Source organism: Bidens hawaiensis, unplaced genomic scaffold (assembly GCF_021521415.1).
Source record: "Bidens hawaiensis isolate Kalapana, Puna unplaced genomic scaffold, B.hawaiensis_p1.1 tig00041163_1, whole genome shotgun sequence".
NCBI lineage: Eukaryota > Viridiplantae > Streptophyta > Magnoliopsida > Asterales > Asteraceae > Bidens > Bidens hawaiensis.
This window is the reverse complement of record NW_027497280.1, coordinates 77,950-150,038: the sequence shown is the minus strand read 5'-3', so window position 1 is coordinate 150,038 and position 72,089 is coordinate 77,950. Positions and strand designations below refer to the sequence as shown.

Genomic DNA, 72,089 nt, shown 5'->3' with positions numbered 1-72,089 from the left:
CGTTTTAAAAAACAAAAAATGTAAGGTGATCAAGAAAACGACACACACCATGTCAACTCGGCCTTTTGACCTGGTTTCTGACGACCCAAACATGACAAAAAGACATTTTATAATGACCACGACTTCATGAGGCATAAAAATTAGTAAATTGTCCTATTTAAGACAAATGAGAAAGTAAATTGGTACTATATGTAAAAGAATAGTAACTATAAGCAGTTTGCCCCTTTCGAAACACTCAAGAAGTGCTTATCTGCTGTGTCAAAACACAATGGGCAGATAAGCAGTTTCCCCCCTAAAAATTGTAACGGAATAAGCTAAAGGTATAAAATTGAGCACATGTAGCCCTTTGATGAAGTCCATTGATGGGTTATTATAGATATAAACTTTGTTTGCTCTTTGACACACACTGCATCCTTCTCTTATAAGTTAGGGTAACAAGGTAAAGCCTTGGATCATTCAACTCTCCTATTGTAAGAAATTGATGTCTTTTCTTCATATGTCAAAGCATCAGCTCTCTTTGATGCCTTAGTAATTCCGTTTATCATGTGAGGGAAATACATCAATTATTCAACTTCATAAAAAAAAGTTGAACGATCCAAGGCCCTACCTTGTTACCCTAACTTATAAGAGAATGCAGCGTGTTTCAAATAACAAGCAATGAAAATGCTGCCCACTCCCATCTTTATGTCCATAACACATCAATGGACTTTTTTCCCAGAGGGCTACATGCACTCAGGTGTTTTTGGATTATCTATCTATCAATAAGAAATCAGCTACAAAAACTAAATGAAAAACAACATGTAAAAAAGTGAGTATCTAGCATATCATATAACATCAACATACCATCGGTCCTGGCACGTTTGACCGCGGACGAGTTCCTGTTATCAACCTACAACCACAACACAAACAAAAAACAATAAAATTGACCATCAAATTAAAAAATTAATAATTAAGCCCTAATAATTGATATTCCATCAATTCATATTGATTAACCTATTACACATCAATCAAACAAAGATTCGAGTAGTGAATTAAACACTAATTATTTTAACGATTGGTACAAACCCTAACGGATCATATCTATCATATTCGATCAAACAAATCAACGATTAAAAGCAGATCAACTTGTAATAGGATTAGAATCGGATTAATTGGAGTTTGATTTCACCTGAGACATGACGACGACGAGATGGAGGTGAAATACGTCGTGACGGAGCAGACGATCCGATGAGAATGAGAATGAATGAATGAATGAATGAGAGGCTCTGTCTGTGTATTGAGCTACAATGAATTATTATTATATTATTGGGTCACGTCAAGTGTTGCAATGGCCCATAATAATATTCTAAACAAGCCCAATTGCCTTCTAGACTCCTCAAAAGAGGTAGAGGTGGTTTTTTTTACCCGAAACCGGTTCCGGGTATTGAAAAAAAAGTTCAAAATCGGGTAAGGTAGGAACCGTTTTCGGGTATAGTCGGGTATTTGACCAGGTTTTCCGGGATTTTTTCAGATTTCGAGTAGAGACGGGTCGGGATTTGACCGAGTATTTCTGGTTTCGGGTATGGCTCCGGAGAGAAATCTAATACCAGGTCGTACCCGCGGTCGGGTACGAGTAGGAACTGGTTCCCTGAATCCCATTCAATTTTTCATTTACTCGACGTGGTCATCATTTGCTCGTTAGGGCATTCATTTGTTCATTTGAAAAGTGTCGCTTCTATTTTCACTGAACGAGGCTCACAACGACTCGTGGGCCTTTTTTTTCACTGAACGGGGATATTATGATCTCGTGGGATGATTAAGGGGTTTCCCATTCAAGTCTTCATTTACTCGTCGTGGTCATCATTTGTTCGTTAGGACATTCATTTGTTCGTTAGAAATGTGTCGCTTCTGTTTTCACTGAACGGTGCTCGCAACGACTCGTGGGCCTTTGTTTTCACAGAATGGAGATATTATGGTGTCGTGGGATGATTAAGGGGTTGAGTTCCCCATTCAATTCTTCCTTTACTTGATATGTTCATCATTTGTTCGTTAGGGTATTCATTTGTTCGTTTGAAAAGTGTCGCTTCTATTTTCACTGAATGGGGCTCGCAACGACTCGTGGGCCTTTGTTTTAACTGAATGGGGGGTATTACGGTGTCATAGGATGATTAAGGGGTTGAGTTCCCCATTCAAGTCTTCATTTACTCGACGTGATCATCATTTGCTCGTTTGGACATTCATTAATCCGTTCGAAAAGTGTCGCTTCTGTTTTCACTGAACGGGGCTCGCAACGACTCATGGGCCTTTTTTTTCACTGAAGGGTGATATTATGGTGTCGTGGGACGATTAAGGGGTTGAGTTCCTCATTCAATTCTTCATTTACTCGACGTGGTCATCATTTGTTCGTTAGGGCATTCATTTGTTAGTTTGAAAAGCGCCGCTTCTGTTTTCACTGAACGGGGCTCAAACGACTCGCAGGCCTTTATTTTTACTGAAAGGGGATATTATGGTGTCGCGGGATGATTAAGTGGTTGAGTTACCCATTCAAGTCTTCATTTACTCGACGTGATCATCATTTGCTCGTTAGGACATTCATTTGTTCGTTTGAAAAGTGTCGCTTCTATTGTCACTGAACAGGGCATTTTTTGGAAATAATCAAAATGTTCGGGATTTGAAAAATTAACTATTTTTCCCTCTACTATTAAAATTTAAGAAAATATAGCGAACACTTCCGACATGCCACCCTCAGGCCTATCAATGATTCAAAGTTCTATCAAATTTGAAACATCCGTGTCAGCGTTAACGTTTGCTTCAATGGTGATCATAACGTTCTATGGAAAGCATATCATGAAAAACTATACTCAAGTGAAGCAAAATATTCACAAAATTGAAAGGGTTAACATGTTATTTTTTATTTTATCATTATGCCAAAGTCTAAAAGCCCCTTGAAACTTATTAAAATATTTTTCATGATGTAGCTTATAAAAACATAGTTCTTGAAAACATCTGTCATTATAATTTAATGTTCTCCTTTCCTTTTATGGGTGATACATTGATAAATATATCAATAAAGGTAACTAACTACTATTGTATGAGAGGTTTTTTTCCCGAAATTGGTTCTTACCAAAATTCTTTCAATTATACATATATGATATTGAGAATGAAATTGTCAATAGAAGGAACGTTCTCATGTACGTTTTTGCACGTGCATTTTTTTTATTAAGTTCATTTAAAAAAATCATTTTGTGATATAAATAAGTCAATTATGTATACATAATATAGACGCAAATATAGATGTAATACATTTTTCCATATACGTTATGTAATTTTATAATTTGGATCATTCTGTGTGTTACACGGACTCTAAAACTAGTTCAATTTATATATCAACTAGAAAGTGATTTACTATCAAGACTAGAGTTTTCGTTATGTTTGGTTAGGTGTTTATGATCATGATCAAATTGTTTAACTATAAGTTAGATTGACTTAAGACTAACTACTATGTTTATTTGTCAGTTAAATTAGAACGTTTTTTCAATGTTTTAGCCTCGTCTCTTGCTTACACTTGCTAAGGATCTTCCTAGACAATATAGGGTGCTATGAGATATTCAACTTTCAACTAATCAAGGGCGGTCAACCTACTGCCAAAGGATATGGTGTATGTCCATAACAAAAAAGTTTGTGTTATTTATACTTGAAAATCTCGATCGACCCATGTAAGATGTTGGTTAAGCTCCTCGATTGTCTCTTGTGAAAAAAATCCTAGGTCCACCACTGCAACTAATAGCTCACCGTCTCAATTTTTTTGAGTTCTTTTAAGTGTATCAAATAAAGATAAACCAATCTAGCTAACTAAATCGTATAAGCCTTTTAACCACTAATATTTGGATTAACTCTATTATTTAGTTAAACAAAATAAAGATTCAATATCACTCATAATGATGACACAATTGTGAGACACATTTTAACATCTTCTTAAAAGATCCAAGAAAAAAACGAATGTGATTTGATCAATGATCAACTATTCTAACACTAGACCAGTAGACTCAAGTTGCACCACAATAATGACTCGAAGTCAATTGATGAATGCTAACGAGGGACCAGGCCGGGTGGGTACCGTAGGGCTGTTTTTAGTTTTTACCATATTTTCGTTAGTTTTTATAAATATTTTAAATATTACTGTGTTGTTGTTAGGGATGACAATGTTAATGTAATAATATGGTTTTTGTTATAATATTAGCCCTAACTATAACAATATTATTAGTGTAATATGAGAACTTGAAGATAACAAAACAAGAGAATAAGAAAATGTATGATTCAGTAAATTTTGATGGTGTCTACTTAGATTACAAAGGTAGATATATATATACAAAAAGGTAATACTATTTAGGGGACATGTTCATATAGTTGGGATTGAAAATTTGGCATCCATCACATGGATGTGTCTTACCGACACTTTCATAACACTTATGTGGAGTGTTCATGTGGCCAAGACTTTTGACAAATGTGAAAAGGTGTTATACAACTTGTAAAATCGTCGGTGGTTTCACAACACTCCCCCTTGGATGACACCTTTTCAAAACTTCGGGGTCTTGAAGTACTGCCTCATTAAAAACCTTGCTAAAGAAAAACCCAATGGGAAAAAGCTTTAGCTAAGGGAAAAAGAGTGCAGTAGATAGCTCCCCCTCAAGTTGCAGGTCGTTACATTGTTCGTACATGGCGCATGCCAATATCATGGACATGTTTTCTGAATGTTGCTGTGGGAAGTGCTTTTGTGAAAAGATCAGCTAAGTTGTTGCTGGATTGGACATATCTCATCTCAACCTGATTTTCTTTAATAAGGTCCTGAGTATACTCAAAGTATCTTGGTGGTATATGCTTTATTCTGTCACTTTTGATATACCATTCCTTCATTTGCGAGACACAAGCTGCATTATCTTCATAGATAGGAGTTGGAATTCGATCTTTCTCTAGTCCATAAGAAATCAATATGTGTCGTGACATAGATCTTAACCATACACATTCTCTTGAAGCTTCATGCAATGCAATGACTTCAGCATGATTTGAAGATGTTGCAATGAGTGTTTGTTTCTGAGAACGCCATGAAATCGCAGTTCCTCCATTCTTAAATACGTATCCAGTTTGAGATTTTGCTTTATGGGGATCAGATAAATAACCTGCATCTGCATAACCAACTAACCCTTCTTTTGAATCGTTAGGATAAAATAAACCTAAATCAGCAGTTCCTTTTAGATACCGAAAAATATGTTTAATGCCATTCCAATGTCTTTTAGTAGGGGATGAACTGAATCTGCTGGATGCGTATTAAGACCATGAAGTATCTAAATGGTCCACATGGTGGATGAATTGGTCCACATATGTCACCTTGAATTCTTTCAAGAAACATTGGTGTTTCTTTATCGACTTTTAATGGCGAAGGCCTTGTAATTAATTTTCCAAGAGAACAAGATGTACATTGAGGCATTTTATCTATTTTGTGGATCTTTTGACCTTTCAGTGGATGCCCATGTGTATTTTCAATGATCCTTTTCATCATTGTGGATCCTGGATGGCCTAATCTGTCATGCTATAAGTTTATGATACCAGAATCGCAACAAATTTCTTTGACTGCCATATGTGCTTGAAGCACATTTATATATGTATAATGCAAACCAGAATGGAGCATTGGCAATTTTTCCAATATTTGATATTTGCTTATGATATGCAAATATTTTTCATTACTAACAGTCATTGACTGAGTATCATATCCATTATGATATATGTTTTTGAAACTCAACAAATTTCTTGTTGATTTTGGGGAAAATAAAGCATTTTCTATTTTGAGCTTTGTACCATTTGGTAATGCTAAATTAGCTTTTCCCACTCCTTCTATCAAGTTTGTAGGACCTGATATTGTATTGATGATCCCTTTTGTTGGTTTCAGTTTATAAAAATATTTTTTAGATCTAAGTATAGTATGCGTGGCTCCACTATCCGCTATACATATATCTTCTTCATTTGCTTGATCTTGTGCTCCGATGATTTTCATTTTAAATCTTGAAAAATATTAAGAAAAAAAATAAGTGTATAACGAAGACATATGATATTTTAATATGAACTTTATTTAATTGAAACACAAGTAGTACATGAAAGAGGAACTACATAATTAAAGATAATGAGAACACACTTAATAATTGCATCTAATTATAGTAGTCAAGCAACTTTGTTTCAAAGTTCTACCCCAAAGTCTTCAACGCTCAGCTCAGCATTGATATTATTAAAGTTATCAACATGGTTCACTTCTTTCTCTTTTCCTTTTAGAGAGGCTTGGTACAATTCACACAGATGTGGAGCTGTGCGACAAGCCTTTGCCCAGTGGTTTGTACTTCCACATCTAAAACATGAAGTGCCATTGTTTTCTGACCTACCAGCTTTATTCCATTTATTTTGGTGGTTGGAATTGGTATTGTGTGGGACATGATAATTATTGGCTCTCTGGTTACGACCACGACCACGGCCACGACCACGACCGTAAGAATTATTGTTCCATTTGAATGAAAGCTTACGATCATTAAAATGTCTTTTGTCAAAATGACCACGGCCACGTCCACGGCCTCGTCCTCGACTTTGTTCCCATTTATGACCAGAATTTTTATGAGAACTTTTGTGAGCAACATGTGCTTCTGGTATTGCTAATGAACCCGTGGGACGAGATTGATGATTTTTCATCAATAATTCATTATTTTTCTCTGCTACAAGGAGCAATGCATTTAGATCAGAGTATCTCCTAAAATTCTGCAAACGATAATGTGTTTGCAAGTTTATGTTTGATGCATGAAACGTGGAGAAAGTTTTCTCTAACTTTTCTTCCTCTGTTACGGGATACCCACAAATTCTAGCTTTGAGCAAATTCGGTATAAAGCAGAGGTGTAATCATTTACCCTCTTAAAATCTTGGAACCTAAGACTGTTCCATTCATCTCAAGAAGTAGGAAGTAAAACTTCCCTTAGATGACCGAATATGCTTTTCAAATCTTCCCATATCATATATGGGTTATCATAATTAAAATACTCATGCTGTAGTAATTCATCAATATGTTTATGGATGAAAACATCAGCTCTTGCTTTATCCTGGTCAGAGCAATCATTGTATTCTTGGATTGTTTCTAACACATCCATAGATTTTAAATGTATTTTGACATTTGCTGTCCAAGACATATAATTTTCTCCAGAAATGTTGAGTGCAGGGAATTCGAGTTTTGCTATATTTGACATTTTGTTGCTAAACATAATAGAGCAAATAATAAGATAAATATTAGAATCCATATATATCAATCAACAATGAGATACAATACATTGGTAGAGCTATAAACATATAAAAGAAAAATAAAATGCCGAAATCTTCAGATGGGAGATTAAAAATTAGAATGAGAAGTAGTATAAGCATTATAGTGACCAACAGCAAAACCGGGTGAATCATTTTGAGAACTTTATCTTGGATAAATTTAATAAGAAGAATGTTTGTTGTAAATGAAATGGGGTTAATGATTGGTTATTTATAGTGAAAATTTATAACCTTTTTACAACGGTTACATTACCGTTTATAACGGTAACATTACCGTTTGTATGTGTGTGTGTGTATATATATAATATATAATATTAATTATTTTAAAGTAAGATAATAAATAAGATATTAAATACAGTTTATTTTATAAAATATATAATTAGTATGCACAATAATAAGAATAGAATTGTTAGTGTAAATAAATCTAACTTCTAAATGAGATATTAGTGTGCATATATAAATAAAAGTTAGAATAGTTATCAAATTTTAATAACAATGTTTATACACATTATTGCTATTACTTAGTATATTAGTTAGTATATGTATATGCATAGATATATATCTAATGTACATAATTAAAGAAGTGTTTATGATGCTTATGTAGATACCTTTGTGTCTATTACCTTTCATGGTTAGGATATAAGCGGCTCGTGCTGATAACGTGTTATAATATTAGCTCTAACTATAACAATATTATTAGTGTAATATGAGAACGTGAAGATAACAAAACAAGAGAATAAGAAAATGTATGATTCAGTAAATTTTGATGGTGTCTACTTAGATTACAAAGGTAGATATATATATACAAAAAGGTAATACTATTTAGGGGACATGTTCATATAGTTGGGATTGAAAATTTGGCATCCATCACATGGATGTGTCTTACCGACACTTTCATAACACTTATGTGGAGTGTTCATGTGGCCAAGACTTTTGACAAATGTGAAAAGTTGTTATACAACTTGTAAAATCGTCGGTGGTTTCACAACAGTTTTATATAATAAATATCTTTACATTTTCTCAGTTTGAATCTGTGTTCTTGAATTTATTAATACAATCCCAATCCTTGGAAGTTAGGATTTTAACAACATTGATGGTTTGTACTTTGTAACATAACAAGAATATACACATGTAAGAGAAATAATTTGATTTTTGAATAATAATCTCACAAGCATACAATATCACATTATTTCAAATATCGATATATAAATAATTCTATTAATATTTGTGTTGCTAAAAAAAATAAGTGATCAAGGATGATTCGGTGGGTCTTGATAGCTTGAATGACTCATGCTACGATGAAACAACCATTAGCTACTGCAGGAGAGAGTTTCCTGCGATCAACAACCAGTATAAGAATAAGTTAATATGTTATTTGAAGGTGATAATCAAGAGGGTGTAAGTGTAAATATACATGCGAGGGTGGAAGTGTGAATGAAATACCCGAGGACCCGAGGTGCTAAGTCCTCCTTTTATAGTGGGGTGTTCGTTCCTATTCAAGTTGAAATGTGAAACCAACTCAATCGCTTGCAGTCGATCCTTACATCTTTTAATAAAAAGGGGGTATCATTCCTTTTCAAGACACTTGTTACAACTTTCCATGCAAGCTAATAAACTTTCCATGCAAGCTAATAAAGAGATTCGACATTTTTGATAAGAATGATAAGTGTTGTTCATGTCATATCAAAAAGCTTTTAAGCATTCAACCATTTAACCTTCGAACCTCCTAAGGCAGTGTGCTTACTTGCTTCGGGTTCGATGATCAGACTACCTCCGTCATCAATTTGAAACTTGAATTATAGAATCACCATTCACCAATGTGTCCTAAATTAAATTGATAATCATGTTCAATGTCCTAAAGCTTGGGATGGTACGGTAGCGACCGATACTGATCCCCAAAATCCAAATCCTGAAATTTTGAAATATTTAATATCGGTACCAAACCGGTATTTCGTGCAAAATTCAGAAAATACCGATACCGATACCGAAACTCAAAACTTAATACCGATTCAGTATCAAATTCGATACCAGTATCGAAAACGCTCATCCCATTCCATTGCGTGTGAACCAAAATGGCGAAAATAAAAACAAGAGGACAAGAAAGAAGTAGCAATCAAACCAACCATTTGCATCCATAACAATATCCTCGCTACAATCCAAACCCAAATTCACACGGTTCTACGTGTTCAATTCCACCACCACTTCCACATGCGTGCAACCTTTATACACCCAATTACATAATCAATTTCCAATTCAACCCAAAAAAATCAAATCTTTTTATCAATTTATCACCAATTCTTCAGTTCTTCAACATGGGTCCGATTGTATTGACTCAACTAGCCACCGGTCTAAGCGTCATAGCCGGAGCAGCCCTATTGAAATCGGTAATGGATCACAACCCAATGATGGGTCCGGGTTCGGGTTCGGGTCAATTCCCAAGGTGTTCAAGCTGCAACGGAACGGGTCGGGTCAGTTGTCTTTGCAACCGGTGGTCGGATGGAGACGGTGGGTGTCGGACATGTGCTGGTTCCGGTCGGATGACGTGTAATAGCTGTGGTGGGTCGGGTACGGGTCGCCCACTCCCGGTTCGGATCTCGGTTCGTCCTCCAAACCAACCGTATTAATATTAACCAACCAATTGGGTTTATTATTGTAATATGTTTAGTAAATTTTATAACTTGAGATGTATGTGTGTATAATATTGATTCAATTACTCTGAGAATATATATATATATATATATATACTTGTATTGTTATGTTATGTTATTGCTATGTATTATAAGTTGATACAGCATATTGCAATATGTATTATCAATTACATGACATATGACTTGTATGATTGTTTTGTTGAGGTCAAATCTTTAAAGTAAAGTAGTCTTGTATTACACTAGACTATTCTTACTTTCTTTAATGGATGAGTTGAGCATGGTCACATATTCTTTCTTGCACTATGTGGCTGTTTCACTGTATTATGAAGTATATAAGATGTAGGTCGAATAATCGACCAGGAAATTTCACGACGACTCGTGAAGGATTTGCTTTATTAGGAATGATCGGTCTACGGATATAAGGGTTTATACTATGCATAGACTTGAAAAAACTGAGTGCGGTAAAAATAAACAAAAATGGAGTAGACAGAATATGCAACGATATTATGTACGCTAATCATAAATGCTAGTTTAGAGAGGGCCGGAGGGATAAAAGAGAGGAAATAAACAACTGATGTTGGCTATTACATAAAGCAACCGGCAGAGATTAGTTTTAATAAGCAATCCCAAACACCGCCGTAAAGGGTATTCTGGACATTTTAACTACTTGGTTGTAAACTTACTACGGCAGTTGTTTAGGGATAATGAGGTTGCAGCATGTTGGCTGTCCTCCAAGGTGTTCCTTTGACAAATGATCAAGTAACTAGATGTTAGATATTAGTTACATTACTGTTTCCTATTCATTATGCGGGCCCCGTGATAATATATTCTCGTATAATGGGACCCGCACAGTAAAAATAACGTTAAATGACTTGTACTCATGTTTAGAGAAGGGTAAACATTTTTTATATGCTAAGCTATGGATTTTATTGCAGATTTATCACAAACTTTTTAATTTCTAAATCTGTCTCAGTTGTTAAAACTTTCATAATATAATCAATTTTTTTCTCGAAAATTCAAATCTAAATGCTATTACAACAATTGGTGGTGGAGTGGCAACCGGTAAGCATATGCTTCCTCTCTAGTAGGGGTCTCAAGTTCGAATCTTTTTCCACTGGTTTCCTACCATAAATGAGCTACCTAGCAAAAACTGCAATTTACCTTATCTAGTTGTTTAGCAGGGTATTAAAGAGTCCACTGAGTTTTCTTGCGACGGGTTCTCATGCTTAAGAAAATAACAATATCTTACTCTTTATTAACAGTTTAAGAAACCTTTTCAGGGTACAACTTTTCTACATAGATCCGCCCTTGTAACCATCTAACTACCGAAGTTGACGTCAAGCCTAGTTCAGCTTCAGGAGCCTACATGCGTCATGCTAGTTAGTTTCACAATCTGAGTCACATTTGACGTGTTAGAACTTAGAATGTCCGTTTAATCATCTGAAATCACGTCCTTATCTTTTCTATTGTGTTTATTTTTTCTTAGGCAGGTATGTATTCTTAAGATAAATATAAATTATCTTGTGGTAGATCTAGGTTGGCTACCAATGGTTAATTCCATAATCAAAGGCAGAATTAAATGAAAATCTGGATGCTGGATCTATTGGGACCAAAGTAAGTGTTCATTTGAAGTAAACTGATAAGGCCTACCAAAATAATAACTAAAATGCCAAGTTAAACATGACTTAGAGAAATGGCAACAATGTTTGTGGTTTGATATCATGTGAATGAGCATGATCAAGACCATGTGCTTAGGAGACATCTAAATCTTGCTTTTCTATTTTCAAAAAGTGTATTTACAAAATTTTATGTTTACTTTAAAAACACACTTTTACATGACCAACTTGGATATTTTTACATTATTTCGGTAACCTTAATGTTGGATGTGAGTGTCAACATCAATTGCAATAGATTAACATACTCAAAAGGTTTCTCTAGTACTATTTTTTCCTCTAAAAGTATAATTACTTGAATTTTAAAATATTGTTGGGGTTTAACTCGAACGAGTTACGAGACGGTTGTATCAACGAATATAGTTGACCATTGATGACGCCCCCCCCGGAATAAGTTAGACGATTGTACTTTGAGTTATAATACATAATGACATATGTGTTATACGAAACCGTCCGTATATGCTTTGGTATTTTGCATCCTTTACTATGAACACTCATATAACTTGATCGTACTCGACTCTTGCTAATCCGAATGTTTGGATTATGTACTCCCCGGTGTCGGACTCGTCTCACGAGCGAGATATGGACCAACTTAGGCATTGAACTTAAATGACCTTTTTATCTTTATAAGACCATCAGTTGTAGGTTAACTAAAAAATATATAATACTTTATCATGTCACTACCACGCAGCCTACCATTTGACTATCATGTTGTGGTTTGGACGTCAATGGACCGACGCCTCCCATTTTAGTGTCCAACTTTCACAAGCTCGTTTTGGTGTATGGAGATGATGTGGCTTTGGCGCCTCCATTTTAACACCCACAACAGGTAGTTTAACATTAGAGTGTGAATCACTTACTCTAAAATGGACAACACAACCATATTAAGAAATAAAGTTTTGAGCACAATCGTGCACTATTGCACATACATATAAATAGAGAAGCATTCATATATAACTATTTATAAGTTGAGATTCTTAAGAACCACATAAACGATAATTCATATTGTTTAACTTACCTAAGTAAAATAACAATTGAGAGCAAAACGGGTATCATATCATACACCGATTTTATACAATTGTGTTCTACAGTTTTTGGGTAAACGCATATGGGCACATATCACACATGTAAATGTGTATATTCTCATGTTTAAGCTTAAAGAAGAAAGAAAAAGATGAGCACTACGTATTTCACATGAGAAGTATCATAAGGTTTAAAAGAAAAAGTCAAAACTAGAAGAAAGAAAAGGTCAACCTACCAATTGCTTGACTAGATCTTGTCGACTTTTTTGAATAAGTCCAACATCATAATTAACCTTTCATTTCATTTTCTTTGAAGGGTGACCTCAAATTAATCAGATTATTAAATTAAAATGCATATAAATCTGACCATATCCTTGAAAGAAAATATAAAATAAAATGTCACAACATACAAACTTATCATATAAACAACCAATATCAGTTAAATGACATAGTTTTAGCAACATGTAACTTGTCCAATTTCTTAATAGTGGAATGTCACCTTTAATTTTCTGAAATGCAATTTTGAATGATATTTGTTTACGCATAACTACCATCTAATTTTACACTCACAAGTATTTGAACCATCTAATTTTACACTCACAAGTATTTGAACTCACATTGCTTTCATGGTGTAATTTACTTTTTTTTGAACACCCGATTTTATTAGAAACCAACAAATAACTTGACCAGCAAGATGCTAGACAAGAACAAACACACCAAAATATATATACACCCGAATACAAATACACATGATTCCAATACAAACTCAAAAAAAGAACAAACACCATGTTCTCCATTCAACCCCTTCTTTTTTACCTCTATATTTTACTCAATGAAAATTATATCTTTTGATATCCTCCTCGATTCTATTAATTGTGACTCGTTTATTGTTGAAGAGGACCTCGTTTCTAGTTCTCCATATGTACCAACATGCCGCAAATATTACTGCTTGGATTGCCTTTCGTTTCATGTTGTGGACTCTAACAAGTCTACGAGGAATTAGAAGATCACACACCACAAACGCATACACTACTCGCTAATAAATTGTCATATCACCGAAGCTACACCGTTTAATCTCCTTGATTATCTTACTTTTTACAAATCGATTAAAACAAGTACCTTAAAAAAACATTAATCTTTTTGTCATAAAGTTATACAATTGTGAGTTAAGTAACTGCTAAGCTAGCAGCCGCCGTCATGGAACGTCGTACACGTGGCTTGAACAAGTAACTAACTAAACAAGCCGCCAAAAAGGACCAAGCTAACAAATCCTATGTCAGACATATATGTTGACTTACATTGTACGTACGGCAGGCATACCACCCACGCATGCTTTCCCTCTACTACACTCTACTTGTTTATTGTTATATATACTGCTCACGTGGCATACGCACGCCTTTGCCACAGCTTTGCTGACTCAGCACGATTCTATCTACGTGTCGTATCACAAAAGATGGCTTGCACCAGCCACAGGGAACAAATCAAAGTGTCGTCACAAAACCTATGGCTTAATGCATCTTTACTTTATCCCAATTTCTGTTACACCAGAAATATATATCTACTACCACAAATGGTACTTTGCATTAAAAGGTTTTATAATTTTATAAGAGTTACTATACAAGGGTTTATTCAATAGCTTAGTCTAGAGTAGGTAAACGTGTATTGTCTTCAATCAAAAGGTAATCAAAAGATTATAGGTTTTAGTCTCCGTTATGACATAGAGGAAATTTTAACTGTTTAGAAAAAAGAAAATCAACTTAAAAGTACGTTGGTTTCATCTATACTATATGTATATAATTTTAAGTGATGTTTGAAAAGAAATAGTCGACGTAATAGGTAGCACATCACGATGTCTGAAACCGTGCTACAACGATGCTTCTAGTTAGTTTTTATACTAGACGTGTGTAAAATTATGACATGTTAAATTGCCCTAATTTAACGTATGAAGAAACCGTGTAGTCACAGTGTTGCGGAAATCACTTGTAGTTTAACGAACGGATCTACCTTAAGCGAAAACGTGTATATATGTTTCACATCTAAAATCATTTTGTAGTTAATGGAATATTGCTCCCCAATACATGTATGTTTGTGATGTTTTAAAACACCGTGTAATTGATTTAGATACTAATATGCTAAATACATGTCTAATTAATCCATCTAATGACTCATTTTTCATTCTATATTTTCACATTTAGTTTGTAACATGCTTTAATCAATTTTTTTTCGGAACAACTATCAAAATCCGGTCATCCACTACACTCATGGCAAAGGTTGATTTTTAAACATTCTATATGTATTCCAAACCATATATATGAAATTGCTGGGGGTATATATTTTTTGTATTTGAACAAAATATAAAATTATAAATAGCAAATTTTAATTATGATAATCTGTTACGAATGCAAAGATTTAACCTGCTATATGAGTTAACAATCATATTAATAATTAAATGCCGACCTTTTAGTTGGTATATATGGAACCTTAACTAATTTAATTTTAATTATAAATCAAGAATATTTATGATAACAATTAACCAAATCATTTACCATAATTATTAATGATAATCTTTATTTTAAGGTTTTGTTAAACGAATATTAGCTGTTAAATAAGCTAGTCCAGCAATATATATATTAGCATAGGACTTTGTCGGAGACTATACGGTATCTTTAATATACCATCAACAAACATTAAAGTAAAAGGATCCCATGTAACCGTCACCACCACCTATATATATATTTACACTTCATTTCATAAGTTTATAGAGAGAGAGAACCAAACATAAGGTAATGAGAACAAGAAGAGGAACATGTTATGAAAACAACATCATGTGTCGTCAAAAGAGAATCAGAGACATTAACTTCACCGGAACACAATCCATAAATAAAAGAGTCCGGCAACATGACTTTTTCGACTATCTTCCTGATGACATCATTTTAACCATCCTTGCTAAGCTCGGTTCATCCGCCGCCTGTCCCGCCGATTTCATCAGTGTTTTATCGACGTATGAATCTCAGGAAAAAAAACTAGTTGCATTATTATTATTGTTATTAATTTTTTTGTACTGATTGTGTTTTTTGAACAGATGCAAGAGACTAAACGGATTAGGGCTTAATTCATTTGTATTATCAAAGGCGTCTTCGAGTTGTTTAGCTGTTAAAGCTAAGAATTGGTCGGAATCTTCACATCGGTTTTTGAAACGTTGTTCGGATGCCGGAAATGCTGAGGCTTCTTACACACTTGGCATGGTGAGTTTTATACACACATCATTTGACATCTAATCACACACTGTTTCCAATGGAAGTCTGTATATACGTCTGGTGGCCGTTTTGACCAAATATGTTTCAAAGTTTGACCGGTCAAAATGGACATTCGGATTTTGATCAAATGAACGTTCTGACCAATAATTTTTATGATATTGTGTAAACGGCTAGTGTGACCAACAATTTTGAAATTTTGACCTTTTTCTTTTCTAAATGATGTCTCATAGAGTTAAATTTGGGGTTTTGTCTGACGGCCGTTGGATATCGTGTTAATAATTTCAAAATTTTACTTTTTTTAGTGTTTTAAATGAAATAGGTGTTGGTGTAGCTCTATCATGACCTAATTATTATAATTGTTAGTATTTGATAGTTTGTGTTAACTTGTTATGTACAGATTCGTTTTTATTGTTTGCAAAATCGAGAAAGTGGAGCTTCGTTAATGGCGAAGGCGGCGATCCGGTCTCACGCGCCAGCATTGTACTCGCTGGCGGTGATTCAGTTTAACGGTAGCGGAGGAATGAAGAACGACAAGGATTTGCGAGCCGGAGTTGCTCTGTGTGCCCGAGCCGCGTTTCTCGGGCACATCAACGCTATCCGGGAGCTCGGACATTGTCTACAAGACGGATATGGAGTGAGTAAAAACGTGGCCGAAGGGCGTCGTTTGTTGATCCAAGCCAACGCCCGTGAGCTTGCAGGAGTTTTCCCAACAACCCCATCATCATTGTTACTTTCTAGTAAACAAATGACGTGGAACCAGCTCCCTAACCTGGTGGGTCCAGTGTGCCCATTACTTAGTGATTTTGGTTGTAATGTGCCTGCACCGGACCCACACCCAGCAAACCGGTTCCTTGTCGATTGGTTCTCAAAGAACCAACCGATAATGGATCAGGAGGTCAGGTTATGCTCGTACGGTAGTTGTGGGCGGCTTGAAACGAGGAGGCATGAGTTCAGACGGTGTTCGGTGTGTGGAGACGTTAATTACTGTTCTCGCGCGTGCCAAGCGCTTGATTGGAAATTCGGGCACGGGATGATGTGTAGACAAGCTTTCAACGGTGGCGAATTCGACGGTGATGTTAATGAAAACGATACCATGGTGGTTAACCGATGAACCGGCCACTGACCACCGGTTTTCATAATAAATACCATAATTTTTGCAGTGGTTAATCGAAGATGTAATCCCTAGATGTTAATGCTATAAAAGTGTTTAAAAGAATAGTTTGTATGTTATAGTAGGATATATTTTGTTTCAAGTGTTTAAAATTTAGTATCAAATTAATTATAGGTATATTAGTTACTAGTTATATCAAGATCTTTTCATAAGATGGTTAAAATCATAAAGTTAGTATCATATACTTTCTCTATATGAAGGATTTGTGAAGAGATTGAAGACCAATATATTCCTTTTGCTCATATAAGAAGACATTAGTTAATAGGTAATAATGTAATATAACAACTTTTTTATTTCAATCATTGCTTTCCTTTCCTTTGTAGACAAAAATATAAGAACAATATGATAATGCATGGTCTAACTCCAGTCTGTTTACAGCCACATATTCTATTGTTGAGGATATGAAAATTTATCCAATAATATATGTAAGAGGATATTGCATCTACCTTTTTCCAATTCATACATGTATATATTTTATGACGGCAAACTAACGTACTTATAAATATTTTTAACAACCAACAAAAGTGTAAATCACATATACGTGTGTCTTACAAGATTTGAACCATCCACCTCTAGAACGTAAGGAAGATACCTTACCATACACCATGTCCATTGAGTACTCTAATTCATACATTTATACTTCACGTAGCGTAGAAATTAGTATAAAACCTGGACTATATATTATTTATTCGAAATGATCAAAGTGTCAACTACGAGCCAACACAACATTAACTCGAATTCGAGTTTATATTCATAGATGTTGAATTGACTCGAGTAAATATGTCCAATCCGAGTTGGTAGCTCAGCTTGAGCCACCTAGTGGTATGCCAAGTTATCTTGTTTATTTTTTTAGTTTCATGATGGTTTAGTATACTCATCTATACAATCTTAGTTAATAAGTTAATAAAGAATTTTAAACCATGAAAGTTCAAAATATCACGCTACCTTATTGTATTATTTGAGTGATCCATCGAGCAAACTAAATGTTGGTATTGGAGTTCCATTACAACGAGCAACCTAAATATTAATTTCGTCTAATTTTCAACAATCACGACCACTTTAAGTATGTGTGATTTGGATTAAGTCAAAAGACCAATCGAACCACCTAACACTAATTGAGGTCATACTCGGGTAGAAAATTTATACAAGCGATCGAGATTCTTGAATATTGCCCTATACATGGGGGCATAAAACCAATAACATTCATGTCGCGTTAAAAAGTAGGTTGCTTCTATGATAAGGTAAAATGTCAACTTTTGGTTTTGTGTTTTGTTGTGAACACGATCAACCAATTCACAACTAGGATGGTGTCGTCTTGTTTTAGTTGTGCTACCACGATGCTTCCTAATTTCATGTGTTTCTTTATTGATTGCCGTATATTTTGGAATATGTTACATGTTTCTAGTGCAAAAAGGCTATCAAATTCTTAGTGGCGGGGCTCAACTAGACTTTTTTCATGGCTCATAAATAATACCCCTTTATTTTAATATTCATATCTACTATATTCTTATAAAGAACTGTTGTTCTTATTCGTGTTTGTTTGTTTGTTAAAAAAATAAACATGTTTATGAATAGATGACCAGTTAACGAAGGTAATCGAACATATATTAGAAATAAATGTAACCTTCAACTTGACCTAACAAATTATCAAAATTAGACGAAACTGTAATGAGTTTGAAACAATTAGAACATATAAAGAACGAACTTGAAAAACATAAACTAAAGGACATAAACAAGAGTAAATGAAAATTTAAATTAACGATCATAAATGAATGAACAAGATACGTGTTCGTGTTCGTGTTCGTGTTCATGTTCATGTTCAACCCCTTGAATGGGTTACGAACGGTTGAGTAAAAGTTTCGTTTATTTATAAGTCTACGTACACATGCCCTTAAAAAGATGGTAAATAGAAACTTCATTATTGTTTATTATTTAATATTTAATGTAACTTTCATTAGTAATTATTAAATATAATATAAAATTTAAAAACCGGTGTTCATTTTCAAATTCGACAAAATGTTAGGTTTTGCTTTTGTTTGTGAAAAAAGAAACAAGAACAAAGTCACAAACCCCTTTGAAAAATCAAACACTTGATTGCCTAGAAGATACCGGCACAATAACTATGACTTTAGTTAATCTTAATATTTCATAATTAAATCAATGTATTTTACAACTTCTTTTTTATAACTTACTAAGGGGAACTAAATACCTCCTGCGGTGTTACATGACACTCGCTTACCGCAACCCATACTGCTGCGTTCGTTCTCTAAATTTTCGAATAACTAAATTACGAACAATGTCAAAACACCGGTTTGATGTAGTGACATCGGTACAAAAAAATTGATGCCTTTCAAGATAATTTTTTCTGGATATAATAATAAAACACACAGAAAGCTACCAATCTGCCTGTATTTACTTAGAAACATAACTTCAAAATCTTATACAAAGTCGCTTTATTCATATCCCTAACAGAAAACACGATAACCAAATTGTTAATATCTTTGTCCCCAGTACGTCCATTTCTTTGCAGGTTTCCCCGACGCAAAGCATAATGTGCTTATAACAAAGATACATTCCAATAAGCAATCCAAAAGGCGAAAACATATATAATATATAGCTCATTAACCTAATCTTTCTTTGTTATATTGACAAATATACCTTCAGCCAGTTCTGGCTGGTCCAATGGAGAACAAAGCGTCTTAGCAGACCCTGTCTCCCCTTTCGTCTTTCTTTTCACCTCCTTCTCGGCTTCCTGAACCATCGTTAATCATAAATAGTGTGAACCGAACAAGTTACATGTTAAAACACTTTTTATGGCATACATATATACAACCAACCTCCTAAACACATTACTTATTTATAAAGATGTACTTTATGTAAGTGTTAACTATCTTTAAATAAAAAACACATTACCTCTTCATCACACCATGGAGCCAAGATCAATTTCTTTTGACCTAGTGCTTCAATGAACTCATCCCATGTTTCGTTACTTGAATACACGCGTCTCGTTTTTGCTTAGCAACATCAAACATGCTTTGCTGGATAGTATCCAGCATACCCTTTACTGTATTAACCAAATCTGTCATTGGAATGTCAGCTTTTGCTCCATTGTCACGACGAACTGCCCGCACCTGAAAACACACATTATTCTTTCAATTAAATATTTGCAACTAGAACGACCGAGTCAAGGGTGTCGGGTAACATGTCAAAACAAATTCTGGTTAACTAAGAAAACAATATTATCACAAGCCGACGTGTATCATCTATGTTACCTGGTTATTAGCAAGGTCCTTTGGTCCGATTTCGATCCTGAGAGGAACACCTTTCATTTCCCAATGGCCATACTTCCAACCAGGTGAATAATTGTCTCTAACGTCCGCTTTGGCAAGAATACCGGCATCACTTAAAGTCTTCACAGTGGCAGAACATGCATTTAATATGTTTTCAACATCTGCATCTTTGTAAGGCACGGGAACGACGATAACTTGTACTTTCGCAACTTTAGGTGGCAACACCAGGCCTTTATCATCACCATGAACCATTACCATCACCCCAATCTATAGACAATACATTTATATATATCAAAACTTGTTACATACACTTTTTATAAAAATAAAAGTGATAGGTTACCGTTCGGGTACTATATGCCCACGAATTCTGCCAGACCATAGCCTTTTCTCCTTTTTCGGTCTTTTCTCGTTTTTCATCTTCAAAGTTAATGTCAAACATTTTAGCAAAGTTCTGGCCCAAGCAATGTGCGGTAGCGCCTTGTACACCTCGACCAGTATTTGGAATAAAGGCCTGGCAAACATGATCACACAAGGTAAATCATTTCGATATAAGTGGTAACGGATTCATGCTTGCGTGCTAAATCACAAGGCATTTGAATACAATGATCTAGCGAGTTTATGATAAAAAAAATATTGACGACGGTTTTGTTTCCTTTTTAAGCGCGGTTTGAAACATTATAGAATAAACATCCCATTCATTCATAAGTAAAAGATTACCTCAACACTAGTAGTATAGAGGCCACCCGCAAATTTCTCCATCTCGCTCTTTTTCCCTTTGACAACAGGGACAGCCAAGTACTCCTCATACAATCGTCTATATAACTCGAGAATATCAAGAACCTCAGTGTCTGCCTCCTGTTTTGTTGCAAAAGCAGTGTGGCCTTCTTGCCAAAGAAACTCACGGCTCCTACGATAATGGAAAGTTAGAGACATCAAAAGCAAATTAGTAATCAAAATCATCATGAGATTATTATTACCTAATAAATGGAGTAGGACTATTAAACTCCCATCTAACAACATTGACCCACTGGTTAAGCTTTAAGGGCAAATCGCGGTGTCCCCTAATCGTCTTAGAAAAACGGGGATACATTACGGTTTCACTAGTTGGACGAATGGCAATCGGAACCTCCAAATCAGAGTCACCTGATCTTGTCACCCATGCAACCTGGAAAAATATGTAACTACTCTCAGAAAATACTATTTGACAAAAAAAAGACGCGCTCAGATGAATGTAAGGACATGAAGCTAAAAAATTTACCCATAGTTATTAAAAACAACTGCCTGATGCGCCTAGGTGCTACTTTTAGGCGAGGCGTTGATTTAGCGCTTCTAAATAGGGAAGGCGCAATTCTAGGAGCAATTTCAGTTTTTTTGAATCTATTTTTTAATTTTTTTAAAATTTTTTATGATTTTATTTTGATTTTTCATTAACAAAGCTACCTAAAATAAAGTCAAATTTACTTAATTTAATCTAATCTTCATACATGATCATTGACAATTCTAGATGATGTTTCTTTTAGTTTAATTTGCTTTGCTTAATGCTCAATTCCCATTATATTAAAACTAAAATTTAAAGGTTGACTTTTTAAATCTAGAATATTATTTTTTGTTCTAGAAAATGCAGAGCATAATTAGTAGTCCGATTTAATCTTAAATGTGTAGAGTTGACTTCAATTAGTTGGTGACTGTAAAATTTTTGTTAGCTGCTGATGTTATTAAACTTTAGCTTTTGGTATTGGATAATTTTAAAGTTTTTGAACTTTTGATATTGGATAATTTTTGGCATTGAAACTATGTGACTCAAGTTTTGGAATACATAGATATATTTTGTATTTATTTTTCATTGTGCGTTTTTTTTTTCTCGGGCCCTCGTTTTTTTTGCGCCTAGGCCTCAAGCAAGGCCTATGCGCCTTGAATGCATCTAGCACATTTGATAACTATAAATTTACCTCAGGAGCAAAACCCTTAATGTGATCCTTCTCTTTTTGCAGTGCATATTTGGATACAAAGAGCGGAAAACTGCAAGGTTCGACATCCATCTTCTCAATTTCTGGATCAAAGAAATTCTGCATGAACAACAAGTCAGAAAAGAAAATAGTTTTATTCCATCAAGTTGCTTATGTATCTGTAATTAAGTTAATAGTTCCATCCTTACCTGCATTCTTTTCCAAATGCCCATTGTCCAAGGCAGGAGGATGTAACAGCCGGATATATCATAGTAATCGATCATTTCACTAGTTGTAATAACCTAGGTGTCAAAGAAAAGATGAGTTAAGTTAAGATCCAATTACACAAGTGCAGCCTATAATAATAATATACATGGGAAGCTTTAGCTAGCTAGAAAAACATAATACAAAACACACACACATATATATACCTCACTATACCATTCCCCAAAGTTGCTATCTTTAGAATTGGTAAGACTGAGACGCGTCACCTTCTTTATTTCCTCTGCGGTCACAATGTTGATAACGGAATTACATACACAAATGCTTTTATGAAGTATAAATTTTAAGCTGGCTTCGCATCAACCTAAGTTTTCATTATAAACATCTTATCTAACATAAACCGAAGTTAGTGTATGCGAAAATTTAAACTAACAGTAATCAACGACAATAAACAGGGTTGAAATAGATAAATTTTGACATGGAATCTTGGTTTTGAAAAGCGTGATGCTCTTCTATGCGTTTTGATCCCAAAAGCCGATACGTTTTACAAATAGATTATTTATAAATAATATTTTAGACTGTTAGCTTTTAAACACTAAAATATAATGCACTCTCATAATATATGGCAAGATTTGTTGGTCTAATCTTTTCAAATTAATACTCAAACTCATTGCTCAATTGATGGTCTAATTTGTTCAAATACTGGCTATTTGCATATCACGCGTCATGTCATGTCTCATCACATGCTGATCATGTGATGAACTGTAGCGCATGCGCATCATGTGATATGCGCATGCATCAAGGCAAGGATGGAATAAGCTCACAAAATTTATTAATTAAAGAAGAAAAAACACCCACTCATGGATTCGACAGTAGATGATTTCGATCTTCAGCTAGCTTTGAACTGCAAACAAAGGTAATAATATATATTAATGAGATAATTACTTACACACCTAAGTAAAAACATATACATATACATATATATAAATATAATACCAAACCAGACAACAAGAATTTCGATTTTGTGACAAGGAGATTCCAATGCTTTCTAGGTTAAATGTATAGACGAGACTTGGCGGTTACGGTTGATAGGCGAGCCCATGAAAGCCATAAGCAAAAGTTGTTGGACAGCCATAAGCCCATTTTACTCAAGAGGCCCATTTTACTCGCATGACCTTTAGAAGATTTTTAAGAAAAAAAGGTCACACGACTTTTAAGAGTTCAGAACTAAGTCTGAAAAAAAAACAAGAGTTGTGAAGAACATATAGACTATTCGAAAAACTTTGATGTTTCTTTGGATCAAAAGGAGAGCTAGACGCTTGGTTTTAGATTGGGAGAATTGGAAAAAACTTGACTTGTAATGTTGTTATGTGGTGTTGTTTTTGTTGCTGTGCTCCTCTTGCTAGCTTCTTATTAGCAAACTGGTTGCTATTTAATAAGGCTGTGGTTTAAGACTTCTTTATACAAAGCTTATTGCTATCAAGAAGATACATGTGCAAAAGCTGAAGGTAATAGAGACAAGTATGCTGAGATAGATCTATGAGCACACAAGATTAAATTAAGTAAGAAATTATTATTATTATTATTATGGTAAAATTTGGGGTGCACGATGATTTGAATTCAAAGTATTATTTCTTCAAACCTTCATCCCGTTTGAACCCTTAACATAAACATATTGCATGATCGTTTTCATGTTACATAGTTATATGTCTTTGTTATATTTGATGTCAATTACACAAATAAAAAACTTCTTGTGTTCTGGTTTATCAACCCAAATCCGTCAATCTGTTTATTTTGATATAAACATGTCACACAAATCGTAATTTAAATTATGTGTGTTCGAGGGATGACAATAAAGTGTGAATCGTGAAAATATCTAACTAGAATCAAATCTTTAAAGAGAGTTATGCGTGATCAATCACTAGCTAAGTCCATTACAAAAACTAGGTTACAATAATAAACCTTACGACACATGTTATCCATATGTCCATTTTCAATTCATGAAACAAGTAAATATTCCCATCCACCATATATTATTAATGTCACGTTGCATCATCATTACAAATACATTATATATGCCATTATCAACAAGAGTGACTTGGATCATACTAATAAGCTACAAATAAATGGAGATTTCACTTTAGCTAGTGACTACATTAATCCATCCATATAATAATAATAAATCAAGGACAAAGACATATATAATCGCACAATCAATCAATACACCTAATTTATCTTCCTTTGCATTATGGAATATGGACATAGATTAGATATATGTAAGACAAGACAAAAAAATGTCTACAACTTTGTCATGGTCAAAAGATTTATATACATTTCATATAGGTGCAAACGAGCCGAGCGCTCGCGAGTTACACGAGATCAACTCATAAAAAAGCTTGAGCAAGCTGAGTTTACACGAGCCCGGGGTCGAACTCGAACATAAAAGTAAGCTCATTTAATATATCTTTTGACATTAGAACCGTAGGAAGGGTTCAAACGAACTCCAACTGAACTCAAACTAGCGGCATTAAAGCTGTCTTGTTAAACTCTATGATAATAGAGTTTAGGTTCTCACTTTTTAATGTCTATCTTATAGATTTTAGAATTTTTATTCACATCATTATGTATTTTTATTTATCATTGTGTTTTTTTTATTTATTTTCGTTATTATATCTTTTTTGTCATTTACATGTGTCTTTTTTCCTCGACATTGTATTATATTACTCAACATTAAGGTATATGCTACTCATCATTGTGCTATATTTTACGATATATTGTGTTTTTATACTTTTCCTAAATTTAGGAGACTATATATGATAACTTAACACATCTATTACCGCTATAGCCATGACATGTATGACACCAAAGTTACGTATCTTTTTTTTCGCTTAAAGTCATAAAATACTTAAATCACGTTATAAAACCAAAACACAACTCATGAACTGTAACATCTTTATTCATTGGTCACAAAATTCATGTTTTTTATTTATTTTTGACAATGTTCGTTTATCGTTTAGTTTCATTGTCCCGTAACAACTTTTTTTCCATTTACTTAAAAGAAAAAAACTAAATGCGCAGTTGTGTTTAACTTATTATTTTCGACATCTAGATATAAATTATATTGAAAACGAAATTAACATGTACCTATACTGTAGCGCATCGTACCGACCGAATAACATGAGTATTGACATGGGTATTTGTTTTTATGATTTTGGATCAAGCTAAAACACTTGTCGTTATCCGGTTTGCAATATCATATATAACTTTATTATTTGGATTACTTCTGATTTTCATGAACAAGAAAATTTATGTTCGGGAAACAAACTATGAGGAGTTTATTATTATTATTATTATTATTATTATTATTTCACAAAAAGAAAACGTGGTTTATTTCAAGAAGGATATTGTTTTTCTTATATGGATGCATTGATTTTTATATTGATCATAGCATCGATGAAATGACTAGACACTAAACTTTAGGTTAAGTGATAATTAAATAGTTTACAATACAATCCACAACATTATAACAATGAACTATATATCCAAAAGCTTATATATTACAGATGAACATTGAAGGTAGATAAATATAATTTGATACATTAATCCAACCTATTCTAACTTGGAACAAACTTCTTTTTTAATTGTATAATGCTAGTTTAGTTATGGGGGTGCACAATTCACATAATATGCAGCTTATTTACTACTTAAGGAATTCGTTTCCTTGCAATAGTATAATATATAACATGTAAAGACATAGCTAGATGGATAGATAGATAGATAAAACATGTTCATCTCACAACTGCAAGACATGTCAATGGCCTTTTTAACTCAAGAGAAAGCTTTAGGCACTCTGAGAGATCAACCTTTGTAGATGGAAGCCACTTGTATTGTTGGAGAAGTCTTGCAAGCCATAAGTTGACGGTGGCTAACCCGAGTGACTTCCCCGGGCAAACCCTACGGCCAGAACCAAAAGGTGCTAGCCTTAGGTCTGAACCCATAACCGGAAATTCTTCGTCTATGAACCTTTCGGGATTGAAGTCCCATGGATTTTTCCATATGGATGGGTCATGTGTGATAGCCCACATATTAACCATAGCCGTGGTTCCAGCCGGGACAAAGAACTTGCCTAGTTGAACGTCGTGAGTAGATAGGCGTGCCCATGAAAGCAACGGTCCAGGAGGATGCAACCTAAGGACTTCTTTGACTATGGCTTGAACATAAACAAGATTTGGGATGTCTGAGTCTTGAACATGCCTATGTTGGCCTACAAGCTTCTCAATTTCATCCTGAGCATTTGCTTGAATGTCTTGGTGCAAAACCATTCTTGCCATGATCCATTCGAGAAGAATCGCAACTGTATCCGTTCCTCGAAATATCATCTCCTATACGTATCGATAAAAGTTTTAAAAAAATGTTATTTAACTCATAGACAAAAAAACACAATTTCTTTCACTAAAGTTTATGACATATAAAGTTGGGTATGCATGATTGCATTTATATGCCCTCGAGAAAGAGAACAATAGTTCAAGAATTCTAGTAAAACCGACTTTTAAATCACTGATATGTATGAGTGGCAATTTCTGACACGCTACGATTTATTTATAAGTTATTAAGGTTTTTATTAATCTTGTCTAACTAATTTCATGATAAACAATACGAGTTGACATGTGTAACTTGTTCAATTAAAGTTGTTGTGCTTGGGTTGCATTATAACATATATAGTTTTTAGTATCATCAACCCGTTAAAACTACAATCAAAATAATAAAACTTTATAATTTATAAGTTCAACCAATTTACAACTTGAGTACAACCTAAAAAAACATGGATAAGTTATACGATTTTGAATCTGTTAAGTTTTAGGATGATGTTATTACTTATTATACAATTATTTAAGTTCATTAGATAATATGTCATCCTGACATGGGTCACCCTAGAGATAGCTTATCATGTATACTATGTTTTATGAAATTTATATTATTCTATTTTGAATTATGGTATTTCATAAACTTGAGTACGTATGTAGTCTTAATAATATTTATCACTCTTTAAACATTTATCATGCCTTTATAAAGTTATCTATACTTAACTAAAGCTAGTAATGTGTCAAACCAAGGATAATAAACCTTAGTACTATTAATGAGGTAGCTAGTAACTAGTGTAGTCAAAGTTCCTTCCATACAAACCTCAAAAAGTTTTCTATTCTACCAACCTTAACTTATGACCAAAAGAGAGAAAACTTTTAAATTATTTTCCTTTACCTGTCTGACTATATAAAAAGTGGTTCATATCCAACATTTTTTTTTGAAAAGTGATGTCAAAATATCCATGAGAGATACTAAATAAATGATTTTGGTACAACACCCATCTACTTAAAAATATCTTCATCATTAAACAATGGATTAACCTCAATTTTTATCTTAGAAAGATAAGATTTTATATTAGTTAATTAGATGGTCAATTTCACAATTAAATTTTCAGAAAACATACCCACTTTTGGCAACTTATATATGGATTGCATAAAATGATACTTCTATCAACTTTTGTTTCAATAAAAGCTTACATCTCTAGAGTTAATTGTAAAACTAATTAGTCAAGAACTAACACACTTGATTTTGCTATATAAGAAATATTGCCGTCTTATTAATATTAGCGAGTTTATATACGGATGTTGTACCAGTTTTACGTTATAATATCAAGTCTTACACATGCATAATACACTATATAATGACATGAAGTTTATATTCGTGCATTTTAATAAAAAAAAATATCATTAATTCAACTATATATATATATGTATATATATGTATGTGTGTATATATATATATATGAGTAGCTAGTGTTAAGTTAGATGTAACCTTTGCATGTTCATAGAGAAAATTATGGGTAGTTGCTTCATGTTATGCATATGAGAGAAAAATATGGCTTAGAGAGAGAGAGAGAGAGAGAGAGAGTGACTAAATATATGTGGATAGTATACATATATTACTAGAGAGAGAACTAAGAAAATAGAGAAAATGAAAGAAATATTATATAAAAATATATGAGAGAGAGAGAGAGAGAGACAAACCCAAAGGACGGCTACCATATCAGCATGGGTGAGTTGATCCTCTTTAGGCAAAGACAACAACACACTAAGAAAGTCATTTTGGCCATTGTGTATACCTTCACCACCTCTTATTCTTTCTTCAATAACTTGACCTACAAGTCTCTTGACTTTCAAAGTCAACTTATGGCATCTCCTCTTGAGTCCAGTAAAGTCCAAAACCCTAATTGGAAAATAATCTCCCCAATGAAATTCACTTATCAACTCATATCCTTCTTTCACCATAAACCCTAATTCTTCTTCCATCTCTAACCCTAACCCACTTCCAAACACACACTCTATAACATTTCTCAATGAACCCTTTTGCAATATCCCTTTTAACTCCACAACCCCTCTCACACTCATCTCTTTTGACACCTTTTCCATCATTTGATCGCACACACGATGTCGAAGACATTCGAGACTCGACACCCTTTTGGGAGAGAACATATGGTTTGCAGCAATCCTCCTTAGATGTCTCCAATACATCCCCGAAGGTGCAAACCCAATGGCTCGCTCAAACATCAACAAACTGGCTGATTCCTTTATAGGGCGGTCAGAAAAGGCACTACCACACAAGATTTCCTTAGCAGTCTCAGGGTCACTTGTAATAACCACACGAGTCGAGCCAAGGCTAAAAGCCATAAGACGAGTAGCGCCCATCGAGCTAGCTATAGATGCAAGCTTTCGATGAGCATGAGGACCCATTTTAGGTAAGATACCTAGGAAAGGCCAACCGACCGGACCAGGTATCTTAGTGGGGTTTGAATTTGGATTTCTCCATGCGAACCCACCGGGGACTAACCATATGTTAAAGAGAAGTGGGAAGAGAGACACAAGAGAAATAACAAAGAGATGTGGGAGTGAGAGATTGTGAAAGGCTACCACTAAGCATAGGACTAGAAGAAAGAAGCTTGCCTTTACAAAGATTTTCATTATCTTAGATGAGACTTATGCAATTAGTGCTTAATCTAGATATGATGTGTAGTGAGAAACATTGCATGTGAGGTGGTTTGTATATATAGTGCATGGTAAAAGCTTGGTTCTTGATATGGTTTGTTAACCTAACTATAGTTAGTTACTCATGTGTCTTTGGAGTTACTTTCCTTTTTTAATTCTTCTTTTTCATTTATCATCTATCTTTCTAATGTTTGAATTAGGTATAGATGGCTAGATTCATTCTAGTTAGTATATGGTGTTGTATCATCATTTGCTATGATTTTCAAACGTACCATCGTCTCAATATTTAGGATTTAATAGTTTAATTAAATGAATCTAAGACTATTTGTTTAGAAAATAAGCAACCCTGATTTTATAAGAACTTCCATTCAATGTGTTCAAAACAAAAACAAAAACAAAATTATGATTAGTGAAGAATATTCATGAAAGCCACATTAAAATATATAGCAGTGTTAGAAAAAAAACATGTGTATTTGGTTTTTTAGGCTTGACAAATCGTATCTTATCGTGTTTTACATGCTAGAGACAATGGGATTAACACGGACACTAAACATGAAAACGATTCGTTTAACACTTAGATTAATGGTTTGAGCGTGACGATTATATGTTTTATGTATCAAGAAGGAGAAATGATGAACTATAGATTCCTAAAATTTCATAGTGTACATTTTGCTAAATATATCTTATCATGTCTAAACAAGTACCTAATTCGATCCCTCTAGTTTTGTGGGTGTGCAGTTAATAATGAGTCTTATGGATCTAACATAATGGTGTTAATCTCTGCCTATTAATTTTCATTATAATTTATTTAAATCATCTAGTGCTTCTAAATACTTTCATTATTAGCTAGTTTACTATACAAATTAGTATAATTATATCTAAAAAGTTATGATGTTTAATTAAAGGGTCTCGTTTCCTTTTTTTTATAGAAGCTATGATATATGATGATAGTAAAGAATTAAATTGGCTCGAAAGTATTCTTTCTTTTACAAAAGAACTTTGTGAAAAGTATACAACATAAGATTGACTTTTAACAAATCATTTATGCAATAACAATTTATATATTATAGCAATTAATTAATACTTTTGTTCATGTACTCTAATTTGGTCCACTACACTACAACAAATTAGTGGACTTTACAAATTTTTTATTTGTATATTTTTTTTGTACGAAGAAACTATGCGTTAAAGTTAAATAGTTAATCAATACATTTATGAGGCAAACAAATTTTATAGTTCTCCACTTTTCCGTATTTAATTAGTTGTCATCTTGTTTGCAATTATATGATAGAATTTAATACAAATAAAATTAATTAACATATTACGTGTATAAAAAAACTAGAATAATTATTGATTCTATATAATTCTTTATAGCTTTGAGGTAATTAATATAATTGAACAATAAAAAGTATATTAACAATAATTACTCTAGTCCAAAAACTGTGTAATAATATCAACTATTATAGTGTTAGCGTAATTACTTTTGCTATTTTATGTTTAGCACATTAAATCTCTTTGCATTTGATCATACCACCGCAACTATATACGCAACTTGTTAATTAATAATTATTTTTTATTCTCTGTATTTTTCTTATATTTTCAAAATTAAAAAATATATATATAGTTCTACTTTTTCCCACTTGGTTAGTGAATACCTCTAATCCCATGATTGTGACTACATTCAAATTTGGAGTTAGCATATAGTGTCCTTTATAAGAAAACATAAAGTGGTATATTTTGGAACATATTAGTTATCGAAAGCCTAAATTTTCGTAAAAAACCATTTTTATTATGTTTTGTTTATGTTTATTGGGTAAAGTGGTCCAGCCCTCATCTGAATGGTTAAGGCCCAGTTGCCCAGACCATTTTAGTTTTGGTTTGGTTTCATTTGATCCATTTTTATCTTACCAACTAGTTTTTATCCCCCGTATTACAAGGTTGTTTTATATTATTTGTTCTAATATTTATTTATTTTTTGAGTTTATATTTTTTTATTGTATGAAAGTTAATAATATACTTATGGTTTGTGATAAATTGTTTCACAAATAAATGATTTGTTATAACCCGATTTAAAAGCTATATGGTTTTGATGAGACCCAAACCCGTTTATTTATTTTACTATAAAATAGGTTTTTTAATTATAAATAATATTTATGAAAGTTAATAATATACTTATGGTTTGATGAGACCCAAGACCCGTTTATTTTTTTACTATAAAATTTGTTTTTTAATTTAAATAATATATATATATATATATACATATCTTTTTTAAAATAAATAAGATATTAATTTTTAGTATATCCTATTTTATAGGATTTTTACATCATTAATTTGGTGAGGATAATTTTTAATTTAATGAGATGTTATAACCCGTTTAAGGAATATATGAGGTTGGTAAGACCCATACCCATGAATTCAGGTCAAATGCATGAGAAGCCTCAATTTAAAAATCAAGCAAATCTGGTGACTCTAAAAAAAGGGGAGCGACCACATCGCGACACGTAAGATTTTTATGTTTTCGTTTATATATATTATAGATATACTTGTTAATTATTTTATTATTTTCTATAAATGGTAGTGTTTTAATTAAACAGTTTAAAAGCAAAAAATCTGTAATTACATATTGGCGATATTAACTCATGAAAGATGTAAAATACAAAAGGAAAAATGAATTTTAAAACTACATAATCGCCAAATCGGAACACTTTTAGCAAGTATAATCATAAATGATAAAACAAAAGGTGTAACATAAATCATCATTTCATTTTTAATTAAGGACCGTAATTACACGTCAAGGTGTATAGTAATGTGACTAGACGTCTAGATTCGCCTAGTGTAAACTAAGGATCAAGAACTAGACCTTACAACACTAGTTTCGTCATTCAAGGCAATCCAGTATTGTTTTATCTATCAACCGAACCAAAACTTTTTATGACGAAACGAAGTCACGGAATAACATGAATCGTTCCTTTTACAAGAAAAACATAAGAAATTGCATAAGTGATTGCTCCTACACATCCAAATAAAGTAAACTCCAATATCATAAATTTAAATGCTAATCCCATATCATAACATACAAACCCATTGGTGTTTCAACTTACAACTAACTTACACTAAAGAGCCAATCCCAAGTAGTCACATTATTATAACCTAAATTGATAATAAATTCCTAAAAAGAGAACAAACAAAAGCACAACTCATCAATATCCCATAAACAAACCAAATGTTTAGAAACAATTGTATGTTTGTTTATTTAAATATTTAATAAGTTAATAAACATTAGCATATAAAAAGGGTTCATTTAAAAAAAACCTAGATATACAATTTTTTTTGATTGAGCAAATGAACATGAAACAAAATTAATTTGTTCATCAAAATTAAACTAGTTAATTTTGTGTTTGCTTACTTGTTTATTTAAATTTATTTGTTAATAACTTATTGACTTGTTGGCTCATCTAGCATTAATCATTGTTAGGTTGCGACAGTTTGCTTACTTCGTTCATTTATGTTCTTTTGTATCCATTTAGAACATTAACTAACGAACAAACACAAACAATAATACCCATTATACGTTCTTTCATTTGTTTGATTAAAGTTAAACGAACAAACACAATCTCTTGATTCGTTTTCATATCCGTCAAGATTTTTATATTCGTCAAGATTTATGTATTCACCAATATTAATCACCATTCACCTTTTATAATTACGATTAGGGTCCATTATGCAAATCCATTGTAGTCCTTAGTTGCTCTTACTCAAAAAACCACCCAACCTAAAAAATATATAAAATCAAATCTAGCCTCGTGGTCCTCCTGCATCCGCATGATTAAATTAATTCACCCACAAATTAAAAAAAAACTTTAATAATAAAAAAATAAAACAAAGAGCAAAAGAGAAGACCCACTATATATCAAATTAATTAGTGAACCACTTAACTAAAGCAAATGATCATAATAATGATGATATAGAAATAGAAATAGATGGATCAACTTCAAAGGAGATCTGTAGAAGCATGTAATCTTTACTGCTGATTAAATAACATATAAATTGACCAATAAAAGACTAATAAAGTTTAATCATATAATTATAGTTCTAGGAACATCCATTATTTAAAAAATAAGTGGGATTATGTGTCCCAAAACTTTTGATCCTTTAGATTAAAATAAAAACAAAACCTTAGTAAACCAATTCTGGATTAACACCTATCAACCTAGCTAGCTAAATGGTGGATATAATATTAAATTAACCCAAGTAATGGTTCTTTCCAGCTATAGCAACTTGCTGCTCATGAAGTTGCCACTTTACTTGCCAAAAAGAGAAACTTAAATGTAGGACATGCTGCAACTATGATTCACTAATTCATCTACTCATTCAACAAATATACTTAAAAACTATTGCTATTTTAGGTTGTTGTGCCAAAATAACAAGAACTTGTAACAAAATTATTTAACACAAAAGACAATATGTGTATGTTCATCTTTATTTATTTTATATGCGCTAACAACGGCTCTAAAGCAAAGCAAAGTCGTAGATATACTACGATTATCGAGTTTAAGATGTGTTAATTTGTTAATAAATGAACTTCAATCCATTTTGATTAATATCAATTTAATAATCACTATGAAGTATCATTCTATGCCAATTTAAAATCCAAAGAATAGTTGGTATGCAATATTTTATTCATCTCTCTTAACATTCTAAAAAAATAAATAAAATTTAAATGTTTAAAAGTAAAAAAAAAACATATGAACACATTAAGTTTTATTAATGCTTAATTGGTTTATAACAAGCATAGTATGCAATGGGTAAAAGTATTTTATGATGTTAACTATTGATAAAAGTAGGAAGCAACAAGCAAATTGTATAATGAAGCTTTCACAAAGTAAAATAAGTTAATGAAAACATAAAAAACTCAAAATTTGGCAACATACCAGATACACATCACTATTTTACTGGCAGTGCACTTTAGGAGGAAACATTTCAAAACAAAATTAACGCGCTAGTGCTAAGTTGGTACACATCTTAGCCATTTATATGTAGTGAACATTTGCATGGTAACTTATCTCGATGGTGGTGGCGGAGGCACATTAGACTTGGCCATCCCTACCCATGCAACAATCCCCACAGCCAGAATTATCCACCCAAATATATCATACTTCAAATCACTGCTCTTCTTTTTAGCAGAACTCTACAGAAAATAATAGTCAATAAGTCAAAACGTTTTAGAAAAACTATAGCACCGATAAACCCAAAAACATTTCACTGCATAATGCTAAAAGCCCATTACAGATTACAGAATAAATGTGAAACAAACTGTTAGTTGTCCACCCATTGTGGCAGAATAAAAATTTATATTCGTTAAAAAAACTTAATTTTGAAAATTTATATAAACAAGAATAAGCAAAAAGCAAATGGACGCCAACTTTCTATAACTGAAACTAGAATGGCAAATTCGACCTATATATTTATGAGTTGGTTGATACATGTTTTTTTATTATCGCTAACCGATCAAATGAGTAAAATCAAAATAAACTAGTTTTAAGTTAAATTTAAAAGTGTATTCTTAATGTGCAAATCATTTTATTTTAGTGAAAAAAAATATATACAGCTATTTACAAAGAAACTTCAAAAACAATTGGACAAGAATTGTTTCGGGTCAGCCTGACATGAATAGTTTGAATCCATGTAAAAAAACTACATTTTTAACCCATTAGTCCATTACCCAACCCGCCCATCTTGCCACATCAACCTAACACCAAAAAACAAAATATGTGTATAACCTTAGCGCTTGAAGATGCAGCAGATCCTCCACCCAATGTCTGTTGAGCTTGAGCAAGTCCTCCATGTTTGTGTATCTCTTTGTGCAACTCAGGTGCCTGCAATATTAAAGTTTTAATAAACAATATTCATGAATTTGTGTGGAGTAAATTACTAGTACATAATGATTAACATGTGTCCAGAATCCAAAAAGATAGATCAAGAAATATGCGCAAAGCACAAGCCAATGAGCCATTATTAAATAATTGCCCTAGAAAAAAATTTAGCTTTGGACCTTAGATGACTGGTAATTAATTCAAGACTGTTCTTTTTAAGACTATTTATATGCTTCAATGCTTGATTTGATAAATAAGCTGGTAGGTTGCAACTGCCTCTTAAAAGTATCAACTGAGTTCATTTACTGTTAACAAAGACTACTACCATTTTTCAATTGAGTTCATTGACTGTTAATAAGGACTCTAGTGAAACTTCTCATGTTAACTGATGTTTTAGGTGGTAAACTCAAAATTTATGGTAAAACTAGCAGCTAATGCCTAATAGCAGATTTAGCAAAATCACTGACTTTAGAGTTAACATAAAACACAAATTTAACTGCAAAATATGTGCATCTGCTAAATAAAAGTCTAAGATATTATCATATAAAAAGAGTTAAATAGCATAGGAATCAGCCAGTGAACCGGTTGGCGGAGAGTTAAGTCATGTTCGTTTATTTAATAAACAAACAAACATGAACAAATTTTTTGTTCATTATGTTTAACAAACAAAGATGAACACGCGTCTCATTCGTTCACTTAACTTTGTTTATGCATGTTCGCCTACATTCATTTATATTCGGTTGTTTACATGTTCATAAAAAAATCTGTAGGCCCGTTACATCCAAGTTCAGTTTTATCAAATTAATATATCATCAGCTACATGCTCATTTTCTTAACAAACCTTTTGTTTACACTACAAACGAACAAACATAAACACGCTCATTTTCTTAACGAACGAACACAAATTAAAATCCACGTTCATTTAATTGCTTCTGAACAAACGTTTGTTCGCTTAAAGTTAAATGACCAAACACTAGCATGACTCATTCATGTTTCTTAAGTTCGTTTACAAGCCTTTTAAGCATATGTTTGTGCGTATAAGCAGAAGCAGGTAATCAGCTTATTTCACCCCTACAGATAAACATGTAATTGTGAATAAGCAATTTCAAGCTGCTTATTGAAGTGAACTTAATTCACCCAAAGCATAGGCAGTTTTCTGCATCCAAATACTCAAAAGTGCTTAACTGGCTTTTTTTAACAGGCAGATAAGCAGCTTAAATAAGTAATCCCAAGCACTCACTTAGTAAAACACAAAACCTAGAACTAATAAGAAACTACAAAAAGAAATAAGTGAATAAAATTAGTGGAATACCTTAGCACAAGACGCCAGAGATTGAAGATAATGTTCATTCCCTGGACACTGTGACAATACAATTTATAACAAACACTCATAAGTAATAAGTATGTTGAGAAAATATCAACATTTGAAACTAATATGTACAAGCGAAAAGATGATACCTCTTCTACAGCCTGTTTAAAACACAGAAATGCATCATCAAAATGAGGCTTAGCTTCATCATGGTCACTAATTAGAAATGCATTTGCAGTGTGGGCATTTCCTAAACACCATAAGGCCTCGTGTTTTGCCGGATTGATGGATAATGCCTCGTTCAATCTTGCCACAGAATCTACAATTTGTTTATTCATTGTGAGCCAAGCATATATAGTCTTAGAATATAATGTAAAGGTAAAATAGGGAACAAGCAAACAGAAAGAAACTATATCATTCTCACATGATACCAACATAAGCAATAGCAATTGTAGCCCGTAAGATTACCTTTAATCATCTTCTTTGATTCATTGATATCTCCAAATTGGGATAACTCCAGCAAAGCTCCACCCCATTTTGTTAAATTCTGTATTGGCATAATATTATCAGTTCTCATCTCTGAAGTCTCGATGAATGAACTTTTAACAACCACTAATCATTGAATATCAATCGCTAAAAAGTGTTTCATTAATTCAATGCTTTAAGAAACAACAAATATTATTTAACTCAATAGTGACAAGCAGGATGATGTCAATTACTTGGTCAGTAAAAAATAACAATCCCAAAAGTTATTCTACAAATACAGAATGAAACCAAAAACCCTGTAGTATCATGTTTATCTCAACCTAGTGTGTTTAGGACTGGCTATCAAACATCATAATCAAAACTGGGGAGTGCACCGTTCGTTGTGGTCGGTTTTCCGGCTAAAACTGAATCAAAAACCAAAACTTTGGTTTTTAAATTTATAAAAACCGTTCATTTTTGCTTTTTCCGGTTTCGTTTTACTATATGAGCTTGAAAATATAGCACCAAAAAAAATACCCAAAATAATGAATTTTGGCATAAATCATATTGTTAATTATAACTAACTGATTATTATACAATTTGTCTAAAATAATTGAGTCACATATTCATTAATTTCTTATAATTTACTTATAATAAACAAAAAAAATGAAAATCTATAAATTCAGTTAGTTTTTATTACATTCAAAACCAAAACCGAACCGTAAATTCAGCTTTGACAAAAACCAAACCCTCGGATTTTGTATCGGTTTAATCTTTTCGATTGCCCCTAGCTTTGTAATAAGCAAATTCATGAAAACAGCTTATCTCTGATAGAACCCCAAAAATAGAATATTGAACTAATAGAAATAAACAAAGAACAAGGATAGTTGGCCCGATTCGAGAGGGGCTAGTTTCCAGATAATCCGATTCGAGAGGGATTAGATCTCTGATTAAAAAGGTATAAAAACCCTTAATTTGATAAACATAAACATTCTTATCCATAACCTAAAACATGAGCACTTATATAGACACAATTTATTAATAAATGATGTGGTTACTTAGACCCTTCATCATCCTCGCCCTTTTATCTCCCTTGGACCCTTCAGCCTAAGACGGGTTCGTATCAATACATCCCGCTGGGTAAAACGACTTGTCCTCAAGTCGACAACCCGATATTTGTTGACCGTTGGACCAAGCGATAAGCCATTCAATCATGGGCTGACCCACTTCATGAACCAAATGATGTGTGACAGTCGATCGGAACACAATGTCAATTCCCGAACCTTTTGTGATAGGCATAGGAGCTACAGGTGTGGTGCTCAACTGATCTACACCAACCAAATTCGTATCACAAATTAGATGGGATATTGAGGCTGTTTTCTGGATAGCACCCCATGATTACAAACAAAACTTTATGATTATTAGATTCTGGAGAGGGCAACGACTCAACACCAAAAACACTCTCGGATCCTTCGTTACCACCAGATCTGATCCACTTCAACTTTTCCTTGCACAGGTCGTCTTGTTTGTCATTTTTTTCTTGATTTTCTCCTTCCGGTATCTCATCGGTTACTTCAGAATCATAGCTCTTGGCAACTCCTAAAACTCCGGACACGGAACTGTCACTGGTATCGACCTCCTCGACCCGATCTGTCAATGGACCTTGAGGTACATCCTCAGGTTTCTTGTTATCTCTGAAATCACCAAAACATGGTTGAATTTCAGAATCACCATGTTCATTGTTACACCTTGTTGACGTTCCATATAACAAAGTTTTGAGTGCTGCCACATCTTCCTTCAAGGATACCAGGATGTCTAATTTAACTTCAATGGCCTCTAAATGAGCAGTGATAGCATCATTCTGAATAGGTGATGGTGGGTGACTTTCACCATGGGTTAAATGAGAGGATCTCCAGGTATTCCAAATCATCTTCTCTTCGTTTCCCGGTAATGGAACCAAATGATAGAACCCCAAAAATAGAATATTGAACTAATAGAAATAAACAAAGAACAAGGATAGTTGGCCCGATTCGAGAGGGGCTAGTCTCCAGATAATCCGATTCGAGAGAGATTAGATCTCCGATTAAAAAGGTATAAAAACCCTTAATTTGATAAACATAAACATTCTTATCCATAACCTAAAACATGAGCACTTATATAGACACAATTTATTAATAAATGATGTGGTTACTTAGACCCTTCATCATCCTCGCCCTTTTATCTCCCTTGGACCCTTCAGCCTAAGACAGGTTCGTATCAATCTCACTCACAAATTTTAAAACTTTTCATTAGAAACATAATATTAATAAATAAAAAATTAAGGTTTATGACTGACTACAGATTTGAATTTAAGCCTATACAAATAGATCAATTTACGGAGCGAATCAATTACATCAGCATCGATAAAGTAAAAACCAGAAAAACTGAACATACGGTTCGGTTTTGGTTTTGCATGTAATAAAAACCAAAAAAAACTAAGCTGAACCAAATTCATTGGTTTTCATTTTAAGTAATTTGTAATAACATAATAAATATGCAATTTGTATAATTGAGCTCAAATTGCTTAAAAGTAATTATTTTGAGCCATACTTTTTCGAACCAAAATTTCCAACCTCAAATGACAAAACTGAAAAAAAAAATGGAACTGATCTGAACCCAAACCGGAAAGAACCGAACACTTTTCAGACACTCAAAAACTGAAGTTTGAATTTTTGGTTCAGGTTTAGCCCAAAACCAAACCGTGCACACCACTAACTACACATCTTGTTTAATCTCAACTTTAGAAAATTATATGTGTTTAGAATTGCCTATCAAACAGCTCAATTCTTATTGCTTTTTATAAAAAAAATAAATTTTTAGTAAGCAAATTCAAATTTTTTAATCAAAACACAGCTTATTTCTTATCTCACTCACAAATTTTAAAACTTTTCATTATTACGAACATAATATATACATATACATATACGTATACAGGGGAAAGTTAACATACAAATTAAATTAACGTACTAACTGTGCGAATCAAATAGCGTAACTATATATACAAGTAGTGTAATTATGTTGTAATTACACTACACTATAATTACACTATTTGATAGGCACGTTAATTTAATTAGTATGTTAATTTTCCCCTATATATGTATATGTATATGTATATATTATGTTTGTAATCATGAGAAAGTTTTAAAATTTGTGAGTGAGCTACATATATAAAGTAATAAAACCAACCACCTATTAATAAAATAAAATAATAAAAATTAGGGTTTATGAGTTACAAGTACAGATTTTGCAATTAAGCCTATACAAACAGATAGATGATTTACTTACGGATCGAATCAATTACATATAAATTGAATGAATGAATTTGAATAATAATAATAATAATAATAATAATAATAATAATAATAATAATAATAATAATAATAATAATAATAAAACTTACATCAGCATCGGTAGGGTTTTTGGCGTACTCAGCTTCGGCGTTCATACGAACGTGTTCGAAGAGCATCAATCTCTCAAGCTCGTTCTGACCACCGTCCATTGCTACTTAATGGATCTGATTGTTGACGGTTGCTAGGGTTTACGAAGAACAAGAAGCAGCCGAAAGTGAAATGAAAGTTATAAACAACGTTTATAGCTTTTTATTTCGGGTAGTAAACGAACCGCACCGCACCGCACCGCACCGCACCTTGTTCGTGTTTGTCCACGCTAGAGGTACACAAACCGGTTTGGTTAACAAAAGTCAAAACCAGTTTATAATCGGTTTCGGTTCGAAAGTAAAATGAAATGAAATGAAATGAAAGTTATAAACAACGTTTATATCTTATTATTATAATCGGTTTGGATGGAGAAATTTACAAACCGTTTCTAAACCAACGGTTTCAATCGGTTCCAAACCGGTTTCTACATAATAGGTTTCAAACCGTTCGGTTTCGGTTCAGTTTTCGGGTCGGGTTGGTTAACCGGTTTATAAAGAGAGCTTGTTCACGCATCTAGTGGGCCAGTCAGGAATAAATTAAAATAAAGAGAGCTTGTCGGTCAACGCCACGGGGAAAGAAAGGGGGAAACCACCGCTTGCGTTTAATGGCAGGATATATTGTCATTAATGCTGATATACGGAAGGATAAAAATTGAAGGACACGTGAATAAAGAAATCTGCTAACGTGATGATTATGGAGACGCGGACATGGGTTCCCACGTGACAATTGATGGGTAACGTGTCTTAGGATAGCGTTAAGAACACATTCAATACCAGACAACCTAACACGTTCTGCTCGTTTACTATTTCATTTACTACCTTCGATTCATTTCCCTACACAAGGAGAGCTTTCGAAAGAATATACCCCTTCGGATTATTTACTACCTTTTATTATTTTACTACCTTAGAAAGAATATACCCCTTCGATTATTTTACTACCTTGGATTCATTTACTACCTTCGGATAAATAATTACGCCCTAAATCGGATCAATTATTGATCCGATTCTTTTGTATGTGTATAAGATATTGTATGGAAGTCTCCAATACCGAATTTCTGATCCGATTCAGTGGTTCGATCCATACTCAGGTTTTTCGCCGACTAGGTGAACATACCCCTTTGGCAATAATGGCAAAATTTCGAACGGGCCCCGAGGTGGCGTCAGGGCATAAATATTGATCCGATTCTTTCGTATATTTATAAAATATTGTATGGAAGTCTCCAAGGCCGAATTTCTGATCTGATTCAGTGGTTCGACCCATACTCAGTTTTTTCTCCGGCTCGGTGAACATACCCCTTTGGCAATACTGACAAAAATTCGAACGGGCCACGTGGTGGCGTTAGGGCATAATTATTATTTCGAATATTTCGTAGGGTCATAAAATATTGTATGGAAGTCTCCAAAACCGAATTTCTGATCCGATTAAGTGGTTCGACCAATACTAGTTTTTTCTCCGGCTCGTGAACATACCCCTTTGGCAATACTGGCAAATTTTTGAATGGGCCACGGGTGGCGTCAGGGCATAATTATTGATCCAATTCTTTCGTAGGGTCATAAAATATTGTATGGAAGTCTCCAAAACCGAATTTCTAATCCGATTCAGTGGTTCAACCCATACTCAGTTTTTTCTCCGGCTCGTGAACATACCCCTTTGGCAATACTGGCAAAATTTTGAACAGGCCCCGGGGTGGCGTCAGGGCATAGTTATTGATCTGATTCTTTCATAGGGTAATAAAGTATTGTATGGAAGTCTCCAAGACCGAATTTCTGATCCGATTCAATGGTTCGACCCATACTCAGTTTTTTCTTCGGCTCGGTGAACATACCCCTTTGGCAATGCTAGCAAAATTTCGAACAGGCCCCGGGGTGGTGTCAGGGCATAAATATTGATCCGATTCTTTCGTATATTTATAAAATATTGTATGGAAGTCTCCAAGGTCGAAATTTCTGATCTGATTCAGTGGTTCGACCCATACTCAGTTTTTTCTCCGGCTCGGTGAACATACCCCTTTGGCAATACTCTCAAAATTTCAAACGGGCCCCAAGGTGGCGTCAGGGCATAATTGTTGATTTGAATCTTTCGTATATTTATAAAATATTGTTTGGGAGTCTCCAAGACCGAATTTTTGATCCGATTCAGTGGTTCGACTCATACTCAGTTTTTTTCTCTGGCTCGGTGAACATACCCTTTGGCAATACTAGCAAAATTTCGAATGGGCCCCGAGGTGGCGTGAGGGCATAATTATTGATTCGATTATATCGTATGTTTATAAAAATTGTATGGAAGTCTTGAAGACCGAATATCTTATCCGATTCAGTGGTTTGACCCATGCTCAGTTTTTTCTCCGGCTCGGTGAATATACCCCTTTGGCAATGATGTAGATGTCGTGATCTAATAAAAAACAAGTATTTATAAGACTTAAATACCTATAAATAGTATGGGTAAGTAAGGTCGTCTCCACAGGGAATCAGTGGAAAGTGCAAGTAAAGTTCATAATTATTAATTAATTAACTACGGTGGACAAACGATGTCAAGCGGTTTATAAAGATAATTATAATAACACACGATTACTTGAAAAAGTTTGTAAACAATAATGAGAAAACGATTCATTTCAGGTTCAGGTAATGTGATGACCGACTAATCACAGATTCATAAGAATAATTGCGCAGTAATTACTAAACCTAACAGTTGGGTTGTGAGGACAAACGATACCCTAACCGAATTGTTGACACAACTGAACTCCGGTTTACCTAATTACCAGTTTAAAATATGAAAATCATTTATAATCAATGACTAACGATTATTGGTTCAATGACATAAGAGCTAACCCTACATGTGATGAGCACAACCAGAAAAGTGATGCAAAGTTTGACAATCAAAATCATAAACTGTTTAAACAATTAATTCGTAATGTAAAACAAGATTAAAAACAATCAATCAAGTTCATACGCATTCAAAACATAGAATCTGATCAAAGTTAGTTTACACAAAAGCCTAGCCTAAAGTGAATACAATGATTTTAGCCCTACATCGGCATCACGAAGGATTCGCTTATCTGATGAGAGGATGAAAGCATGCGATGAACGGACGAACCGGAGGCTTCGGGATGATGCAAAATCGTCCTAGGGCTTGTACTTGGTTGAAGCAATGAAGGATAGGTCGAATGGGGGCTGAAAACTCAATATAATAGCATTAGGTTTTAATTTCCCGTCTAGAGGACTTTAAAGCGTCTCTAAAGTCCAGGGGTGAGACTTTAGCGCGTCTCTAAAGTCTACTTTCCTGATGTTGGTCTTTAGAGTATCTCTAAACTCCCTTAGCGCCGCTCTAAGGGTGTCTGACAGAAATTTCTTCATTTTCTTCATTTATTTTGCATTGGAAAGCTTGCCAATCATTATGAGTCTTCTACATCTTCGTTCCAAGCCCGTAATTCATCCCGAAGCGTCCTTAACGTCAAGTATCCTGAAACACATAAACACGCTTGAAGTACCAAAGTTCACATAATATTTAATCTAAAAGTAAACAAAAACTATAATAATATACACGACTTTTGCCCGACCATCAGGCAATACTAGCAAAATTTCGAACGGGCCCCAGATTGGTGTCAGGACATAATTATTGATCCGATTCTTTCGTATGTGTATAAGATATTGTATAGAAGTCTCCAAGACCGAATTTCTGATCCGATTCAGCGGTTCGGAAAATACTCAGTTTTTTCTCCGGCTCGGTGAACATACCCCTTTGGCAATACTGGTAAAATATCGAACGGGCCCGGGGTGGCGTCAGGGCATAATTATTGATCCGATCCTTTCGTGTATTTATAAAATATTGTGTGGTAGTCTCCAAGACCGAATTTCTGATCCGATTCAGTAGTTCGACCCATACTCAGTTTTTTCTCTGGCTCGGTTAACATACCCCTTTGCCAATACTTGCAAAATATTGAACGGGCCCCGAGGTAGCATCAAGGCATAATTTTTGATCCATTTCTATCGTATGTTTAAAAATATTGATGGGAGTCTCCAAGACCGAATTTCTGGTCCGATTCAGTGGTTCGACCCTACTCAGTGTTTTCTCTGACTCGGTGAACATACCCCATTGGCAATACTGGCAAAATTTCAAACGGGCCCAGAGGTGGCGTCATGGCATAATTTGTTGATCCGATTCTACCATATTTTTATAAAATATCGTATGGAAGTCTTGAAGACCGAATTTTTGATCCGATTCAGTGGTTCAACCCATACACAGTTTTTTTCCGGCTCGGTGAACATACCCCTTTGGCAATACTGGTAAAATTTCGAACGGGCCCTGGGGTGGCGTCAGGGTATAATTATGGATTCAAATCTTTCGTATAGTTATTAAATATTGTATGGGAGTCTCCAAGACCGAATTTTTGATCCGATTTAGTGGTTCGACCCATACTCAGTTTTTTCTCCGGCTCGGTGAACATACCCCTTTGGCAATAATGGCAAAATTTCGAACGAGCCCCGATGTGGCGTTAGGGCATAATTATTGATCCGATTCTATCGTATGTTTATAAAATATTGTATGGAAGTCTTGAAGACCGAATATCTGATCTGATTCAGTGGTTCAACCTATACTCAGTTTTTCTCCGGCTCGGTGAACATACCGCTTTGGCAATACTGGCAAAATTTCGAACGACCCCCGCGGATGGCGTCGGGGCATAATTATTGATCCGATTCTTTCGTATGTGTATTAAATATTGTATGGGAGTCTCCAAGACCGAATAAAAGTGGCAAGTTTGAAGACTCTAGGGGCTTATTTGAGCAACTTTGAAGACTACAACTCAAGGCCCGACCCAAGCCCACAAGTTAGAAGCCTTACATGCATAATATATTAATTAAACAAAAGAAAAAAGAACCCAAACAGTCCCTAAATCCCGAAATCAGCATCAACCAGCCATAAAACTTCCGTTTGGCAGCATCTAGGGTTTCAAAGAAAGCCGTTTTTGCATCTTGTGTGACCAAGTGAAGAAGAAGGAGGCTTAGGACAACTTGGTACAGCAGCTAGGGACCATATTCATCAAGAAACTCAGTCATATATCTTAAGTATTCATCCATAAACTTTATGTTCTTGTTCAAGATTCATAACTAGTTAATATTGATCTTTAACTTGAATTGTTTTGCATGTAACTTGAAGATTGACTTGTGCTTGATTGAGATTGATTCTTGAATGATTTTAATTATGTTTATGTTGAGTTATATGATGTTTACTTTGATGTATAGCTGCTGTCCAAATATCATGTTCGGCTAAACTTGTTAGTTCTACCTAGGTTAGATGAATATTGTTAGGTTTTAATGAGTAATATGGATTGTTGATTATCATGGATTGAATTGTTAATGAAAAGTTTGGTTTAATATTGAATTAGGTTGTGTTTAGTGGCTGTGAATTTATTAATTACACTCATATACCTCTTGCTTTGATTAATTGAATACGTTTTGATTGATTGTTGCTTGTTAGAACTCTTTACTTGGTGTTTAGGGTTTGTTTGCGGGGTGATCAACCGTAGGGTTTAAGTGAGTGTTTTAATTGAATATAACCAGCGGGTGAACACCTTCTTAGAGACCGAGAGGTGATAGGAAGTAAGGTCGTCTCTTAGCTTTTACTTGTTAGGATAAAGATCGCGCGAGAGCGGGTTTGGTTCTTGTCGGGTTTGGGTTTTGAGCGATTAGTTGATCTAGTTTAAGTTAAACTAAATTGTTCCTCTATCCTTGGTTGCGTAGTATTCGTCTCCATTAGGGTAGTGTGTCGGTGAGACCGAGAGGAGAGTCGACATTAGAGCACTTTAACAATTCGTTTCTCGGTTTGTTCTTAAAATCAACTAAGTGTAAGTTAGAGTTTGTTAGTGAGACTGAGATGTGATATAGCTTTCTTGAGTGAACCTTAGTTGTGTCATCCTTAGGAATCGGTGTCGTGAGAATCCTCAATCCATTATCTTATTATACCTTCAATATGATTCTTACCTAGGTAGACGTTTTCTCCGATTGCAGTTAAGTTTCCAAGTTTCGTCAAGAGTTTCATTTAATTAAGTTAAGTTTAGTTAATTAATTTAGTTAAAGTAAGTTAGGTTAAGTAGTTAATTATATTAAAAATCATTTAAATATTATTAGGTGAGTCTTGGTTAGGGTTAAGTATCATATACGTTTTCAAGTGTCCTTGTGTTCGACACTCGGACTTCCTTAGTGCTATACTATTAGTGATCGGTACACTTGCCGGTTTTGTGTGGCTTCTTTAGGATTTTCGTTTAATAAATTTAAAGCTTAGTTTTGAGAGCATCGTTAGACACACATCAAGTTTTTGGCGCCGTTGCCGGGGACACGGTTTGAGTTGTATTGAGAACGACCTGAGTTAGGATTTGCCTATTGTATTTTCGTATATTTAGATTAGATTAGTTATTTTAATTAGTTTAGTTTTATTTTAAGTATTTTATTCTATTTTTATCTTGTGCCCGTGAGCCTTTTCTTTTGAGTATTCTCTAAAGGAAATATGTTCGGACGACACGTTGGAACGCCATGGTGCAAAGTGTGTGGTGGAGATCATTGGGTACATGATGCTTATGAGCGAAGGAGGACAGAAACCGAGGCACAAAAGGCTAACTTCGAAGCACTTTGGGTAGAACCTCCATACCGTTTCGCGTATGATCTGATGGGGAACTTCATAGGGTATAGGGATTCATTGGGAAATATATTAGAGCCCACCCCAGAATTGGAGGAAATAATGGACGATGTACTGCATGCTATTGTGAATGACTCGGTATATGTTCCACCTCCGAGTCAAACGCTTATCGAACGCCTAAGTGAGATTGAGGATTCAAGAGTAGGGGAAGAGATAGAGGAGGAGCATTTGTCCTCATTGGATGAAGAAGGTGATAATCTACCCGGCCATGAAACAGATCCATTTGATGCATCACACATGTCTTGTGAGAATGATATGATTGAGGATTTAGAAGGAGAACATCAGAAGTCTGAATTGATTAAAGAGACGAATGTGGTTGTCTTGGATATTGAGGGTTGTCATGAAGAGCTTGTGGATGATACCTCTATGGAAGTAGATGATACGCAATTTGACCCGGGAGGTGACATTGAAGGAATAGAAAGATTAATTTTCAGAGACATACCACAGAAGAGGGCACATGTATACTTGGATCAAACGAAATTGAAGGTGAGGATACGACATACGAAACAACACAAAAAGTTGACACACAACAAATATGACATCCTCTTTCATTACACGACTCGTATAAAGTTTGGTCCGGGTAAGTATAAGTCTTGGTGGTCCGACCCGTTTCAGTTTTTCAAAATCTCTCTAAATTTTTCTGGTGAGTATTTCCGAACTAATAGTAAACGAATAAAACGAAACGGGTCCAGTGGGAAACGGATAAAGGAGAAGCCACCTGATTGAAATTGAGATTTGGGGTCAGGTTGAGGACCCGTTAAACTAAGCGCTCTCTGGAGGCAGCCCGAGATTTAGAGTTTTGTTTCTTTTATTTTTGTTAATTAAAAATTTAAAATATATATATATTTAATAAATAAAAATAAAAAAATTAAAAAAATACAAAAACACAAAAATATGTTTATTTCTTATGTTTTTGTTTTTTGTTTTGTACGCCGCTACATGCGAGCGAGTTTGAGTTTTTACAGGTATTATTATGCGCATGGTAGCTCTGATGGCATTTTTGAACTGGTTCACCCGAGGTTGCGGCCGCGAATGAAATGCTATACGGTCGTTCGATTCATACACAGCTGATGAAGAATCTGCATCTAAACCAGGGGAGTAACCCGTTCTCTGTTTTACTTTTTGCTTTAAGTTTTAATTTTATTTTTCAGTTTTTATTTTATTTTATTTCTTTTCCTTGTTCTCATCAAGGACGATTTCGTTCTAAGTGTGGGGATGAGAATTTATTTTACTTAGTTGTAGAAAAAAAATTCAAATATAAAAAGTTTTCACTTGTTTTTTGTTTTTTTGTTTTTTTTCGTTTTCGTACGTTGTTTAAGTTAAAAAAAAGGAAAAAATGTCCCTTGTTTTAGTTTCTTTTGCGTTAAAGTGGGAGATGATGATATTTATCGGAAATCGGTTTTTCAAACTACTAATAATATGAGATAAATAAAAGAAAACGCACTTAACTTGGGATGTGTCGGTAGGCTCAGCCTTGAAAATGAAAGGGCAAATTTGATAAAACGGTTAAACGGAAATCTTTTGTGGGTAAAGCGTTTTGTCCGTGGAAAATAAGCAATGAAAGGTCGGGCCATACTCAAGCCTTAAATTTTGGTATAAAAAAGTGGAAATATCATGAGTTTTAAAAACATTTGAATACGTTATCATATGATGCTTGGGTAGGTTTAACGTTAGAGTATGCCGTGTAGCCTGTGATATAAATCTTAAACTGCTAGTTTAGTGTTTTACACCTCATTGGCGTATGGTTTTATAACCTTAAATCCTGTATTGATGGGATGCTTCGGGTCCGGAGACCATGGGTCTGTATGTAATCTATTCATCTTGGTATTCACAATTCCTAAGTGGGGTTGTGGATATTTAAAATAAAGCCAAAGAGCAAACCCTTATAAGTCTATAAACATGATCACAAAAAGTACAAAAGTACAAATACACTACAGACTTGATCATCCACGCTGTTAGCCATGTGGGGTCCCCTTGCTCGCGTCTCATTACCATTAAGAAACGGACCACAAGGGACACGCTACATGTAAGCCCTACAGATGAAATTTTGCATACTCACCTATGGTGATGGTTTCGGGGTATTGCTTGATAACGGGGGTATGTCATGTTGTGGGGAACACTAGCTATTAATTAATTGAACCTTAATCGTATCTAATGGCTGCTTGGTAGACTTTGATGCTTAAGCTTAGGTGGATAAACAATACCCTTGATCGTCTTAACTATTCATAAAAAATTAGAGTAACAAAAGTTTTAAATCTGCTAACTTTGAGGTTTAAGTCAAGTTAGGGTGGTCTGGTCCGGTAAAAGCTGAAAATAAGCGGGTCTTAATTGTGTAAACCACTGAGTAATGTTATTGTCGGATCTTATTTGTCCCGGTAAAGATTAAGGCATGGGTTTAAGTGGACAACAATATCGGTGATCGCGGTTTTTGCGTTCTTCTAAGCTTTAAAAATTAACCTAAATGTTTTTAAGACTGTATTTTCCGATTCTGATCCAACTGCATTAGACTTTTTCAGGGACGAAAAAGACTTAAGTGTGGGGATGTTTGATGTGTTGTAAAACATACTTACTTTCCTTATCGTTTTATCATGATTTAATTGCGTTTTAGTTTAATTATTAAGAGGTTTAGCTTGTTTTTGCTTAATTTTACAAAGATGGATGTTTACTTGTAGGTTATGAGTTTTAATGAATAAAAGTGGCAAGTTTGAAGACTCTAGGGGCTTATTTGAGCAACTTTGAAGACTACAACTCAAGGCCCGACCCAAGCCCACAAGTTAGAAGCCTTACATGCATAATATATTAATTAAACAAAAGAAAAAAGAACCCAAACAGCCCCTAAATCCCGAAATCAGCATCAACCAGCCATAAAACTTCCGTTTGGCAGCATCTAGGGTTTCAAAGAAAGCCGTTTTTGCATCTTGTGTGACCAAGTGAAGAAGAAGGAGTCTTAGGACAACTTGGTACAGCAGCTAGGGACCATATTCATCAAGAAACTCAGTCATATATCTTAAGTATTCATCCATAAACTTTATGTTCTTGTTCAAGATTCATAACTAGTTAATATTGATCTTTAACTTGAATTGTTTTGCATGTAACTTGAAGATTGACTTGTGCTTGATTGAGATTGATTCTTGAATGATTTTAATTATGTTTATGTTGAGTTATATGATGCTTACTTTGATGTATAGCTGCTGTCCAAATATCATGTTCGGCTAAACTTGTTAGTTCTACCTAGGTTAGATGAATATTGTTAGGTTTTAATGAGTAATATGGATTGTTGATTATCATGGATTGAATTGTTAATGAAAATTTTGGTTTAATATTGAATTAGGTTGTGTTTAGTGGCTGTGAATTTATTAATTACACTCATATACCTCTTGCTTTGATTAATTGAATACGTTTTGATTGATTGTTGCTTGTTAGAACTCTTTACTTGGTGTTTAGGGTTTGTTTGCGGGGTGATCAACCGTAGGGTTTAAGTGAGTGTTTTAATTGAATATAACCAGCGGGTGAACACCTTCTTAGAGACCGAGAGGTGATAGGAAGTAAGGTCGTCTCTTAGCTTTTACTTGTTAGGATTAAGTTCGCGCGAGAGCGGGTTTGGTTCTTGTCGGGTTTGGGTTTTGAGCGATTAGTTGATCTAGTTTAAGTTAAACTAAATTGTTCCTCTATCCTTGGTTGCGTAGTATTCGTCTCCATTAGGGTAGTGTGTCGGTGAGACCGAGAGGAGAGTCGACATTAGAGCACTTTAACAATTCGTTTCTCGGTTTGTTCTTAAAATCAACTAAGTGTAAGTTAGAGTTTGTTAGTGAGACTGAGATGTGATATAGCTTTCTTGAGTGAACCTTAGTTGTGTCATCCTTAGGAATCGGTGTCGTGAGAATCCTCAATCCATTATCTTATTATACCTTCAATATGATTCTTACCTAGGTAGACGTTTTCTCCGATTGCAGTTAAGTTTCCAAGTTTCGTCAAGAGTTTCATTTAATTAAGTTAAGTTTAGTTAATTAATTTAGTTAAAGTAAGTTAGGTTAAGTAGTTAATTATATTAAAAATCATTTAAATATTATTAGGTGAGTCTTGGTTAGGGTTAAGTATCATATACGTTTTCAAGTGTCCTTGTGTTCGACACTCGGACTTCCTTAGTGCTATACTATTAGTGATCGGTACACTTGCCGGTTTTGTGTGGCTTCTTTAGGATTTTCGTTTAATAAATTTAAAGCTTAGTTGTGAGAGCATCGTTAGACACATATCATGAACGGATGAACCGGAGGCTTCGGGATGATGCAAAATCGTCCTAGGGCTTGTACTTGGTTGAAAGAATGAAGGATAGGTCGAATGGGGGCTGAAAACTCAATATAATAGCATTAGGTTTTAATTTCCCGTCTGGAGGACTTTAGAGCGTCTCTAAAGTCCAGGGGTGAGACTTTAGCGCGTCTCTAAAGTCTACTTTCCTGATGTTAGTCTTTAGAGTATCTCTAAACTCCCTTAGCGCCGCTCTAAGGGTGTCTGACAGAAATTTCTTCATTTTCTTCATTTATTTTGCATTGGAAAGCTTGCCAATCATTATGAGTCTTCTACATCTTTGTTCCAAGCCCGTAATTCATCCCGATAAGCGTCCTTAACGTCAAGTATCCTGAAACACATAAACACGCTTGAAGTACCAAAGTTCACATAATATTTAATCTAAAAGTAAACAAAAACTATAATAATATATAGGACTTTTGCCCGACCATCACATACCCACACTTATCTTTTGTTTGCTCTCAAGCAAACTCTCATGCAACACATACACCTCGATCGATGATTCATAAATTACCAAGATTAATACTAGTGAGGTATAAGGTCATACCCAATTCCCAAGAACTGACACTGTCAAGGTTGATAACCCACCAAATAATTAAAATGTTCAATTTAAAACTATGGAACCGCCTAAACGAGTGTACTTTGTTTCCGGTTAAGGCACACATGGTCATACCACTCATAATATAATATCTCTCTTCTCGGTTTAATATCTGGACCAGCAAAAAATGTGCTAGTATCTCTCTACCCTCAATACCGAGTATGAACACAATGTAATAAGCTTGGTAGCAAGTCATATCTCCACCCATTACCCACCGGTTGCATAGAGAATAGAACTAAGGGTTTTGATGTGGCTTAGGTTATGGTGTGGAAGCGGATTTATTTAGTAGCTTATGGTGGATGAGACCCAATTTATTCAAACAAACAAACAACTCACTCACTATTATTTACAAACGACATTAACTCAAACATGACTCTTTTTGAGCTTTTCTTTGATTTTCCAACTTTTTTTTTCTTTTTTTTTGACAAATACTAACATCAATATATACAAACCACTAAATCGAGACATACGTACATTGTGTACTATGATCGACAAACAACTTATATACAACTCTTGACATACCGAATTTCATCCACAGGGTTAAAAATAATAAAGGCCAAGGCAAACACGGCTTGTAATGTGGGTTAAACAAACGAAAGGGAAAAGACACAAACTTGGCTCCTAAGGGATAATGTAGGGTAGGGAGTATTATTTTATTTTTTTATTTTTATATGTAAAGGCCATTATAATATGGGGTTTCTACAGTCCTATTTCTCCATATAGGTGGTGGTATTAAGATCTCGAAATGCATAAGACAACCAAGTTCTAGATATCATGGACATGCTGGTTACTCTCTATAATAGCACTCGTATGACATGTGTATATACTATGTATTATATGTGTATTATATATATGTAGTCAACTCACACACGTACCGGAGGAATAAGGTTGCCGATATAAACATGTGTACCTGTCCCCACGACTCGTTATCCCCATCTAAACGGTCCATTTTATTTTTTCTTTTTGAAAAACATTTGCATGGGAAGACTTTCGAGAAGCTTAAAAACTGACCATGAACAAAGACCTCTACTTGGCATTAATAATGACAATTAATTATTTACAATTCCGGCTTTTGTGCACAATCAAGGCACTCTAAGGCAAAAAAATTAATTTTTCCCCCATCCCCACACTTGAGGTTGACATTGTCCTCAATGTTTAAAATTTAGCAATTAAAAGAACATTAACGAGGACGGGGTTAAAATTGACTGATTATAAATTTTAAAACCGGGCTTAATGTGATGGTCCTAAAAAGTATACAACTATACAAGTACACTTTTAACAATAAAACTAATAAAACAAAAATAATTATGAAAACAAAATCACCTGATAAGAAAAATAAGCCACTCAAATATACTCTTGGTTGCGCTCAACAAACGCGGCTCTTCAGTTCACTCAACAGTATCTGCAAACTCTCACACTTTTAGAAGCACGCTTCTCACAACTGTTAGCATAGGTCTTTTAAACCATTTGCAAAACCGTTAATTTTAATTACCAAGCCAAGTTATATAAATTTCATAATTAAATTTGTTAAACTAGAAAAATTGTTAAAAGACCTGACTTACTTTCGTAGGAATCACGATTGCATTTAGCATATGCAACAAGCCGTTTAAACCCCCCGGTAGCCCGGGTGGACGAGTGAGGTCTCGTGAGGGTTTATAGTGAACTACACCCACAAAGTTCAAATACAACAAATATATACACGTACCTGAATCAATCGTAGCAAAGTATGAACGCACCTTGGGTAGCTGCAACTCATGTCAAGATGATTCTTTACCAAAACATTGCAAACTCCGACTTTTCCATGTGTGGCATCCCCACACTTGACTTTTGCTACAATGGCACGCTTGAAATAAAACGGTTAAACAAACTACAAAAAAAAAAATACAAACTGAAAATAAAATCCGGGTTGCCTCCCGATCAGCGCTAAGTTTTTGTTAAGGTCTTCAGCCAGACCGTTACCTGATTTGGCGGTTATGGTGGTATAATGGAACATTTACCTACCGAATTTCCCATATAAGCTCCGTAGTTAGTTTGCCTTAACTCTGTTTCCTCTTTCACGTTCATCAAGTCTAATGAACAAACGCGTGCCGGTGTGAATGCACATTTACCTTCAACGTTTCCCGCATATGCCCAGTAGTTCACACATCGAGCCCGCACCCTCTTTCTTGAGATTAAAGCACTAGGATTCGGTCGTGGTCGAACTGAACATTTTCCCATCGAATTCCCCGTGTATGCTCGATATTTGAGGTGTTGTGCCCATACCTTCTTCCTCATGGTTAACATGTCTGTAGAACCCACATGACCCCACTTCTTAGCATTTTTCACACTATTCTTCCCCTTCACCTTCTTTTTATTTGAGTTCAAATCATCATCCCCGACTTTATCAATATGAATAATGTGTAACGGAGGATTATCGGGATAATCTGAAACTATCTTAGTCTCTGATTCTTCTACTAATATCTCTTTATCTGAGTCTAGGTATTCAGTACTATGCTCCAACAAGTCTGGATCATCTCCTTCAACTTCATCATCCGCAACTTTAACCGTTGCATTCAATGGCTCTTCAGTAACCAGAGGAATTGGTGTGGTATTAGTCTCCACAACCACATCCTCAACTTCATTCTCTGATTGATCAAGATCCTCTTCTATCACTTCCTCATCAACCATGGCACCACTAGCCAACTTTTCTTTTTCTCGTTCAATTTGAGCCACCTCTTCTAATATTTGACTCACCAGTTTATCCTGAGCAGTATTAAACGTTTCCTGGAGTTCTAACCTCTGATTTAAAGAATGATTGTGAGCTACTTGATCTCTCTTCATCTCCTTCAGAAAAACCATAACGTCTTTCCAAGACACATCTTTGTTACCTGGGGAATCTTCTTGATCTTGCTGATAAATTCTTTGATGTGTACTACCATGATTATAATGTTGAGGGACTTCCTCATATATTGGTTGATGATGTTCATGGTAGTTGTAGTCATCATCCTCTTGATAACTTACAAAAGTTGGCGTATCGGACTCTTAACCATCATACTCCGAATCATCCTCAAACTGGTAACAATTAATTCTCTTTTGAGATTGAGAACTGCTTTGATACGAGTTTTCATGGTAACCTGTTGTTGACCCAAAATAACCCTTATAATCAGATTGTGGCGATGAATAATTTTGGTACCGAATGTTGCGACCCTGTTGGTTGAAGCTCCTTTGGTTATCGGACTCGTAGAAGCCTTGAGAGTTTGGCGAAGGTGAGCCATGATATGAATGTGTACGGTACGAGTCATCGTCCTCCACGGCCTTATATCCTTCATGTGGGTCTATACGGTACGAGTCATCGTCCTCCACGACCTTATATCCTTCATGTGGGTCATAGACCCAACTCCACGTCATCTTTAGTTACCTACACACATAAGACACACAAATACCAAGCGTAAAATCAACGAAGAAACAATTAAAACAAAAATTAAAAACTAAGCTAAACTAGAACTTTGCGTGTTGATTCCCCGGCAATGGTGCCATTTTGATGTAGATGTCGTGCTCTAATAAAAAACAAGTATTTATAAGACTTAAATACCTATAACTAGTATGGGTAAGTAAGGTCGTCTCAACAGGGAATCAGTGGAAAGTGCAAGTAAAGTTCATAATTATTAATTAATTAACTACGGTGGACAAACGATGTCAAGCGGTTTATAAAGATAATTATAATAACACACGATTACTTGAAAAAGTTTGTAAACAATAATGAGAAAACGATTCACTTCAGGTTCAGGTAATGTGATGACCGACTAATCACAGATTCATAAGAATAATTGCGCAGTAATTACTAAACCTAACAGTTGGGTTGTGAGGACAAACGATACCCTAACCGAATTGTTGACCCAACTGAACTCCGGTTTACCTAATTACCAGTTTAAAATATGAAAATAATTTATAATCAATGACTAACGATTATTGGTTCAATGACATAAGAGCTAACCCTACATGTGATGAGCACAACCAGAAAAGTGATGCAAAGTTTGACAATCAAAATCATAAACTGTTTAAACAATTAATTCGTAATGTAAAACAAGATTAAAAACAATCAATCAAGTTCATACTCATTCAAAACATAGAATCTGATCAAAGTTAGTTTACACAAAAGCCTAGCCTAAAGTGAATACAATGATTTTAGCCTGACATCGGCATCACGAAGGATTCGCTTATCTGATGAGAGGATGAAAGCATGCGATGAACGGACGAACCGGAGGCTTCGGGATGATGCAAAATCGTCCTAGGGCTTGTACTTGGTTGAAGCAATGAAGGATAGGTCGAATGGGGGCTGAAAACTCAATATAATAGCATTAGGTTTTAATTTCCCGTCTGGAGGACTTTAAAGCGTCTCTAAAGTCCAGGGGTGAGACTTTAGCGCGTCTCTAAAGTCTACTTTCCTGATGTTGGTCTTTAGAGTATCTCTAAACTCCCTTAGCGCCACTCTAAGGGTGTCTGACAGAAATTTCTTCATTTTCTTCATTTATTTTGCATTGGAAAGCTCGCCAATCATTATGAGTCTTCTACATCTTCGTTCCAAGCCCGTAATTCATCCCGAAGCGTCCTTAACGTCAAGTATCCTGAAACACATAAACACGCTTGAAGTACCAAAGTTCACATAATATTTAATCTAAAAGTAAACAAAAACTATAATAATATACACGACTTTTGCCCGACCATCAGGCAATACTAGCAAAATTTCGAACGGGCCCCAGATTGGCGTCAGGACATAATTATTGATTCGATTCTTTCGTATGTGTATAAGATATTGTATAGAAGTCTCCAAGACCGAATTTCTGATCCGATTCAGCGGTTCGGAAAATACTCTGTTTTTTCTCCGGCTCGGTGAACATACCCCTTTTGCAATACTGGTAAAATATCGAACGGGCCCGGGGTGGCGTCAGGGCATAATTATTGATCCGATCCTTTCGTGTATTTATAAAATATTGTGTGGTAGTCTCCAAGACCGAATTTCTGATCCGATTCAGTAGTTCGACCCATACTCAGTTTTTTCTCTGGCTCGGTTAACATACCCCTTTGCCAATACTTGCAAAATATCGAACGGGCCCCGAGGTTGCATCAAGGCATAATTTTTTGATCCATTTCTATCGTATGTTTAAAAATATTGTATGGAAGTCTTGAAGAGCGAATATCTGATCCAATTCAGTGGTTCGACCCATACTCAGTTTTTTCTTCGCCTCGGTGAACATACCCCTTTGGCAATACTGGCAAAATTTCGAACGAGCCCAGAGTGGCGTCATGGCATAATTATTGATTCGAATCTTTCGTATATTTATAAAATATTGATGGGAGTCTCCAAGACCGAATTTCTGGTCCGATTCAGTGGTTCGACCCTACTCAGTGTTTTCTCTGACTCGGTGAACATACCCATTGGCAATACTGGCAAAATTTCAAACGGGCCCCGAGGTGGCGTCATGGCATAATTTGTTGATCCGATTCTAACATATTTTTATAAAATATCGTATGGAAGTCTTGAAGACCAAATTTTTGATCCGATTCAGTGGTTCAACCCATACACAGTTTTTTTCCGGCTCGGTGAACATACCCCTTTGGCAATACTGGTAAAATTTCGAACGGGCCCTGGGGTGGCGTCAGGGTATAATTATGGATTCAAATCTTTCGTATAGTTATTAAATATTGTATGGGAGTCTCCAAGACCGAATTTTTGATCCGATTTAGTGGTTCGACCCATACTCAGTTTTTTCTCCGGCTCGGTGAACATACCCCTTTGGCAATAATGGCAAAATTTCGAACGAGCCCCGATGTGGCGTTAGGGCATAATTATTGATCCGATTCTATCGTATGTTTATAAAATATTGTATGGAAGTCTTGAAGACCGAATATCTGATCTGATTCAGTGGTTCAACCTATACTCAGTTTTTCTCCGGCTCGGTGAACATACCGCTTTGGCAATACTGGCAAAATTTCGAACGGCCCCCGCGGATGGCGTCGGGGCATAATTATTGATCCGATTCTTTCGTATGTGTATTAAATATTGTATGGGAGTCTCCAAGACCGAATTTCTGATCCGATTCAGTGGTTCGACTCATACTCAGTTTTTTCTCCGGCTCGGTGAACATACCCCTCTGACAATACTGGCAAAATTTAGAACGGGCCCCGATGCGGCGTGATGTGCGAAAAGCTATATATAAATAGTAAACACAAATCGCAACTCAACACTAAGTCTTAAATTTATAAAACCAAACAATCCTAACTAAGCTTCACATAAACGACAAGTGTACCGGTCGTTGTAGCAGCACAAGTCTAATGGAAGTCCGGATGTCGAACACAAAGACACAAAGAACGACTCAGATAATTAACCCTAATATAAGTCCTGCCTAAATAATATATTTATTTATCTTAATTATTTAAACTAACTTAACTAACGGTGAAACTTAACGGAACTAACGATAATTACAAAACGAATCACCTAGGAAGGATGACTTAACGGCTATAAGATGACACGGGTGCTAACATGTGGTTGAAACCAGGGTTCTAAAGATGAGCTAACATAGGTGAGGTCAAGGCAACTGGGTCCCTACGGTCAGTTTTACCAGAAAACCCTAACAACGTCTAGATAGCTTTTAATTCGTGGTTGTTTATGTACGTACCCTAATGACTCATCACTTGGTCCATATCTAAATCACAGATCTCACTAAGGCTCGAGCTAATTAAAAACCTAGGAGAAGAGGGGTAACTCAATACTAAAGACAAAATAACTCAACTTACAAACTAACCTAGTCAACAGCTAGAAAACCGCACGTGGTTTCGCAACGACTAACCAAATCAACTAAACCAGCAAGATAAGCCGATATCTAAGGTTTTGGTCCAACTCAAAGGTGATGAACCTACTGACTTTAATGATCCAAGAAACACAACCCCTAATGGTATGCCTACCACAATCAATCAACACACAAAGTATTAACCGAAACATGCAATTAACGCCTACACGAAACTAATTCATGCAATAATCAACCACACGGGGCACATGCGACCTGAGATACGTCTATGGAAGTATGTCCTGTGAAGGTCGTACGAGCTATTCCTAAATATTATTGGACTTTGTCCTATAAAAACTTAATTTAATATTTATTTACTAAGAACTTTCGAGCCCCAATAGTGTATCCTCAGAGTCACTATCCCCTTGGTAACACATAAACTCTAAGTCCCATCTAGTATGTGCATCTTTGGCCTCCTTTACTAACTTTGAGAATGCTTCTTTGGCATTTTACAATACATAACTTTCTCATAATCATTTGTTTTTTGGAACAACTTTTCAGAGTACACATAACTTTCAACACATACTTCTCTTTTTTCTCATTTTTTTTTCTTTTTTTTTTCTTTTTTTTATATCACCCTAAAGTATATAACTATTTCTAAGCTCGTAAAAAGATGGACATGTGGTGGTGTGCTGGTTTAAGTGCATCTAAGTCTTACCATCTCAAAGTTTTCAGATTATGGTAATCCTCCCTAAGCATCGAAATTCGGTTTCACCGTTTTTAAATTATTATATATATAAAAACTGCTAAAGAGGACTATCAAAGCTAGTTGGGTTTACCGACACATCCAAATCATATATGCAAACCATCTCTTCTTTTATTATTATATTATATATTTTTTTTAAAGTACCGAGAGTTCGTTAACACAACGGTAATAATATCATTTCCTACTTAATGTAGAACAAAACAATTTTCAAGGGACATTTTTCTTTAAAACTTTTTTATTTTTTTATTATTTTTTTTTCAGATTCGGTCGTCCCAGTTACATTCAGTATTCGGGTCAATGGCTATCTCGTATGTCTACAGGTAGATAATAGAACCAAACACATACAAGTATATTTCCCTCAAACTTGAGTAACCGACATAATTTTCAGCGAAGGAATATGTTTTTTTAATATTAACTCCCAAGTTTTTCAATATTCTTTTATTATTCTTAAAAATGAAAACGTCAGTTCCCCATCCCCACACTTAAATTTCACATTGTCCTCAATGTAAGACAAGGAAAAGACAAAACTAAACATAAAGAAAAATAAAGTGGAACAGACTCCCCTGGTATATGTGATCATGCAAGTGTGCGGTGAATCATGTTCCTCGCCCTCCTATTCGAATGCAAGCTTAAAACTCCAGTGCTCTCTATCAAGCTATCACTCACGAACGAAAACGACAATCCTTAAGAAAATTGCATCCCCACACTTGTTTAAAAATCCAGCTCATCAACCGTCATCAACCAACCAAGGAATAACCTGCAAGTAAGAGAAGAAACACCCGGCAAAACTCGGACTAAAAAATAAAAATGAAAATAAAATAATAAGGAAAGATATTACCGGGTTGCCTCCCGAGAAGCGCTAAGTTTATTAAATAGTCTTTAGCCGGACTCGCTCCCGAAACCTCAATCATGAGGCTTCTCCTTTATCCTCTTCCCAACAATACTCCTCAACACTCTCCTCTTACAACTGGTCGGGAAGAAACCAACTGCACCGCTCTCATGGGCCCAAGCATACAACGTGAACTTGGCCCACCAACTCGTAGACTCCCCTAAAAATGATTCCTTGAAGTGAAACGGGAGTGATGAACTCTTCTGCATACCATGATCTCTGAGCCTAGATATCCTCCTTATTCTTTTAACCAACTTTTTAAACCGCGACACATCCTGAATGGAGATTGAGTACGGTTCGTGTTTTGGTTTTTCACAATTAAATTGCAATGGTGGAAAGACCGAATCACCAACCAAGTCATGGCTCTCCTCACAAGGCTCCTTCTTGACCCCCACACTTGGCTCGTTATATAGTAAATCTTCGAGCAACTTCAAATCACCAAGTGAGTCAAACTCTCCATCATCCATCACTGTAAAATCCACCAACTCATCACCAAATTCACCCCTAAACTCGTCTTCCCACGAGGGAACATACTCCTCTGACCGCTTTTCCATCCCCACATCTTCATATTCTATAATTGGCTCACTAAGTTGTGATTGACTCATTAAACCAAGCCGAATTCCATCTAACGCTTGTTGGGTTGGAAATGGGGCATTTGGATTTGTATCATGGATGATGCGTAACCAATCAAACATTACCTCATCCGGATCTGGTATTTGTTCAATGAATTCACCGGATGAGTTTTTATAACCCAGAAGATTCCCCCTTAAATCAAACATCAAGCGTAACCGGGGTTTAACTCGATTTCTCTCTTTGCAATCCAGAATCCTCTTATCTCCATCTGCCAAATGGTGTAACGTTTTTGTTATTTGAACCCACTAAGGCGCAAAAAACTTGATGTGCGAAAAGCTATATATAAATAGTAAACACAAATCGCAACTCAACACTAAGTCTTAAATTTATAAAACCAAACAATCCTAACTAAGCTTCACACAAACGACAAGTGTACCGGTCGCGTAGCAGCACAGTCTAATGGAAGTCCGGATGTCGAACACAAAGACACGTAAGAACGGCTCAGATAATTAACCCTAATATAAGTCCTGCCTAAATAATATATTTATTTATCTTAATTATTTAACGGTGAAACTTAACAGAACTAACGATAATAAGAAAATGAATCACCTAGGAAGGATGACTTAACGACTATAAGATGACACGGGTGCTAACATGTGGTTGAAACCAGGGTTCTAAAGATGAGCTAACATAGGTGAGGTCAAGGCAACTGGGTCCCTACGGTCAGTTTTACCAGAAAACCCTAACAACGTCTAGATAGCTTTTAATTCGTGGTTGTTTATGTACGTACCCTAATGACTCATCACCTGGTCCATGTCTAAATCACAGATCTCACTAAGGCTTGAGCTAAGTACAAACCTATAGAAGAGGGGTAATTTAATACTAAAGACAAAATAACTCAACTTACAAACTAACCTAGTCAACAGCTGGAAAACCGCACGTGGTCTTGCAACGACACCTAAGGTTTTGGTCCAACTCAAAGGTGGTGAACCTACTGACTTTAATAATCCAAGAAACACAAACCCTAATGGTATGCCTACCACAATCAATCAACACACAAAGTATTAACCGAAAGATGCAATTAACGCCTACACGAAACTAATTCATGCAATAATCAACCACACGGGGCACATGCAACCTGAGATACGTCTATGGCAGTAGGTATACACGGAATAATATCACAAAATATGAATTTTACAATAGAAAAACAATCAACTACTTGTTAAGCACCCTAAACTAGTTAATTTAAATCGTTAAACATCAAACCTAGGCGATTCAAACAAGTTTAGCCAACCATAATGAATGAACAGAAGATAATAATCATAATTAAGCTCAAAGTATCCATTACAAACTGATTGGAACTTTTTTTAAAGTCTAAAACTCAAAAACGAACTCACAAACGTTAAAACAAGCAAAACCGACAACCGGTTGATGAAACTCCGATCCAAAAACTCCTCCTTCTTGGTATTTCGTCTACAAATGATCTTGGACGGCTGGAATGAAGTCTCCAATCGTTCATAGGGTTTTAGGGTTCTTTAAATAGATATTAAACTTGTTAAACAAGCCAAACTAGGTCCAAAACAAGCCCACAAGCCCTTATAAGGACAAAATAATCGTGGTGATGGATTTGGGCAGCCTTAGAACACCCCTAGGGCCCCGAGCTATGTGACCATGAAGGGTCAGGTGGCCGAACAGCATGGCCATGCCCTTTGGGTCTTCGTTTATCGACTGCTGACTCGTTCAAACTTCGTTTGTGCGTACCGGCTTCACCCAAGCTCCGTTTTAGTTGATTCTTTTTTCATTTGAGTCATTTTCTCGCTTTCTTCAACATGGGACCTATCACATACACAAACATGTAATTTCATGCAAGAATAAAAAAATAATCGTTAACGTTTAAGCACTAAATAACATAAAAACTATTAGGAAAACATGTGTGTTTTACACCACATCATGGCGCCAGGGCATAGTTATTGATCCGATTCATTCGGAGGGTCATAAAATATTGTATGGAGGTCACCAAGACGGAATTTCTGATCCGATTCAGTGGTTCGACCCATACTCCGTTTTTTCTCCGGCTCGGTGAACATACCGCTTTGGCAATACTGGCAAAATTTCGAACGGGCCCCGCGATGGCGTCAGGGCATAATTATTGATCTGATTCTTTCGTATGGGTATAAGATATTCTATGGAAGTCTCCAAGACCGAATTTCTAATCCGATTCAGTGGTTCGACCCATACTTAGTTTTTTCTTCGGCTCGATGAACATACCCCTTTGGCAATACTGGCAAAATTTTGAACGGGCCCGGGGTGGCGTTAGGGCATAATTATTGATCCGATTCTTTCGTATGTGTATAAAATATTGTATGGAAGTCTCCAAGATCGAATTTCTGATCCGATTTAGTGCTTCGACCCATACTCAGTTTTTTATCCGGCTCGATGAACATACCCATTGGCAATATTGACAAAATTTTGAACGGGCCCCGGGGTGGCGTCTAGGCATAATTATTGATCCGATTCATTCGTATGTCTATAAAATATTGTATGGAAGTCTCCAAGACCGAATCTTTGATTCGATTCAGTGGTTCGACCCATACTCAGGTTTTTCTTCGGTTTGGTGAACATATTCCTTTGGCAACACTAGCAAAATTTCGAACGGGCCCCGAGGTGGCGTCAGGACATAATTATTGATTCGATTCTATCGTTTGTTTATAAAATATTGAATGAAAGTCTTGAAGACTAAATATCTGATCCGATTAAGTGGTTCGACCCATACTCAGTTTTTTTTCCGGCTCGGTGAACATACCCCTTTGGCAATACTGGCAAAATTTTGAACAGGCCGCGGGGGTGGCGACTAGGCATAATTATTGATACGATTCTTTTGTATGTCTATAAAATATTGTATGGAAGTATCCAAGACCGAATCTCTGATTCGATTCAGTGGTTCGACCCATAATCAGTTTTTTCTCCGGCTCGGTGAACATACCACTTTGGCAATACTCGCAAAATTTCGAACGGGCCCCAAGGTGGCGTCAGGACATAATTATTGATCCGATTCTATCGTTTGTTTATAAAATACTGTATGAAAGTATTGAAGACCTAATATCTGATCCGATTCAGTGGTTCGACCCACACTCAGTTTTTTCTCCGGCTCGGTAAACATACCCCTTTGGCAATACTGGCAAAATTTTGAACGGCCCCCGGGGTGGCGCCATGGCATAATTATTGATCAGATTCTTTCGTATGTGTATAAAATATTGTATGGAAGTCTCCAAGACCGAATCTTTGATCCGATTCAGTGGTTCGACCCATACTCTGTTTTTTCTACGGCTAGGTGAACATACCCCTTTGGAAATACTGGCAAAATTTCGAATGGCCCCCGTGGTGGCGTAAGGGCATAATTATTGATCCGATTCTATCGTATTTTTATAAAATATTGTATGGAAGTCTTGAAGACCGAATATCTGATCCGATTCAGTGGTTCGACCCATACCCAATTTTTTCCTAGTCTCGATGAACATACCTCTTTGGCAATAATAGCAAAATTTTGAACGGGCTCTGGGATGGCTTCAGGGAATAATTATTGATCCGAATCTTTCGTATGTGTATAAGATATTGTATGGAAGTCTCCAAGACCGAATTTCTTGTCCGATTCAGTTGTTCGACCCATACTTAGTTTTTTCTCCGGCTAGGTGAACATACCCCTTTGGCAATACTTGCAAAATTTCGAACGGGCCCCAAGTGGCTTCAGAGCATAATTATTGATCCGATTCTATCGTATTTTATAAAATATTGTATGGAAGTCTTGAAGACCGAATATATGATCCGATTCAGCGGTTCGACCCATACTAAGTTTTTTGAACGCCTCGGTGAACATACCCCTTTGGCAATACTGACAAAATTTCGAACGTGCCTAGGGGTGGCGTCAGGGCGTACATATTAATCCGATTCTTTCGTATGTGTTTAAAATATTGTATGGAAGTATCCAAGACCGAATTTCTGAGCCGATTCAGTGGTTTGTCCCATACTCAGTTTTTTCTCCGTCTCAGTGAACATACCCTTTTGGCAATTATGGCAAAATTTCGAACGTGCCGCGAGGTGGAGTCAGGGCATAGTTATTGATCCGATTCTTTTGTAGGGTCATAAAATATTGTATGGAGGTCACCAAGACCGAATTTCTGATCTGATTCAGTGGTTCGACCCATACTCATTTTTTCTACGGCTCAGTGAACATACCCCTTTGGCAATACTGGCAAAAATTCGAACGGGTCGCGAGATTGCGTCAGGGCATAGTTATTGATCCGATTCTTTCGTAGGTTCATAAAATATTGTATGGAGGTCACCAAGACCGAATTTCTGATCCGATTCAATGGTTCGACCCATACTCAGTTTTTTCTCCGGCCCAGTGAACATACCCCTTTGGCAATTACGACAAAATTTCGAACGGGCCGCGAGGTGGCTTCAGGCCATCGTTATGGATCCGATACTTTCGTAGTGTTATAAAATATTGTATGGAGGTCAACAAGATCGAATTTCTGATCCGATTCAGTGGTTCGGCCCATACTCAGTTTTTTCTCCCGCTCAGGGAACATACCCCTTTTGAAATTACGGAAAAATTTCGAACGGGCCGCGAGGTGGCGTCAGGGCATAGTTATTTATCCGATTATTTCGTTGGGTCATAAGATATTGTATGGAGGTCACCAAGAAAGAATTTCTGATCTGATTCAGTGGTTCGACCCATACTTCGTTTTACTCCGGCTTTAGTGAACATACCTCTTTGGCAGTTACAGCAAAATTTAGAACGGGGCGCGAGGTTGCGTATGGGCATAGTTATTGATCCGATTATTTCGTAGGGTCATAAAATATTGTATGGAGGTCACCAAGACCGAATTTCTGCTTCGATTCAGTGGTTTGACCCACCCTCAATTTTTTTTCCGGCTTAGTGAACATACCCCTTTGGCAATACTGGCAAAATTTCGAACGTGACGCGAGGTTGCGTCAGAGCATAGTTATTGATCCAATTCTTTCGTAGCATAAAATACTGTATGGAGGTCACCAAGACCGAATTTCTGATCCGATTCAGTGGTTCGACCCATAGTCAGTTTTTTCTCCGGCACAGTGAACATACCCCTTTGGAAATACTGGCAAAATTTCGAACTTGCCGAAAGGTTGCGTTAGAGCATACTAATTGATCCGATTCTTTCGTAGGGTCATAAAATATTGTAGGGAAGTCTCCAAGACCGAATTTCTGATCCGATTCAGTGGTTCGACCCATATTAAATTTTTTCTCCGGCCTAGTGAACATACCTCTTTGGCAACACTGGCAAAATTTCGAACGGGACGCTAGTTTGCGTTAGGGCATAGTTATTGATCCGATTCATTCTTAGGGTCATAAAATACTGTATGAAGGTCACCAAGACCGAATTTCTGATCCGATTCAGTGGTTCGACCCATACTCAGTTTTTTCTCCGGCTTTAGTGAACATACACCTTTGGCAATTACAACAAAATTTCGAACGGGCCGCGAGGTGGCTTCAGGCCATAGTTATGGATCCGATACTTTCGTAGTGTTATAAAATATTGTATGGTGGTCAACAAGATCGAATTTCTGATCCGATTCAGTGGTTCGGCCCATACTCAGTTTTTTCTCCCGCTCAGGAAACATACCCCTTTTGAAATTACGGAAAAATTTCGAACGGGTCGCGAGGTGGCGTCAGGGCATAGTTATTTATCCGATTCTTTCGTAGGGTCATTAAATATTGTAGGGAGGTCTCCAAGACCGAATTTCTGATCCGATTCAGTGGTTCGACCCATATTAAATTTTTTCTTCGGCTTAGTGAACATACCCCTTTTGCAATTATGGTAAAATTTCGAACGGGCCGCGAGGTGGCGTCAGGGCATAGTTATTGATCCGATTCATTCGGAGGGTCATAAAATATTGTATGGAGGTCACCAAGACGGAATTTCTGATCCGATTCAGTGGTTCGACCCATACTCCGTTTTTTCTCCGGCTCTAGTGAACATACCTCTTTGGCAGTTACGGCAAATATTCGAACGAGGCGCGAGGTTTCGGCTGGGCATAGTTATTGATCCGATTCTTTCGTAGGGTCATAAAATATTGTATGGAGGTCAACAAGATCGAATTTCTGATCCGATTCAGTGGTTCGACACATACTCAGTTTTTTCTCCGGCTTAGTGAACATACCCCTTTTGCAATTACGGTAAAATTTCGAACGGGCCTTAAGGTGGCGTCAGGGCATAGTTATTGATCCGATTCATTCGGAGGGTCATAAAATATTGTATGGAGCTCACCAAGACCGAATTTCTGATCCGATTCATTGGTTCGACCCATACTCCGTTTTTTCTCCGGCTCTAGTGAACATACCTCTTTGGCAGTTACGGCAAAATTTCGAACGGGGCGCGAGGTTTCGTAAGGGCATAGTCATTGATCCGATTCTTTCGTATGGTCATAAAATATTTTATGGTGGTCAACAAGATCGAATTTCTGATCCGATTCAGTGGTTCGACCCATACTCAGTTTTTTCTCCGGCTTAGTGAACATACCCCTTTTGCAATTACGGTAAAATTTCGAACAGGCCGTGAGGTGGCGTCCGGGCATAGTTATTGATCCGATTCATTCGGAGGGTCATAAAATAATGTATGGAGTTCACCAAGACCAAATTTCTGATCCGATTCATTGGTTCGACCCATACTCCGTTTTTTCTCCGGCTCTAGTGAACATACCTCTTTGGCAGTTACGGCAAAATTTCGAACGGGGCGCGAGGTTTCGTAAGGGCATAGTCATTGATCCGATTCTTTCGTATGGTCATAAAATATTTTATGGTGGTCAACAAGATCGAATTTCTGATCCGATTCAGTGGTTCGACCCATACTCAGTTTTTTCTCCGGCTTAGTGAACATACCCCTTTTGCAATTACGGTAAAATTTCGAACGGGCCGTGAGGTGGCGTCCGGGCATAGTTATTGATCCGATTCATTCGGAGGGTCATAAAATATTGTATGGAGCTCACCAAGACCGAATTTCTGATCCGATTCATTGGTTCGACCCATACTCCGTTTTTTCTCCGGCTCTAGTGAACATACCTCTTTGGCAGTTACGGCAAAATTTCGAACGGGGCGCGAGGTTTCGTAAGGGCATAGTTATTGATCCGATTCTTTTGTAGGGTTATTAAATATTGTATGGAGGTCAACAAGAACGAATTTCTGATCCGATTCAGTAGTTCGACCCGTATTAAATTTTTTCTCCGGCTTAGTGAACATACCCCTTTTGCAATTACGGTAAAATTTCGAACGGGCCGCGAGGTGGCGTCAGGGCATAGTTATTGATCCGATTCATTCGGAGGGTCATAAAATATTGTATGGAGGTCACCAAGACAGAATTTCTGATCCGATTCATTGGTTCGACCCATACTCCGTTTTTTCTCCGGCTCTAGTGAACATACCTCTTTGGCAGTTACGGCAAAATTTCGAACGGGGCGCGAGGTTTCGTCAGGGCATAGTTATTGATCCGATTCTTTCGTAGGGTCATAAAATATTGTATGGAGGTCAGCAAGATCGAATTTCTGATCCGATTCAGTGGTTCGACCCATACTCAGTTTTATCTCCGGCTTCGTGAACATACCACTTTTGCAATTACGGTAAAATTTCGAACGGGCCGCGAGGTGGCTTCAGGGCATAGTTATTGATCCGATTCATTCGGAGGGTCATTAAATATTGTATGGAGCTCACCAAGACCGAATTTCTGATCCGATTCATTGGTTCGACCCATACTCCGTTTTTTCTCCGGCTCTAGTGAACATACCTCTTTGGCAGTTATGGCAAAATTTCGAACGGGGCGCGAGGTTTCGTAAGGGCATAGTTATTGATCCGATTCTTTCGTAAGGTCATAAAATGTTGTTTGGAGGTCCCAAGTCCGAATTTCTGATCCGATTCAGTGGTTCGACCCATATTCAATTTTTTCAGCGGCCTAGTGTACATACCCCTTTGGCAATACTGGCAAAATTTCGAACGGGCTGCGAGGTTGCGTCAGGGCATAGTTATTGATCCGATTCTTTCATATGATAATAAAATATTGTACGGATGTCACCAAGACCGAATTTCTGATCCGATTAAGTGGTTTGACACACACTCAGTTTTTTCTCCGACCCAGTGAACATACCCGTTTGGCAATACTGGCAAAATTTCGAACGGGACGCGAGGTGGCGTCAGGGCATAGTTATTGATCCGATTCTTTCGTAGGGTCATAAAATACTGTATGGAGGTCACTCAGACCGAATTTCTGATCCGATTAAGTGGTTCGACCCATACTCAGTTTTTTCTACGGCTCAGTGAACACACCCTTTTGGTAATACTGGTAAAATTTCGAACTGGCCGCAAGGTTGCGTCAGAGCATACTAATTGATCCGATTTTCTCGTAGGGTTATAAAATATTGTAGGGAGGTCTCCAAGACCGAATTTCTGATCCGATTCAGTGGATCGACCCATACTCAGTTTTTTCTCCGGCCCAATGAACATACCCCTTTGCAATTACGGCAAAATTTCGAATGGGCCGTGAGGTGGCGTCAGGGCATAGTTATTGATCGGATTCTTTCGTCGGGTTATAAAATATTTTAGGGAGGTCTCCAAGACTGAATATCGGATCCGATTCAGTGGTTCGACCCATACTCAGTTTTTTCTCCGGCCCAGTGAACATATCCCTTTGGCAGTTACGGCAAAATTTCGAACGGGCCGCGAGGTGGCTTCAGGGTATAGTTATTGATCCGTTTCTATCGTAGTGTCATAAAATATTGTATGGAGGTCAACAAGATCGAATTTCTGATCCGATTTAGTGGTTCGACCCATACTCAGGTTTTTCTCCGGTTCAGTGAACTTACCCCTTTTGCAATTGCTGCAAAATTTCGAACGGGCCGTGAGGTGGAGTCAGGGCATAGTTATTGATCCGATTCTTTCGTAGGGTCATAAAATATTGTATGGAGGTCACCAAGATCGAATTTCGGATCCGATTATGTGGTTCGACCCATACTCCGTTTTTTCTCCGGCTCTAGTGAACATACCCCATTGGCAATTACGGCAAAATTTCGAACAGGCCGTGAGGTGGCGTTAGGACACATTTACAGATCCGATTCTGTCGTAGGGTCATAAAATATTGTACGGATGTCACCACGACCGAATTTCTGATCCGATTCAGTGGTTCGACCCACACTAAGTTTTTTCTCCGGCTCAGTGAACATACCCCTTTGGCAATACTGGCAAAATTTCGAACGGGACGCGAGGTTGCGTCAGGGAATAGTTATTGATCCGATTCATTCGTAGGGTCATAAAATACTGTATGGAGGTCACCAAGACCGAATTTCTGATTCGATTCAGTGGTTCGACCCATACTCAGTTTTTTCTCCGACTAAGTGAACATACCCCTTTGACAATACGGGCAAAATTTTGAACAGGCCGCAAGGTTGCGTCAGAGCATACTAATTAATTCGATTCTTTCGTAAGGTCCTAAAATATTGTAGGAAGGTCTCTAAGACCGAATTTCTGATCCGATTCAGTGGTTCGACCCATACTCAGTTTTTTCTCCGGCCCAGTGAACATACCCCTTGGCAATTACGACAAAATTTCGAACGGGCCGCGAGGTGGCTTCAGGGCATAGTTATTGATCTGATTCTTTCGTAGAGTCATAAAATATTGTATGGAGGTCAAAAGATCGAATTTCTGATCCGATTTAGTGGTTCGACCAATACTCAGTTTTTTCTCCGGCTTAGTGAACATACCCCTTTTGCAATTACAGTAAAATTTAGAACGGGCCGCGAGGTGTCGTCAGGGCATAGTTATTGATCCGATTCTTTCGTAGGGTCATAAAATGTTGTATGGAGGTCAACAAGACCGAATTTCTGATCTGATTCAGTGGTTCGACCCAAACTCCGTTTTTTCTCCGGCTCTAGTGAACATACCTCTTTGGCAATTACGAAAAAATTTCGAACTGGCCGCAAGGTTGCGTCAGAGCATACTAATTGATCCGATTTTTTCGTAGGGTCATAAAATATTGTAGGGAGGTCTCCAAGACCGAATTTCTGATCCGATTCAGTGGATCGACCCATACTCAGTTTTTTCTCCGGCCCAATGAATATACCCCTTCGCAATTACGGCAAAATTTCGAACGGGCCGCGAGTTTGCGTAAGGGAATAATTATTGATCCGATTCTTTCGTAGGATAATAAAATATTGTATGAAGGTCACCAAGACCGAATTTCTGATCCAATTCAGTGGTTCGACCCATACTCAGTTTTTTCTCCGGCCCAGTGAACATACCCCTTTGGCAATAACGACAAAATTTCGAACGGGCCGCGAGGTGGCTTCAGGGCATACTTATTGATCTGATTCTTTCGTAGGGTCATAAAATATTGTATGGAGGTCAACAAGATAGAATTTCTGATCCAATTCTGTGGTTCGACCCATACTCAGTTTTTTCTCCAGCTTAGTGAACATACCCCTTTTGCAATTACAGTAAAATTTCGAACGGGACGCGAGGTTGCGTCAGGGAATAGTTATTGATCCGATTCATTCGTATGGTCATAAAATACTGTATGGAGGTCACCAAGACTGAATTTCTGATTCGATTCAGTGGTTCGACCCATACTCAGTTTTTTCTCCGGCTATGTGAACATACCCTTTGGCAATACTGGCAAAATTTCGAACCGGCCGCAAGTTTGCGTCAGAGCATACTAATTAATCCGATTCTTTCGTAGGGTCTTAAAATATTGTAGGAAGGTCTCCA

The 72,089-nt window shown here is 35.9% G+C and overlaps 5 protein-coding genes and 1 pseudogene across 6 annotated transcripts in view; 2 read left to right on the top strand and 4 right to left on the bottom strand.

The window, feature by feature from the left end:
• LOC143592713 (ranBP2-type zinc finger protein At1g67325-like) overlaps positions 1 to 1,244 on the bottom strand; it is a 4,265-nt gene extending 3,021 nt beyond the window's left edge. The window contains exons 1-2 of the mRNA XM_077072568.1: positions 1,169 to 1,244; positions 844 to 889 (exon numbers count right to left, since the gene is read on the bottom strand). Coding sequence (XP_076928683.1) covers positions 844 to 889; positions 1,169 to 1,177 — 55 coding nt within the window. The 5' untranslated portion in view covers positions 1,178 to 1,244. The remainder of the gene's footprint in view (positions 1 to 843; positions 890 to 1,168) is intronic.
• An 8,193-nt stretch (positions 1,245 to 9,437) lies between these two features.
• On the top strand, positions 9,438 to 10,036 carry LOC143592711 (uncharacterized). The gene has a single exon (XM_077072567.1). The coding sequence runs from the start codon at positions 9,636 to 9,638 to the stop codon at positions 9,945 to 9,947; it is 312 nt and encodes a 103-aa protein (XP_076928682.1). The 5' UTR covers positions 9,438 to 9,635; the 3' UTR covers positions 9,948 to 10,036.
• A 5,416-nt stretch (positions 10,037 to 15,452) lies between these two features.
• Positions 15,453 to 17,304, top strand: LOC143592710 (F-box protein At1g67340-like). The gene is made up of 3 exons (XM_077072566.1): positions 15,453 to 15,667; positions 15,749 to 15,911; positions 16,321 to 17,304. Exons 1-3 carry the CDS (start codon positions 15,453 to 15,455, stop codon positions 17,032 to 17,034), a joined length of 1,092 nt encoding a protein of 363 aa, XP_076928681.1. The 3' UTR covers positions 17,035 to 17,304.
• A 2,282-nt stretch (positions 17,305 to 19,586) lies between these two features.
• Positions 19,587 to 22,908, bottom strand: LOC143592709 (proline--tRNA ligase, cytoplasmic-like; annotated as a pseudogene). Its single transcript, XR_013145967.1, has 10 exons — positions 22,762 to 22,908; positions 22,540 to 22,632; positions 22,334 to 22,450; positions 21,362 to 21,549; positions 21,102 to 21,291; positions 20,725 to 20,895; positions 20,367 to 20,651; positions 20,008 to 20,225; positions 19,749 to 19,846; positions 19,587 to 19,647 (listed from the first exon to the last, which is right to left on the bottom strand). The product of XR_013145967.1 is annotated as a proline--tRNA ligase, cytoplasmic-like (transcript).
• Positions 22,909 to 26,320: 3,412 nt separating this feature from the next.
• LOC143592708 (cytochrome P450 78A5-like) lies at positions 26,321 to 29,665 on the bottom strand. The gene is made up of 2 exons (XM_077072565.1): positions 28,621 to 29,665; positions 26,321 to 26,934 (listed from the first exon to the last, which is right to left on the bottom strand). The coding sequence occupies exons 1-2, from the start codon at positions 29,569 to 29,571 to the stop codon at positions 26,341 to 26,343; spliced, it is 1,545 nt and encodes a 514-aa protein (XP_076928680.1). The 5' UTR covers positions 29,572 to 29,665; the 3' UTR covers positions 26,321 to 26,340.
• Positions 29,666 to 34,439: 4,774 nt separating this feature from the next.
• Positions 34,440 to 40,850, bottom strand: LOC143592715 (mitochondrial import receptor subunit TOM20-like). The gene is made up of 6 exons (XM_077072569.1): positions 40,682 to 40,850; positions 37,246 to 37,324; positions 36,927 to 37,096; positions 36,781 to 36,828; positions 35,376 to 35,471; positions 34,440 to 34,783 (listed from the first exon to the last, which is right to left on the bottom strand). Exons 1-6 carry the CDS (start codon positions 40,778 to 40,780, stop codon positions 34,655 to 34,657), a joined length of 621 nt encoding a protein of 206 aa, XP_076928684.1. The 5' UTR covers positions 40,781 to 40,850; the 3' UTR covers positions 34,440 to 34,654.
• Between the last annotated feature and the right edge of the window lie 31,239 nt (positions 40,851 to 72,089).

Excerpts from the sequence above, each read along its gene's own strand:
- LOC143592708 (XM_077072565.1), bottom strand. The coding sequence starts at position 29,571 with ATGAAAATCTTTGTAAAGGCAAGCTTCTTTCTTCTAGTCCTATGCTTA. Across the intron at positions 26,935-28,620 it reads ATATGGTAGCCGTCCTTTGG|GAGATGATATTTCGAGGAAC; the intron begins GTTTGTCTCTCT and ends CGATACGTATAG.
- LOC143592710 (XM_077072566.1), top strand. The coding sequence starts at position 15,453 with ATGAGAACAAGAAGAGGAACATGTTATGAAAACAACATCATGTGTCGT. Across the intron at positions 15,668-15,748 it reads TTCATCAGTGTTTTATCGAC|ATGCAAGAGACTAAACGGAT; the intron begins GTATGAATCTCA and ends TTTTTTGAACAG. Across the intron at positions 15,912-16,320 it reads CTTCTTACACACTTGGCATG|ATTCGTTTTTATTGTTTGCA; the intron begins GTGAGTTTTATA and ends TGTTATGTACAG.
- LOC143592715 (XM_077072569.1), bottom strand. The coding sequence starts at position 40,780 with ATGGACGGTGGTCAGAACGAGCTTGAGAGATTGATGCTCTTCGAACAC. Across the intron at positions 37,325-40,681 it reads AAAACCCTACCGATGCTGAT|AATTTAACAAAATGGGGTGG; the intron begins GTAAGTTTTATT and ends ATGCCAATACAG. Across the intron at positions 37,097-37,245 it reads ATCAAAGAAGATGATTAAAG|ATTCTGTGGCAAGATTGAAC; the intron begins GTAATCTTACGG and ends AACAAATTGTAG.
- LOC143592711 (XM_077072567.1), top strand. The coding sequence starts at position 9,636 with ATGGGTCCGATTGTATTGACTCAACTAGCCACCGGTCTAAGCGTCATA.